Below are 72,089 nucleotides of genomic sequence, written 5' to 3' on the forward strand. Positions count from 1 at the left end.
GTGTTGGGATTGTTAAGCAGCATTGTTCTTATTTTCTGTAAGTAGTCCACATCAAAACTTTTTTAAAAAAGGAGTTAAAACTGATTAAAGAAATGATTTAAGAAATGAGGTTTGCCTACCATTGTCTAACACAAAGCTCTGTGGTTTTGATTCTCCGTTGTAATGTTGAAATGCCACTCTGGCCCATGATTTGGTAGATGTAATTAGAAGACAGACTAATGTGTACTCTGCTTTAATTCTTTGCCCCTAGTAATTTAATATTTTGAGTTTGGGATGATTCATTCCCACTTCAGACTTTTTATAAAAGTTGCAGGGTTAAGGAAAAGCAGCTTGATTTTTTTATTTTTTTTATACTGTTTGTTTCCATATATTCTCAGTCCTATTGAAGTGTTCTTTCTGGTTCACTTTAGGCATTCTGTCTTGACCTAGATGAGTATGTCTTTGTGCCAGGCACTGATGTAGTTCCAGATTTACAGAATTGAAGATTTCTCCCTTTATGCAGATCAGTCCATCACCTTCATGCTTTTCCTCTGTATTTCAATCTGAACGCATCGCCCTTTAGAAATAGTTGAATAACGGTTGGGGCTTGACCATCATTCTGGGCTTCCGTTTGCTTGTTCATGTAAGTCCTCCACTTTGTGAATTTCAGAGCTGCTTTCTGTACAGCCCATCCCTCCTGCTCCGGAGACCTCCCTGTCCAAAAGGGTTGTTCACTCGTGTTTTTAGAGTTGTAGGTTTTAGTGAAGAAATTGGATGGTACTTCGCTTGGTTGTCTATATGAAGTATTTTTACTCTGAAATTGCTCCACGTTTTATCTGTATCCACTGGTGTTCTCAAAGTCCATGATGGGATTATTTCATGTATGTTATTGGATACTCCGTGGGTCTAGCCAGTGTGTAAACTTCTCTTCAGTTTTGGGGACGACTGCTGAGTGCTCATCCCTTTCACCACCACTGGAATTTTTGAGTGTAAGCTCGAGACCCCTATTTGCCACTTGCAGTGTTGGGAGTGATTTTCACAACTTTTACAGCTCTTTTTTCTTTTTCTTTTTTTTTTTTAAGGTTTTAATTATCTGATTTCCAAGACTCCTCCCCCTTTAAACCTGTGTTACAAACAGCAATGTATTCTTATTTGGATATACTAATTTTTCCTCATGTCTGAGTTTATTAGTAATAACTTCAAAGGTTTGTTTCCAGATGCTTTACTTTCCTGTCACTTAGGCTTCTGCCTTTCATATTCTAAATTGCCCTCAAATGTTTGGTGATCTTTGGCTCATATTTAGGAGTGGGAAATTTAAAAGCTAATTGGATGTTGTGAATTGGGCTGGGTCTTTTTTCCTTTTTTTTTTTTTTAGATTTTAGTTGACAGAGATCGGAAGTAGGTGGAAAGGCAGGCAGAAAGAGGAGGAGATAGGCTCCCTGCTGAGCAGAGAGCCCGATGCGGGGCTCAATCCCAGGACCCTGAGATCATGACCTGAGTCAGAGGCAGAGGCTTAACCCACTGAGCTGCCCAGGTGCCCCATGGGCTAGGGCCTTTTACCTTGGGGGTTCAGTGTTGAGTGGACTGTCATTTTATTAGGATCCCCTTGATAATCTCTTTCCCCTCCCTTTGGCTAAGCTGGTCAGGTTCACCGGAAGTCGGAAGTCTTTGTCCACTCTTCCTGCCTGAAGGGTAGGACACCTGGCTTCAGTGCTGGGATCCAGTGAGGGGAGGCCGACGAAGGTTCTGAACACTTGGCTTGCTCACTTCCTATTGAGTACAGAGAGCACCTTTTCTTGTCCACTTCCACACTCTGCTTTCTGCCAGGAATGTAGGGCTCTCGTTGTTAGTACAGAGGAACTTGGGGTTTAACTGCTTGTCAAACAGACTTTGAACCAAGCATCTTAGTTTTACCTCTATTTTTAAAGGTACCTGAGCTGTCAGTTACTGCGCGTTTGGGGGGTGTTCTGTGGTACAGTCGGATACCTGCGTTGCTGATGGCATATTCGGTTTTCTTGTCTGTTGAGTCCTTTACCACTTCATAAGCTTTGCAGTTTCCAAGATTCTGTTGCTGTTGTCTCCTCTCCCGTTCTTTGTCATGGTTTTTAAATGCTGTCTGCCCCACCCCCACCCCACCCACCTGCTTTTTCAAGTACTGGGTTTTAGTACAGTTTCAGAAGGGACTAAAAGTGATAACGGTCTGTTTTTTAGCAGCGTTTTTTATTTGCATGGGGGTGGATGGTGATGCAGGATTTGGGGGAACGTAAAGGGGTAGATAAAGTAGAGATAGTATTATAGAACAGTACCTTTCAGAATTTGGCCACCATAGTATGTCTTACAGTAAAGTTCTTTATTACAGAACAAATTTGTTTATTAATGGACAGTGTTAGGTAGCTTTGATTTAAATTCACCAGTTTCACAGACTTACCGAATGTATCAGTTCCACTTCTTTTCAAGTAATGTGTGAGCTTCCTTGGTCTGCTGTCCTAGTTCAAGTTTTAATACCTTTTGCTTTACTAGATGTGTGCTACCAGGTGAGTTATAATCTCTCTTCTTGGGGTTTTGGGTTTGTCTTTCATTCCTTCCTTAACCTTCAGTGAATTCCATAAGGTTGCAAGTTTTGTTGACTACATGACCATTTCCACGCTGGGTTGGCAGTTGCTGCGTTGTTGTGCACAAGTTAGAATACATTATGCGGAGATAATTTTGAAAGGTGGTTTCATTAATATTAGGATCCAAGTTCTTAGACCTTTGCATTCTATATGTGCTTTTTGTTTTTCACTGCTTGGAAAAGTTCTTTGAAATTGTTACCTTGTACTTTAAAAAACACTTTGTTTAGTGTTTTGAGGTATTGGGAATTTTGAAAACCAGAACTGAATTTGTTTGGTTCTGAAATACACAATTTTATCTGGTTTGGGGTCAGATTAACCTGAAATGTCAAAATTAGGTCCGTACATAATATACTAGCACATCTCAGTAAATTTTCTTTGGTAGCATTTTACTTAGTGTAATTTATCAGCATTCTGACATTTAAGCATGATTCCAGAGTATTCATAAAACCTGATACATACTATTGGCTTTTGACAAGCTAAGAGTGCCTGTCCCTTCATGGGGACAGGATCAGGATCTCCTGATCGCTTCGTGGCTGACCACGTTGGAGAGTGCAGTCTGACGTCTCCACACCTGAACTGATTCTGGCAAGATGGAGTATCGGCTTGTGCAAACTGAGTCAGTTTGGCTTGTTAATTGCTGTTAGTTGCCTATAATCTGCAAATTTGGGGAAGGATTGATTATAATCATACTCTTTTCAAGAGGCTTGCAGAATCAGAATTGTTTGGGGCTGTTGCCTGGGAACTTGTATATCACCCACCCACCCCACCCCCCACCAAGTGATCTTAGCTACAGTAAAGTTTTACATATTGTCCTTTTAAAATGGTTAAATATGCTGTTTCATAAGGATTTTTTTTTTTTTTTACTTTTGTCTTGTGTAAAGACAAAGATGCATGTTCCATAAATCTTAACACCACTCCAGCCTTTGAATCATGAACTCTTTTTAAGTCTAGCTTGAGAAAACAATTGGGAGGACTTTGTATCCAAATGAGTGTACCAGGCGGCAGGGAGCAGCACTGTGCCAGGGGAAAGGGCTGCAGGAGTAGCGGTAGCCTGGAAACGCGGTGAGTCGTCTCTGAGTTCAAGTTTTCTCCAGACGTGCCCTCCGCATGTCGCCCGACTTGGGTGTGTCGGCGCTACTCACTGATCCTTGATGAACTGGCAGTCAGCAGCTCTGGAATTGTCTTAGGTGGTTACGTACTGCCCCACTGTCCTTCGGATCTTTCAGGTTCTCCCGTAATTCCAGCAGCCTCCCATTTTGAATGGCCGGAGTATGGTAGCCGTAGGTAATGACTGGTATCCAAGGGACTATGCAACTTAGGAAGATCCAAGTAGTGGGTAACTGCTGAGTGTTAATTTTCCCCTGTAAGCTCTGTAAGTTTGGGGGGAAGGCAGGCTCTAGGGCCGTGGACAAAGGACCTTACAAAATTATTGTGCTACTTGTAGAAGGTGAGGCTTCATATGAATTATTAGCTCCTAAGGAAGAGCAAGGTGTTCTTTGGTAAGAACAGTTCAGATCAGTTTCTTTAATGGTCATGAGAGGAATTCTTCAGTCTTCAGAGAAAGTACAGATAGCTTTGCATTAACTCATTAAACAATGATAGAGGTTATTGGATTTTTTTAAAATTCTATTTTGAGAAACTTAAGTCACTTGATCAGAAGATCATTTCCTTCAAGGTTATTTGGTGTACATTTTATTTTGTAACTGGTTAAGCTATATTCTGTTTGCACTTAAGAATTTGAATGCAAGGTTACTTTTCTGGATCTTTTATTTCTCCCAAAAATAAAATACTGGAGGAAACTTTAAGAGGTCTGTTAATGTCAGAACCTAAAAGCAACATTTAACATGTCATGGAAGGTCTGGTTTGAATAAGTACTCGAGAAAAAATTCTATAATTGCCCTTTTTTTGGTTGTATGGATGGCCTTGGGTTACACAGGGTTAATCACATTTTTAGAAGACACTTGACAATCTCACTGATGAAGTGGAACCCTTTAAAAAAAATTTGGAAGATGGTTCATTACAGTGTAGTTAAATTGGCTAAGGCAATAAAACTTTGAAATGCTCAGAAATTTGTTGTTCACTGCTTCTACAATCACTGATATATAAAGCATGCTACTACTAGTCAGTTAGTTTTATGTATTAAGACCTATCAGCATGTCTTTTTTTTAGTACCTGGTTGACTTGATTTTAAACTAACATGTTCTCTGTACCACTTAACATTTTCAAGACCTTCTCCAGCAAATTCTGTTAGAACCAAGTGTTTCCTTTTCTAGAAGCCTATTTTTAGTCTTCATATTAAGTTTATAGTGGGCTTTAGTGGGGTTTTAATTTGCACTAAATTTTCTTTTCTGGAAGATTACTTATGTTCAGATTTAATGTAGTGCTTTTGTCTTACAATTAAACTCTTACAGCACTCATGCATGTTTTGCACTGTCTTTTTCTTTTCTTTCTTTTAAGTTAAGCTTTCCCCTCTTGGATGAATACCTTGAAATAACAGGTCTTATTTTCTTAGTTGAAAAGGTAAGACTACTATCATGTTTAAAATGTCATAATAATGTTAAATGATGGGATTCTTTTGAAAGTTAGATTAGGCGTAATGGTCAAATAGTGCTTTAAGTTGAAGAGTCACTGGATTTAATGGAAGAAAAAGGGTAATTTCGAGTTTTCTCCATAATGTTCACGAGGAGGAATAGTAGGAGTAGGAAGACTCTCTGTGGAGATGCTCCGTCTTTGGTCTCTACCGGTTTCGATGTCAAATGTGAGGCACTGAGAGGGCTGGTGGGCATCTGCTGGTCATACAGACGTGTAGATTTTTCAGAGGATGACATTGTACCAGATGTGTGAAGTAGCACTAACGGTAGCCAAGGTATTCACACTCCGCGTAAATACAGAGGAAGCCTAACATTGCTTCACTATTCCATTTCCTATGTGCCCATTGAGCACTTTCTGAGGAGTGTGGGTCAAGTCTTAACTGCTGGTCTGTGGGAAGAGGTGGTCATTGTGGCAGGTCACGGTGTGGTGCCGAGCAGGTCTCGGCCACAAATAACTGGTCTATAGCCAGCTTGTGATTGGCCTTTTTTTCCTAAAGATCAGGCCAAATTAAATAATGGGTTTTGTTATTTTAGTCTCTGCCGTGATTCTATAATGAGATAATATGAAATTTTAAAACAAGTTAAAAATAATCCTTTTTAAGATTTATTAAGATGTGTGAGACATTCTATTTCAATTTCTTATAAATTGAAATAATTAGTAATCTAATCTAGTCCGTGGAACTAATTATTTCAAATGAATGTTTCTGAGGTCCAGCTCTGTTATTTGCCCTGTGATGTTGGGCAAAGAAAATTCAACTTCTGCAAGCATCAGTTTTTTCAAGTGAAAACTCTTCCTCAGGTATGGGTGTTGGGTGATAAGCATGTAAAAGTCCTTTGGGGTTGGTGGTTCTTTATTGTGAGATTAGGCACCCACTTTGAGGCCATATCTCAGCCTTAAGTAGATACTTGAGGGGGTAGAGCCCAGGCATCTTTATCGCTTAGGTAAATCAGATGATCTAGGGTTGAAAACCAAAGCTTCATATTTATTGCTGTGACTGTTCAAGAGCTGTGGAAATCCTGCATATGAAAACGTATCAAGTATTAACACCTGTATGTGCTGGGTGACCTGAATATGAAGAGTATATAATACAGCGGGGCTTGAGACATATGGCTGTGCACTATAAGGGCATGAGGGGCCTAGCCATCTGGCCAGGACTCCCCAGTTGGCTTCTGTAACACTTCTGGGTTTCCTGAAATGAGCAGAAAATAGGCTAAAACAATGTGGATTATAGAATAGTGAGATACCTTTATAGAGGTAGGAAAGTCATGTAAGCTTGTTTTGGGGGAAAGGAACAATGATAGGTGATTGAGTTTTGGGATTTAAAATGTAAGGTGTTTCATGATACCCAGTAGAGAGAGAACAGTTTGGAATTCAAAGGAGACTGTTTGCTGGAGAAGGCAATGTTAAGGGAGTAAATGAAAGCACCGCAGAGAGCTTGGGAAATGAAGAGGACACAGGATGGGCTCTGCGGCAGCCCCGTCGATGCAGGAGTGCACGGCTGGAGGAGGCCACCGGGACCCCCATGGCCCTCGGTGTCTTCGTTTGTTGATCCGGTTTTCGTTTACGAGCCCCGTGGAATCAGGCAAGTGACACTGCTTATCCTTCAGTTTTCTTGACTGTAAATTGGAAATAACAGTCCCGACCTGAGGGTTGTGGGGATTGAGAATCTCTGAAGTACTTAAACAGCTACTGCCACACAGTAAATGCTTGGTCACATCGCTGTTACTTACTGTTGACTGTCTTTGTCGAGATAAATTCAATTTCTAATAAGATTCCATTACTATCCCACTTAGAACCCATGAAATTTTCCTCAGTGACTGAAGCTGGTGTTGATTATCTTTCTGGAATTTATTCTCTGCCATGCAATGTACACTTAAGTAGACATTGTTATTTTAATGTGTTGATGAGTTTTACTGGTCTCGCCTCCTCAGTTGGAATGTAAGCTTCCTTTGGGATTAGGTCCATTTCTTATACTTGCATTTATATAGCCCCTAATTTCTCAAACATCCGTTGTCCTATCAGTGTGACTTAAAATAAATCCTGATGTTTTAGAACTGTTTGGGTGCAGAGTAGGAGCTGAACAATATTTGAATGCAGAAGTAAATGAAGAGTCTAAGATTGCCTTAATATTTATCTCTTTCTACTCAGGCATTTTCTGACAAGGGTAGCACAGAGAGCAGGTGAATGCTCCTTATTAAACAAGTGCTTTTCTTCTTCCTAACTCGAAAGCTCTAGGACAACAGGCATCATGTGGAACTCACGCCTGGGTTAAGGGTGCTCCACGCGGGGAGCGAGGAGCCGGTCAGACACTTCAGTTCTAGGCTCCTGGGTATTGGCATCCTACTGTGTGACACTGTGGAGGGGGGAGATGAGGTGATCCTTAGGTTGATGTCTGGTACTCACGATCAGCAAACAGATAGATTTTTAAAGATTTTATTTATTTGACAGAGTACGCATGAGCTTAGAGGGAGAAGCAGGCTCCCTGACTAGGCGCTCGATCCCAGGACCCTGAGATCATGACCCGAGCTGAAGGTAGGCAACTTAACCGGCTGAGCCACCCACGCGCCCCCACAAGTGTATTTTCCACATGATTACAAATTACAGAAATGTAAGAGGAGACACTGTATAGGCCTCAGAAATAACAGCAGCCAAGTACATGACGATTCCCTGCCTCACGACCCCCTCACGATTCCTCTCTCTCCCCAGCCTCCTCAAAACAGCCTCCCAATCTGCAAAAAGCAAAAATCTCACGTCTTGTGTCTTATCTGGCCCACAGTTAACTTACGGCATGAGACAAGACACTTTGAGTTCAAGGTAAGGGTTTCATACATGCACAGCTGGTACTTGAATAAGTGACATCTTCAGCTTTCTAGCTCTGTGACCCTGAACGTGGTATTTAGCTTGGCGACTTTCTCATCTGCCAAATAGATGGCGAACAAACATCTACCTAGCACTTCTTTGACAGCCACTGTTCCATGTGCCTTACATTATATTTAATAGTTTCTACCTCTTTATGTCATTGTAAAATTAATGAGGGACTTAATTTTAAGATTTTTATTTTTATTTATTTGACAGACAGATCACAAGTAGGCAGAGAGAGAGAGGAGGAAGCAGGCTTCCCTGCTGAGCAGAGAGCCCGATGCGGGGCTCAATCTCAGGACCCCGAGATCATAACCCGAGCCGAAGGCAGAGGCCTTAACCCACTGAGCCACCCCAGCGCCCCTAATGAGAGACTTCTTGCCCAAAGCACTTAGTACATTATATCAGAGTACATGTTCAATATATCACCTATTTTTCTCCCTGGATATAAATTACAGAAACTCTAAAGCTTCTAACATTAAAAATCCTATGAAAAGTATTTTGTGAATGGAAAGGTTCATATTCTGCTGGAGGAACAAGCTTGGTGCCTAATTAAAGTGCGGATACTTGGGCGCCCGGGTGGCTCAAAGGTCTGCCTTTGGCTCGGGTCATGATCTGGGACCCCGGGATGGAGTCCTGTGTCAGGCTCCTTGCTCGGCTTGGCGGTGGGGGGTCTGCCGCTCCCTCTCCCTCTGCCTGCCACTTACCCTGCTTGTGCTCTGTCAATAAATAAAAATCCTTTTAAAAAATGCTGATACTTGATCATTATCAGAATTAAAATGAGTTATTTAGCAGATAGGAACCCCTGTTCTTTTATTCTTCCCTATGGATCAGTAAATGATTTTTATTTTATTTTTTTAAAAGATTTTATTTATTTGTGAGAAGCGAGCACAGCAGAGGAGGGGCGGAGGGAAGGGGAGAAGCAGCGGTTGATGTGGGGCTTGACCAACCCCAGGACCCCAAGATCATGACCTGAGCTGAATGCAGATGCTTAACCAACTGAACCACCCAGGCACCCCCCTAAATTTTTTTTTAAAGATTTCATTTATTTGACAAAGAGTGAGCACAAGTAGGGGGAGCATCAGACTGAGGGAGAAGCAGGCTCCCTGCCAAGCAGGGGGCAGGATGTGGGGCTCGATCCGAGGACCCTGGGATCATGACCCAAGCAGACACTTAATGAATGAGATACCCAGGTGCCCCCCCAACAAGTGATTTTTAAAACCAACTTCACACTTCAAGTTCCTACTTAGGAGATACAACTCATGAAGTGTTAACAACTGCAAAGTGAAGTTAGATGCTTTGGTTGTTAGAAATCTTAGTGATTTGAGGTTATTGGATGAAGTATATCATGTGGGGAAAGACAACGGCTGTTAGGGTGGTAAAATAGGACTTGTGACTCCCTAGGGAAATAATACACCTTTGTAATTTAAAAATTTTTATCCAAGGAAATGTCTAGTATAAAACAATGGGTTGAGCTGTCATTTCAATGAAAGAATATGGAGAAGAGATGAATGTCTGTTTCTGGACTGTGTACTCATGTTAAGACTCCTAAGGAAATTAGAAGTTCACAGTCCTTTTTTTCCTAAGAAGTAAAATAATAGAGATTTAATGCCACAAACGCAATCATTTTTTTCCCCAGGAAGTCATAGTTAACGCTCAGCGCTGACTACGTGGTAGATATAATGCTCTGCAGTATTGCTATCAGCTCCATTTCACAGATGAGGAGACAAGGGCACAGGTTAAATAACTGGTCCAGAGTCCCCCAGCTGGTATGTGGCTGAGTGGAGGGTTAAGCTTCAGTGATGTGATTCCACGGTTTGTGCTCCTCGTCTTGACAAAGGGACAAGAGGCTGGGAAGCCGCTGGAAGTGGGAACAACAAATGGGACCGCAGCAGGGACGAGGGACGAGGAAGGACGTCCAAGCCCCGCTTCCTGCAGTCTTCCTGCACCAGAGGATACTTTCGTAATCGCTGGTCATGGACTCCTCTGTTTACACGTGACCATTTATTGGTAATTGCTGGTCCGGGGAGGAAAGGGGTCAGGTGGGTATCACATTCGTACTTAGAAGAATGATGATGATGGAGAGGAGAATGACCACAGTGATGATGATGACTTTTCTGAAGTGTTTCCACCACATCCTCCTAAGAGCCTGACTCGTTTTTTGGGATTCTTTGGCCTGAAATAAAAATGAATACAAACATCACGTTTTTTCTGTATGTGGATTCATGGGCACACCCCAGTCCTCCTCAGAGCTGTCTGAAAGCACAGACTGAGCTTGGTTTTGACCAGTCTCAGAGTCTCAGTAAGCGTGAACAGCTTTTACAGTACGATTGATGCACCAAGATTCCAGACGCCCTCCCTACTGTGTTCAGCTGCGCTTGTGCAGGCTTTGTTAAGTCCATGACCTACCTCGACCAGGTTACTCACTCTTTGAGCTTCAGTTTCCTCATCTTCACTTCATGATTTCACTTAAATCCCTAACAACCCTATTTAAAATCTCTACTCCCCATGGTGAGCCTGGGTAGCTCGTTGGTTAAGCAGCCAACTCGTGATTTCAGCTCAGGTCATGATCTCAGGCTTATGAGATGAAGCCCCGCGTGGGGCTCTGCGCTCCGCACGGAGTCGGCTTGAGATTGTCCTGCGCCCTCTCCCTGTCCCTGCTCACTTACTCTCTCTCAAAAAGTTAATTAATTAAAGTCATTGCTACTCCCTCTCCATCCAGAAAAATAATATTTCCCTTCAATACATTATTTTTCTCTAGAGTACTTATCTCTTATCTAGCATTATATAAATTTTTATTTTTTATCTTTTTTTTTAGAGGGGGAGGGAGAATCTTAAGCAGGCTCTGCTCTCATCATGGAGCCTGACACGGAGCTCGAGCCCACGACCCTAAGATCGTAACTGGAACTACCGATATCAAGAGTCGGATGCTCCCTGACTGAGTCACCCTGGTGCCCCACATTGTGCAAATTTTACTTATTGTCAAGAAAGTAAGCTTCAGGGCGCCTGGGTGGCTCAGTGGGTTAAGCCGCTGCCTTCAGCTCAGGTCATGATCTCAGGGTCCTGGGATCGAGTCCCGCATTGGGCTCTCTGCTCAGCGGGGAGCCTGCTTCCCCCTCTCTCTCTCTCTGCCTGCCTCTCTGCCTGCTTGTGATCTCTGTCTGTCAAATAAATAAAATCTTTAGAGAAAAAAAAAAGAAAGTAAGCTTCATGAAGGCAGAGGTTTTGGTATGCTTCACTCACTGCTACATTACCAACAGTGCCTCACACAGAACATTCTTCTACTTTTCAGCACCTGTACATAACTATTGAGAAATGTGGTGCTATTCTAAGGACCAAGCCTTTGTGTTTTCTCTCTGAAAACGTTTAAAATCTCTCTTCCTTTTCGATGTTCTTTAATTTCAGGATTACATACCCAGCTATGGTCCTTGTTTTGTTCATTCAATCTGGAAACTCATGTTACTTAGTTCTAGGAATGTTTCTTGTATTACTCTGATTTCCTCTCCTTTGATTCCTTCATGTTCTTTTTCTGAAACTCCCATTATTTTTTTTCTTTTAAGATTTATTTATTTATTTGACCGAGAGAGAGAGAGCGCACAAGCAGGCAGAGAGGCAGGCAGAGTAAGAGGGAAGGGCAGGCTCCCCGCTGAGAAGAGAGCCCGATGTGGGGCTTGATCCCAGGACCCTGAGATGATGACCTGAACCAAAGGCAGAGGCTTAACCCACTGAGCCATCCAGGTGCCCCTGAAATTCCTGTTATTCAGATGTTGGATCTCGCAGACTGATTTACTGTTTTCCTTATCTTTCCTCTTTCTTTGCTCTCCTTTCTGAGAGAGTATCTCGACTTTATATTATAATAATTCCATTCAATTTTAAATTTTTACTATTGTTTTTATTTCCAAAAGATGTCTTTTGTCCTATGAGTAAGCTTTTATGTGTTTTTTTTTTTATCCTTGTTTCGAGGATGTATTACCTTCTGTTACTTTTCTGTAGACAGAGATTGGGGAATGGTCACCATATTCAAAATACAGATATTCAAGATCAGGTTTTTCACTTAATCCATCTGTCTTTTATATGCTGGTCACTCTGGCCTCAACTGCACGTGGTGTCTGAGTTTAGAGCCTCTCTGGTATTGTCTTGAAATAATATTTATTATCCTTTGTCAGGGGTAGGGAGAAGCAGCAATGTGGCTGTAAAACGTGGGGAAGGCCCTGCAGATGACACGTTCCTTTGAGAGCCTTTATACCCGGTCTCGTCTTCTCAGACTGACACTGCGGGTCTACGCTTATGAGTACCAGGTTCTCCACTGTCTGAGCCCTTCCCAGGTTCTATGACCCGGATCGGCTTGCGTCTTAATGTCTTCTCTACAAACTTGCTAACGAGGACTCATAATCCATTTCTAGCTTCCAAAATTGTTGACATTTCTTACCTGTTGTCTTTTCTCTTGTTTCTTTTCTTTTTTAGATTTTATTTATTTATTTGACAGAGATCACAAGCAGGCAGAGAGAGGGGGGAGGAAGCAGGCTCCCTGCCGAGCAGAGAACCCGATGCGGGACTCGATCCCAGGACCCTGGGATCATGACCCAAGCCAAAGGCAGAGGCTCAACCTACTGAGCCACCCAGGCGCCCCTTTTCTCTTTTTCCTTTTCTTCCTATTTTTTCTTTTTTTGTTTTTTGAACTTATTTATTTTATCGTAGAGAGTGTGAGCAGGGGAAGGGGCAGAGGGAGAGAAATCGGGAAAGAATCCCAAGCAGACTCTGGCAGAGTGTGGAGTCTGTCATTGGACTCAATCCCACCACCCTGGGACTGAAACCTGAGCCGAAATCAAAGAGAAGCTTAATTGACTGAGCCCCCCAGGCACCCTTTCTTGTTTTTTATATATTATACATGTATTATTATTACACATTATACATTTTATACATTGTTTTATACATTAAAATCCCTAATTACTGCTTCACCTATCAATTTATTAGAGTTTTGAGAGTATACCAAAATAAATGGACCTGTTTAATCAGCCAAATTATAATTCATGACCCGTATTTACCTATAGACTGACTGAGAGAAAGCTTATGGGCCTAGTTTTTATTAAAAAGCCAAATCTGTTTCCCAAGAACATGCAGTAGAGTCTTTTACATAAAGATCAAGAGAAAAGAGAACCAATTTTGTTAAAATAGAGGTTTTATTATTTATTTATTTGTTTGTTTGTTTTAAAAAAAGATTTTATTTATTTATTTGACAGAGATCACAAGTAGGCAGAGAGAGAGGAAGGGAAACAGGCTCTCCGCTGAGTAGAGAGCCCGATGCAGGACTCGATCCCAGGACCCCGGGATCATGACCCGAGCCGAAGGCAGAGGCTCAACCCACTGAGCCACCTAGGCGCCCTAAAATAGAGGTTTTAGTGAGAATGATTATGTGCTGTGTGAAAATATTGTGAGAAAAACTAAAATACTTTAGTCAAATATTTTATTGAGCTACTTCTATTCAGTTGGCTTCAAAGAGAAAGTAATTTTTTTTCATGTAATCAGGCATGCATAAAAGTGAAATTTGGAAAAGGCCACTGGGTGAAATAGAATCTCTTAAAACTTTTTGGGGGGGCCATATTTTCATAGTGTTTAGATGTTGCCACTTTCCCCAAAAGAAAGACATGTAATCTGGGGGCCCGGATGGCTCACATGGTTGAGCGTCTACCTCGGCTCAGATCATTCTCTGGGTCCTGGGATTAAGCCCCGAGTTGGGCTCTTTGCTTGGGGGGGTGTCTGCTTCTCCCTCTCACACTGCCTCTGCCCCTGCTTGTGCTCTGTCTCTCTCAAATGAATAAGTAAAATCTTTTTTTAAAAAAAGACATAATTTAATGAGAAATTAAAAGATCTAGCGATATGGTGGATTAGGTAACCCCTCAATCCTCCTGCCACTGTTACTACTCAGAAGTGCTAGATAAAATATAACAAGCAAACGGAAATTCATAGCTGAATTTGGAAGAATGTAAGGCCTGTTGCAGGAACTAGAAGAGCAGTGAAAAATTGCACTTATGGTGCAGCTCCTCCGTATTTGGGAGGGTGAAGATGTGGCTTCTGTCATCCGGGGCTTAGGATTTCACTGTTCATCAGTACAGCAGGCTAAACTCTGGGCTTACATGAGGCAATGGAACTATACTGAATTCTCCTCCTTCCTGTTAACTAAGCTCAAAACTTGGGACTCCTCAGCTCTTTCTCACCACACATTCAGTCTGTCCGCAATTCCAATTTGTGGCATCTTCAAAGTATATTCAGAATCCAAGCACTTCTCACCACTTGTACTGCAGTCAATGGTGATTTACTGTTACCTAAACCTTAACCGCTTTCTCCGCTCTTTAATTTTTTGCTGAAACTCAAACTTTTTCTCTTAGGTAATTTTCCAACTACCAAAAAACTTCCTTCAGAATTTCCTTAGGGCAGATGGGACAAAGACAACCAACTATCCACAGAAGCCTTGACTCCCTTCTATCATGTGGAATTGTTGCTGGCAACTGTCACTCCGATCACAGGCCACATTTCTCAGGCTCCTCCCCCCACCCTATGCTGCATCCCTCTCTGCCTCTTGCACTGAGGCAAACTATCAGACTAATTCTTACCAGTAGGTTGTGGGTAGAAGTGATGGGTCTCACTTTGGGGCTGAAGTGGACGTAAGTGAATGTGCTCCCTCCGCTCTCTGGTTAACCATCTGCTACCGGAAACTGAAAGACGCCAAGCTCCAAGGCAACGGCAGAGTCACGAAATGGGAAAATCTTGGGTTCCTGGATTACCATGTGAAAGTATGCCCACCAAAAACCTGTCTTAGACTGTTATACAACCAAGAAATAAACCTCCGTTTAGTTAAAACACTGAAAGCTGACGTATGTTGGTACAGCTAGTGTTTCTCTAATATTTCAGTTGGTCGGATGAGATGTTATTACAAGAATCTGAAACATGTGGCATTGGTTTAACCAGGGTTGGTAAACTGTGAAGAAACTGCTGTTTGGGGCTGGAAAGATAAAGACCTATGCTCTTCAGAATAAAATATCTGATAGTTTTGTATCTCCTATGACAACTTGGAAGGTGAACAAATTGCCTATTGAGTCTCACTTTGGAAGAAACTGTTGGAAGACAGAATGGTAGTGGTGTGAGTTCTTGTTTCTGACTGCATTTATCAAGGTACCAAATGACCGATTTGCAAGAAGAAATGAAAAAGGAATAGAGAGGGTGCCGAAATGTGGAACACTGAAACACTGTGATAAGCTGATGTTTTCTTCGCCCAAACAGTAGGAAATAAGATTGAAAAGGTGGTTAATGACAAATGTCCCTTAAGATTCTGCCCCTCCTCAAAAACAAAAAAACAGAAACCTATTCAAAATTGGGCAAAGGCTTGAATAGAGTTTCTTCAAAGAAGATCTATAAATGGCCAATAAGCATGTGAAAAGATGCTCAACATCATTAGTCATTGAGGAAATGGAAATCAAAACGAGATGCTAATAAAAAAAAATGAGATGCTAGTTCATACCCAGTAGGATGGCTGTAATTAAAAAAAAATTGTTGGAGAGGATGTGGAGAAATTGGAACCCTCTTAAACTACTGGTAGGTACTTTGGGGTACCCTCTTACACTACTAGGTTCAACCACCGTGGAAAATAGTTTGGAAGTCACCTCAAAAAGTTAACACAGAATTACCATATGACCTAGCAATTCCACTCCTATGTATATACACAGAGGAATTGAAAAGTTTTCAAACAGAAGTTTATACACGAATGTTTGGGGCAGTATTACAATAGCCAAAAGGCAGAAACAACCCAAATGCTCACCAACTGGCAACAACTGGATAAACATGTAGAGACGTCTCTGTACAGTGGAATATTACTCAGCCACAGAAAGGAATGGATTACTGGTGTATGCTGTAACATGGATGAAGCTTGAGAACACGCTAAATGAAAGAAGCCAGACACAACAATAGATCGTATGATTTTGTTTACATGAGATAGCCAGAATAGGTAAATCCATAGAGACAGAAAGCAAATTAGTGGTTCCTAGGTGCTGGGGAATAACTGATGAGTGGGTATGAGGCTTCGTTTTGGGGGACGAAAATGTTTTGGAACTAGTAAGGTGTTGGGTATACACTTTATGAATGTATTAAATGCCACTGAATTATATACTTTAAAATACTAATTTTACCTCAATTAGAAAAAAAAAAGGTTCTGGGGCGCCTGGGTGGCTCAGTCAGATAAGCATCTGCCTTCAGCTCAGGTCATGATCCTGGAGTCCTGGGGTTCCCGTGTAGGCAGGGAGTCTGATTCTCCCTCTGCTCCTCCCCTAGCTCCTTCTCCGTCTCGCTTACTCTCTCTCTCAAAGAATAAAAAATTTTGAAAAAAAAAAAAAAAGATTCTGCCCTGCAATAGAGAGAAGATTAAGGGTATAATAAGGTACCTACCCAAGCCTTATGGCTTCAAGGTACTTGTCTTTAAATTGAGAGGGAGGCATGAGGGCGCAGAAGCAAAGAAATAACCAGGTTTCAGAATATTGTCCAGAAAAGAACCTTACATGTGGCTACAGGCATTGGGAAGAACTAGAAGCAAAAAGATTAGAAATCATCAAGTTTCAAACAGAATTAAATTGAAAAGATAAAAAAAAATACTTGATTAAAAAATTAGGAGTTTATGGACTCTGAAAAACAATCTGAGGGGTTTGAATTGGTGGGGGGGTGGGAGGTTGGGGTACCAGGTGGTGGTATTATAGAGGGCACGGCTTGCATGGAGCACTGGGTGTGGTGAAAAAATAATGAATACTGTTTTTCTGAAAATAAATAAATTGGAAAAAAAAATAGGAGTTTAGGAAGGAGGAAATTAAACCAACCATAGGCACAAGATAGATTATAAAAATTATATAAGAATACAGCCTCACATGGCATATAGTATACAGCTTTTATACACTGAGAGAGTCTTTTGAGTCCACAAAGGTAAAATTATAAAACTGAATCCTACAACACACACGTTTAATGTGCAACGTATCATATTAACAAGTTTAAGAAGAAAAATAATCTCAATGTAAAAATAGCATTTGATACAATTCAACCCCCTTTCATGATAAAATTTCTTGGCATATGAGGAATAGAAATGAAGTTGTATAACTTGTTACAAAATATCAAAATCTGAATGTAAATGTAATACTTCATTGGGAAGCATTAGAAATAATCATTTTAAATTGAGAACAAAATAAGTATTTCAGGTGTCACCATTTCTATTCATCATTTTCCTGGCATTGCTAGCTAACATAGGAAGACAAGCAAAATAAAAAATAAGTAAGTAAGTAAGTAAATAAATGGAATCTAGCTGGCTCAGTTGGTAAGGCATATGACTGTTGATCTTGGGGTTGTGAGTTCGAGGGCTGTGTTGCGTATAGAAATTACTTAAAAATAAAATCTTAAAAAGTATGTATATTGGAAAGGAAAAAATACAGTCATTATTTATATATGATAAAATTTCAATGTAGAAAATGCAAAAAAAATCCCTAGATAAACAATACTATCATGAAAAATTTCACTAAGATTTAGGATACAAAGGCAGAATATAAAAATGCATTATGTTTCTATTAATCAAAAAAAGCTTTTGAAAGAGACCTAGAAAAATGAAGACACATAGCATGTCCAGAGGTGGGACAACACTATTTTAAAGATGTCAATCCTCCCCATATTAATGTAATTCCAGCTAGCACCCCAACAATTTGTGTGTGTGTAACCTGAGATGTAGGTTCTAAAATTTGCTGAAAGAGAGAGTAAGACTTGCCCACACAATTTTCCCAAAGTAGAAAGTAACTTGCCCTATAAGATATTAAGGCTTCTTATAAAACTTATAAAAACCATAGTATAAAACCATAGTAACTAAAACAGTATAGTACTAGTCCAAGGATAAAGAAATAGACCAGTAGAATACTTACATATAAATTAAAAGGATGAAAACGTGAAATATGGTAGGGTCGGCATTACAAACCAAAGAGGAACGGCTGAGCTAGTCAATAAATGGTGTTTGGGCAAACTGGTTTTTCGAACAGAAAATAATAAAATTTTGATTACTATCTCATACTATGTGCAAAAATAAAATTCCAGGTATTTTAAAGATCCATGTTTAAGGGGCACCTGGGTGGCTCAGTCAGTTAAGCATCTTCCAGGGTCCTGGGATCGAGCCCTGAGTCTTGCTCCCTGCTCAGTGCAGAGCCTACTTCTGCCTGCTCCTGCTCTCGGCATTTCTGTTGCTATCTCTGTCTCTCTCAAATAAATAAATAAATAAAATCTTTAAAAAAAATCCATGTTTAAGAAACAGGATTTAAAACTTTCAGGAAACAATATGAATATCTTTATAACCTGGGGAAAGGAAGGAGTTTTTTTTTTTTAAACGTATTTTTATTCCCTTACTCATTTTGGACTATATTCAAAAGAATGAAACTGAACCACTGTCTTACACCACACACTCAAAATGGATTAAAGATCTAAATGGGAGACCTGAAACCATAAAACTCCTAACAACAACAACAACAACAACCATAAGCAATAATTTCTTGGATATTAGCTTTAACAACCTATTTATGGATATGTCTCCTTAGACAAGGAAACCAAAGCAAACAAACTATTGGAACTACGCCAAAATAAAAAACTGTTGTTTAGGAAAGGAAACCATGATACGCATTTTTAAAGAATAGTTTCGGGGTGGAGGATGACTGGAATAGAATCAAACTAAAAATAGGGAGAGCGAGGGGCGCCGGGGGGCTCAGTGGGTTAAAGCCTCTGCCTTCGGCTCGGGTCCTGGGATCGAGTCCCACGTTGGGCTCTCTGCTCAGCAGGGAGCCTGTTTCCTTCTCTCTCTCTGCCTGCCTCTCTGCCTACCTGTGATCTCTGTCTGTCAAATAAATAAATTAATAAAATCTTTTTAAAAAATTAAAAAAATAAAAATAGGGAGAATGATTAAATAGAGGGAAGACAATAGACAAGAAATAATAGAGCATGGAGTGATACAGTGAGTGGCACTGGGATGGGCAGGAAGTGGAATTTAGCCATTCCATGGGTTATTATCCAGCAATGAAAAGGAATAATATATTAACACACAAAAACATGAATATCAGAAAACTATTAGTAAGTCAAGAAGCCAAGCAAAACGTGTATTTTATAATTTTATTTATATGAAATTCTAGAAAAGACAACGCTATAGCGACAGAAAGATCAGTGGTAGGCTGGGGTCAGGGGTCAGGGAGGGTCAACTGCAACGGACAGGAAGATTTTAAGATGAAAGAGCTATAACTTGACTGTGGTTACACAATTGTACACAGGTACCACAGTTCATCAAACTGCTTAAAGTGGGTGAATATTATTATTATTATTTTTAGATTTTTTCTTTATTTCTCTGACAGAGATCACAAGTAGGCAGAGAGACAGGCAGAGAGAGGAGGAAGCAGGCTCCCTGCAGAGCAGAGACCCCGATGCGGGACTCGATTCCAGGACCCTGGGATCATGACCCGAGCCGAAGGCAGAGGCTTAACCCACTGAGCCACCCAGGCGCCCCTGGGTGAATATTATTTTATGTAAACAATATCTTAAGTTGTTTCTAAAAGTGAAAAAGTGAGACCAATAATAAAAAAGATTTAGGAGGTAGAATTGATAGGACTTGGTGAGTAGAAAGTATGTGTATATTTTGTTTTACATGGTGGCTGTGTTTCTCAAAAATATCTATAAAATTAAATTTTAAAATGCTCTAAGGTATTCAACCCTTATTGATTGCCTTAAAAGTATTTGCTAATAGAGAATTTTGAACATATGCAAAAGTTGACAGAATGGCATAATGAACTCTATATACTTGACATCCAGGTGTTTTTTTTTTTTTAAGGTTTTATTTATTTATTTGAAAGAGAGAGAGAGAGCATGAGCTGGGGAGGGGTGCTGAGGGAGAGGGGGAAGCAGACTTCCCCCTGAGCAGGGAGCCTGACTTGGGGCTCAATTCCAGGACTCCAGGATTATGACCTGATCCCAAGTCAGACACTCAACCGACTGAGCCACCCAGGCACCTTCAACATCCAGTTTTAACAGTCACCCATTTATGGACAATTTTGTTTTCTTTATACCCCATTCTACTCCTGAACTATTCTGAAGCTAATCTCAGACATTACATAAATTCACTCGAGATATTTTAATATGTATCTCTAATAAGTAAGGACTCTTTAAAGCACAATATCATTATCACACCTAAGAATTAATGATACTCCTTAATGTTACCTAATATCCGGTCAGAGTTCAAATATCTAATTATCTTATGAAGTTGCAAATTTTCATTTTTATAATTTGAGTCAAATACCAAATAAGGACCATACACTGCAATTGATACACCTCCTCAACCCATTTTTTGGTAAAGTCTACTTCCCTTGCAAATTATTTGTTGACTAACCCGTGCACGTCTTAATGTAAGAAATGCATTTGTTGGGGTGGCTGGGTGGTTCAGTGGGTTAAAGCCTCTGCCTTTGGCTCGGGTCATGATCTCAGGGTCTTGGGATCGAGCCCCACATTGGGCTCTCTGCTCAGCAGGGAGCCTGCTTCCTCCTCTCTCTCTGCCTGCTTCTCTGCCTACTTGTGATCTCTGTCTGTCAAATAAATAAATAAAATCTAAAAAAAAAATGAAATGCATCTGTTATGCCGATAACTACTTACTAGTTTAATGGGCTTTTAATTTTCATTTTTTTATAATTAAAGAAATTTTAGTTGCATTCCAATAATTTTTTGATAAAGCCATAATTTGGCAACATAGGATGATCTTACAGTATCCCTGATATGTACTTGCTTTTGGCTGTTCGTTTTGAGCACTACTTGGATACCAAGACAGGTGGGCATCACTTACAGTTGTCTGGAGATCATTGGTTCTATCAGTGAAGATACTCAATCTGTTTTCGCTTTCCAAAATTTCATCAATATTTTGGGACATAATATTTTTTACGTCAGTTACTTGACTCCTCAGTGTAGATATCGGGGTATCGTCTTGATTTTTATTGTATTTCATCTACACAGAAGTGAAAGATAATACAAATATTATTTTCTATAAATGAAATCTATTACAATATATTGTACAAATTGAACAAAAGTGTCAAAAGTACATTTCACTTGCTTTTCAGCATGAGGAATCAACCAAGCTTCAGATTGTCCCACCTTAATCTTGCTGAGAAAAGGGTCTGGGGGTTGGACGGGAGATCGATATTTCAATGTATACAATCAGTGGTGGAAGCCTTTTTTAAAAAAGTTATATATTTATATAGTTTTTTAGAAATATGTTTTACGGTCACAGTAAAATTGAGTGGAAAGCAGAGTCCTCACCTATTGTTATCCCATCCACCCCCTGCCCCCAGCTCCCTATGAACTTCCCACACTACAGCGGGGCATTCGCTGCTACGGATGAGCCTCCGCTGATGTCTTCTCATCACCCGAAGTCCGTGGTTTACCTCACCATTCACTGCTGGCGCTGTGGCGCTGTACATTCCCTTGTGTGGACAAATGTGTAATGACAGGTGTTCTCCATTACAGTATCACACAGAACAGTTTCACTGCCCTATTTGACAATGATTTACTTTTTTAAAAAGATTTTATTTATTTCTTTGTCATAGACAGAGAACACAAGTAGGCAGAGAGGCAGGCAGAGAGAAAGGGGGAAAGCAGGCTTCCTGCCAAGCAGAGAGCCTGATGTGGGGCTCCATCCCAGGACCCTGAGAGATCATAACTCGAACAGAACGCAGAGCCTCAACCCTCTGAGCCACCCAGGCACCCCAATGGTTTACTTTATTGATTCGCCTTTGAAGATTATATAAACGGATGTGACCTTATCTTTTTTCTGCTCTAAAAATGACGTGCTGCACTGATTCATGCCTCCCTTCTCCCTAAGCCCTAGCAACAATTGGTCTTTTTCCTGTCACCGTAGCTTTGTCTTTTCCAGAAGGTCACACAGTTAGAACCAAGTAGCCTTTTCATATTGGCTTTTTTCACTTATTAATATGCACTGAAGATTCCCCCATATCTCTTCATGGCTTCCTTGCTCATTTATTTTTAGTGTTGAATAAGCCAGTTGTTTGGATGTACCACAGTTTACCCATTCACCTACAGAAGGACAATCTTGGCTCTTCCATGTCTTGGCAATTATCAGTAAAGCTGCTCTAACACGTGCATGCAAGTTTTTGTGTGAAGAGCAGGGTTGTGACTGTCGGAGCGCAAGGTAAGAGTGTGTTTAGTTTTCTAAGAAACTGCCAAACTGTCTTCCACAGTGACTGTTCCAGTTTGCATCCCACCAGCAGCGAGTGTGAGCTCCCAGTCTGCACCAGGTGCTGGCCCAGGGTGAATTTCGGCCTTTCTGTATGTGTGTAGGCTATCTTACCATCGCTTCGATTGGCGATCCCCTAATGATGCAGGATGTGACCATCTTTTCATGTTTACTTGCTGTCTGTACATCTTCTTTGGAGGCATCTGTTCAGCTCAGTGGCCCATTTATTTTTTAAGACTTTATTATTTATTTATTTACTTTAAAAAAGATTTTATTTATTTATTTGACAAAGAGAGAGATCACAAGTAGGCAGAGAGGCAGGCAGAGAGAAAGAGGAGGAAGCAGGCTCCCCTCTGAGCAGAGAGCCCGATGCGGGCCTCGATCCCAGGACCCTGAGATCACGACCTAAGCCGAAGGCAGAGGCTTAACCCACTGAGCCACCCAGGCACCCCAAGACTTCATTTTTTAAAGTAACCTCTGCATCCAACATCCAGCTCAAACCCACAACCTCAAGATCATAAGTCGCATGCTCTACCAACTGAGCCAGCCAGGTGTTCCCCTTGGCCCATTTTTTTATCAGCTTGTTTATCATCTAATTGTTGAGTTTTCAGAGTTCTTTATGTATTTTGGATAACAGATGTATCTTTTGCAAATATTTTCTCCCAGTCTGTAGTTTTATCAGATGTGTCTTTTTTTTTTTTTTAAAGATTTTATTTGTTTATTTGACAGACAGAGATCACCAGTAGACAGAGAGGCAGGCAGAGAGAGAGAGAGAGGGAAGCAGGCTCCCCGCTGAGCAGAGAGCCCAATGCGGGACTCGATCCCAGGACGTGTAAGTATTTTTTTCCAGTCTGTGGTTTGTCTTCTCATTCTCTTGACCTAACCTGAAAATCTGTGTCCCTAGTTAAGAGCAATAATGAACTGTATTTAGACCATTATTTTTTTTTAGACCGTCAATTTTTAACATGGTTATTGATATAGTTGGACTAATATTTACCATAATTGTTACTGTTTTCCTTTCATTGTTCTTGTCCTTTGTTCCTCTTTATATCTTCCATTTTATCCATATTAACAAAAATGATCTCTACAAGAGAGTGTTATATTAAAAAAGTAAGCCGTAGCTGCAAAACAATATCAAATCATAGCTTATTGGGCCCTTAATATGTGCCAGGTACTGTATTAATCACTTCACACATATTAACTCACTTAATTCCCAAACCACCTGATAAAGTAGTATTTTTGTCATCTTTTAACTTCTAAAGAAGAAAACTGAGGGGTGCTTGACTCGTGCAGTTGCTAGAGTGCTTGACTCTTGATCTCAGGGTCTTGAGTTCAAACCCCGCATTGGGTGTGGAGTGCACTTAAAATTTAAAAAAAGATTAAAATTAAATTAAATTAAAAAAAATTAAAATGAAACAAAACAAAACTGAGACTGAAAGTAATAAGGTATCCAAATTGTTACACAGCCAAACAAGGACAGTCAAGCTCCAGAGATTAAGCCTTTAACCCACTGCATTAATGACCTCAGTTCTGTGAATTTAAAAGTTATATATAAACATATGTTATATATATTATAAACATATGCATATAAAATGTATATTCTCATACATTTATTATATATTTATCTATATGCATATTTATATATAAATAATTCTGGAAGGTTACACATTAGGCTGTCTGTTAAGAATGCTCACTTCAGGGGCACCTGTGTGGCTCAGTGGTTTGGGCCTCTGCCCTCGGCTCAGGTCATGATCTCGGGGTCCTGGGATCGAGCCCCGCATTGGGCTCTCTGCTCAGCGGGGACTCTGCTTCCCCCTCTCTCTCTGCCTACTTGTGATCTCTCTGTCAAATAAATAAGTCTTAAAAAAAAAAAGAATGCTCACTTCAGGGGATTTGATTGAGCTTGTTGAAGACATATTTTGCCTTATATATTTTGTGTTATTTTACCTTATTAATAAGCCTTATTTTTAAACTAAAAAATATTAAAAACCTCTGCTCTTTGGCAAGTTATCAAATTTACCTTTTAAAAAATATTTTATTTATTTGAGAGAGGGTGAGAGAGAGAGCGAGCGAACAAGCGAGCATGAGCAGGGAGAGGGACAAAGGGAGAGGGAGAAGCAGACTCCACTGAGCAGGGAGACCGACTCAGAGTTCAATCCCAGGACCCTGAGATCATGACCTGAGCCATACAGGTGCCCCTCAAATCCACCTTAAACAGAACTCTGATCTTGCTGGTTACTGGAGCATGCGATTTACAGCTGATGCTCTGGGAGGGGCTCGCTAGGTAAGTGTAGAAAGAAGAGGCTGCTAGTTGAACTGTGTCCCTCACCCGAAGATATGTGCAATTCCTCACACCAGTTGGCTAGGAATGTGACCTTCCCGGGATATAATGTCTTTGCAGATATAATCAAGTTCAGATGAACGGTTCGTCTTTTTTCTTTTTGTTCCTTTTTTCTCTTTCTCTCCTTTTAAAAAATGCTTCATCTTTTTTAACCCGAGGGAATCATTTAAATTTTGTTAAGATAATGTATTCATAGTCCATTCATTGGCATTCAGCTTCTACACACATTTACACACAAACATATTTAAATCTCTCCAAACTATTTTTATTTTGTTAACTACTGTGTAAGAAATTCAACTTTTTTTTTTAGAAATTCAACAAGTTTTACAAAATTTTCTACAGATTTAATGCTTACCTTAGTTTATAAATGTTAAACAAATTTCTTTGATGTCAGGTGTGTTAACTGCTCGAAATGTGCATATTTTCATATGGTAACTAGTTTTCAGGGAGCTATGTCAATAATATATTTTGGCTGTGTTGAATCTGCAGAATTATTCATAAGAAAATTTATGAATTTACTATAAAAGCATCTATCCTTAGTTATTTTTCAGGCATTGTGGTGGACACAGCCTATGGGAAACCCAATGCATCACATTCTTGAAACCTCCCCCCACAAGTATGACTTGTTTCTAACTAATAGCAAAGATGATGGGGTGTCACTCCTGTGACTATGTCCCATATAAAATTTAGTAAACTGGTGTAGGGAGACTCCTCTGGTGCCCTTGAGAAGGAAGCAGCCATATTACGACTGGCAAAGCGGCACGAACTATGATCAGTCTCTAGGACCTGAGGGTGTCCCCTGGCCAACAGCCAGCAAAAAGCTGCATCCTTTAAGGAAATGAATCCTGCAACAGGTTCTAAATGAGCCTGGAAGCCGAATCTTCTCGAGCTCCCAGATGAGAGTACAGCTTGGCTGATAACGCTCAGCACAGCTTTGGGAGACTCTGAGGGGAGAAACTGTTAAGTGAGGTCTGGATTCCTGACCCACATGAACTATCAGATGGTAAGTGTGTGCTGTTTTAGGCTACTGATTTGTAAGATTTACAATAGAAAACTAAAAAGGTATACTTAGAATATTTTATTATGGAAAGTTTCAAACAAACACAAATGCAGAGTGAACAGTATAATCAATCCCTATGTACCCATCACCTAATAACAACACAGTCAATCTTGTTTCATCTGTACTGATTCCCCCTTCCCCAAATGTACTATTTCAAAGCAAATCCCAGACAGTATATTATTTTAATCTGTAAACACCTCAGCTTACATCTCTAAAAGATATGACCTCATTTTTCTTAAAAAAAAAAACCAAAAAACAAAAAACAAAAACCACATCATTATCACATCTACAAAAATTCCTTAATATCATCAAACATCCAGTTTGGGTACAAATTTATAAAAAACAAATCATAGTTTTTAGTTTTTTTTTAACGTTTGTTTTGTTGATTCAGAGGCCAAAGTCCACATTTAGTGGATATGTGTCTCTTTTAATCTATGAGTTTTCCTTAACTTTTTCACTGTTTCAATTTATTTGTTGAAGAAATTAGATTCTTTGTCTTGTAGATTTTCTCATATTCTGGATTTTGCTGATTGCACTGATGTGGTATCATTTAATGTGGTCCCTGATCTATTTTCTGTAAACTGGTAGTTGGGTATAAAGGCTTGGTCCTATTCAGGTTTGATGTTTTGGTCAAGCATACTTGCCCACACAGACGTGTGCTGTATACTACTCATTGTATAACATAGGAAACATAACTAAAGATTGATCATCTCCCTTACTGTGACCTTAGGAATAATCAGTGGGTTTGGGTGTCTTGAGCCCATTTCATCTGTTATGAAGTTCTTCATCAGCTTTTCACCTAATTTTTTTAGTCATTGATGATGACTGCTCAGGTCCATGATTTCATCAGCAATTATAAAATAGTGAAATTTATCACCTCTTCTTTGTTTATTAGCTGGAATATGTCTATAAAGACCAAAAAAAACCTTTTCCCTACCAACTACTTGTTTTCTTTGAGGTACAGTTCAACTAGGAAAGTCAGAACAGATTGAGTCTTTTATTTATTGGTTTCTAGAGTGATAAGATAGATCCTTAGTATCTTCCAGAGTGGACTGGTGAGGAATTATTTTGTCTTTGATAGTATCTAGAACTCATGGAATTTAAGACATTTGACGTGTTACAACCCACTGCAGTTACTATTCTTTTCTATGTTCAAGTTATTCCATCACTGACCAGTGTCTTTAAGTTGGTTCCTAAAGCCTTTTGACATGAGCACAGTGAACTTTGGTAGCTTCCTTGTTTCTGGTATGATAAAGTACTTCTGGCTTACATGTTTCCTCCCTGATATCTGCAGTCAGGCCTGGTTCTTCTCGTGTAAAATGGTATTTAGAGACTATAATCTAGATGCTAAGAGGGCACATTGTTCCTGGGTTGCTCGTTATTTCTAATGTTTTGCAGTAGGTAGGCTAGAAAATACTTCAATGAAAAAATTCTTGGGGTGCCTGTCTGGCTTAGTTGGTAGAGGATGTAACTCTTGATCTTAGGGGTCATGGGTCTGAGCCCTACATTGGGTGTAGAGATTACTTAAAAATAAAATCTTTAAAAAAAAAAGAAAAAAAATCAGTATTTAATTTTCAATTAAAAATTTTCACAATTTGATTTTCTTTTAAAAAATATTTAATTTTCAATTAAAGTTTAGGATTAGAAGGTTTCACTTAATTCTTTGACTTTATATTTGCAACTCTTGCTGAAAATCTTGATTCCTAATGACATTAACATGATTACACAAAGTAATAAGATCTATATAAACCAATTTTAGAATAGCAACACCAATGTTATCACTAACAATGTGGTACTTGAAAATAAATACTTTAAGATTTATTTTTAGTTCTTCTATCATTAGGGTATAATCTCACTAGGAATACACAATCAAATTATAGTGTTTTAAAGTCACTTGAAATAAATTTTCACTGTCTTTCAAGCCATCAGCTCAATACACAATTAGGTTCTTTTTTTTTTTCTTTTGAGTTTTCAGGATCACTTTTTAAAATTAAAAAATTATGGTAAGATATACATAACAAAGTTTATAATTATAATGATTTTTAACTGTTTAGCTCAGTGGCATTGAGTATATTCACATTGTTGTACAATTACCACCCCACCCCCACCATCTCTGGAACATTTTCCATCTTCCCAAACTGAAACTCTGTACCCATTAAACACTAATTCCTCCTCATCCTTTTCCCCCAGGCTCTATCAACAACCATTCTACTTTTCGTCTCTATAAATCTGACTAGTTTAGGTATTTCATGTAAGTGGAACCACACAGTATTTGTTCTTTTGTGACTATCTTATTTCACTCTGAGGACAACTATTTAAATACTTAGTAGTATTTAATAATTATGTAAAATATTTTTATGGTTCCAAAGTGAAATCTCCAAAACAAGTTTCATTCAGGGAGGCCTAGTTTCTATTCTTGTCCCCTATCCCTAAATAGGCAACGATTAAAATGTTTGTGGTTTATCCTTTTCTTGCTGTCATCCCTTTTTTCCACTATAACCAAACAAAAACACTTATTTGTATTTATTCTCTCTTTCTTAAATGGTTGCAAATAAGAATGGTAAACAAATAATAGTATACCGTACAAACTTTCTCTCTCTTGCTTTATCCACTTATCCATGTATCAAGGATGTCATTCTTTATCATTATATAAAGATAGAAATTCCCAATTCTCACTCATCTTTACAGCTCTTATCTCCTAATTCCAAACTGTTCCGTCAGCTTTCATACAATGTTGAGTACAGCTGGAGGGGTGCCTGGGTGGCTCAGTGGGTGAAGCCTCTACCTTCGGCTCAGGTCATGATCTCAGGGTCCTGGGATCGAGCCCTGCATCGGGCTCTCTGCTCAGCGGGGAGCCTGCGTCCCCCTCTTTCTCTGCCTGCCTCTCTGCCTACTTGTAATTTCTGCCAAATAAATAAATAAAATCTTAAAAAAAAAAAGGAGTACAGTTGGAGGTTACATACCATATACTTTCCTAATACTTGTTGAAAATCTGCAGCAACTGCATTTGAAGGAGAAAAATGTTCTTGCGACATCAAAGGATTTCTCAGAAAAGTATCACTAACCTGGGGACATTAATGGAAATATTTAACCTATATAGATAATTTCAACTGGCGAATCACAGAGCAAATGTTTATTTGAAGCAGAGTCTGGCAGAAATGTAAGGTAAAAGAACATTCTATTGCCACACCATTTCTAGCTTTTTGGTCCTTTCCAAAAAGGACGGGAGTCCTTTCCAATCGAAGATGCTCTATGTACGAGACCTGTGCTTGCCCGGTCTTCTCTGCGGCTCTCGCACAGATCACAGGCTCAGGCAGTGGGGCTGCAAATCCCACTCTTGAGTCTTTGGTATGCCTGCGGGCTCGAAAGCAAGAGCAGGTGCTCACCTCCGGCACACAAAGAAGGAGTCCATGATGTTTTCTAAGTACGTTTTTTTCATCTCGCCTTCCTCCTCCCCCACTCCAAAGCCATTCAACGATGAAGAAACAATCCCTGCGGAATGGTACTATCTTTCAAACCCTTATGGTTTTTTTTTTTCTTTTTCCAAATGCTTATGGTTGTCATAGGACATTTCAAGATCTCAAGAAGGAATTCTTGCAATTGTTTGTACTCAGTGTTGCATTCCCAAGCAACGGTGGTAAAATGTATGTGGTTATCAATTTGCTACCTGGTTTTAGGAAGGTGGTCAAGTTCAAGTGTTTTGTCGTAATAGGAGAGAGGGAGGAAAATTTGGATAATTTTAAATAGTCACTTAAATCGCTAACAGTGGTTAGCATCTACACTCTAACAGTTATTGAGGTATATCTGAAGAGTGAATTTCAGTATTAGTCCTTATAATCCTTGATTCTATATGTGGTTACAGTTTGAGTTGTTAAAGCAAGACAGTATACTAATTAAATATATGCACATTTCATGAATTTGACTAGAGAATATCTGTTAGTCACTATAGTGTTGCTGACTGATTTTTTCCATTAACGTTTTTTACTTATTTTTTATTTTAGGAAAGATCTATTTCCTTATTTTAGAGAGAGCATGCATGATTGAGGGGGAGGGACACAGAGAGAATCCCAAGAAGACTCCCCGCTGAGCAGGGGAGTCTTGATGTGAGGCTTGATCCCATAACCCTGAGATCATGACCTGAGCCAAAATCAAGAGTTGGATGCTTAACCAACTGAGCCACCCAGGCACCCCATTTGTAAATTCAATACACATGCTCTTGAAATGGTAAAATAAATATTAGTAAAGTTTAATTTCTCTCTTAGTTTGAAAGAACAAGATAAATACAAAGAGAGAGTCTAATGGATCTGTGTGGGCAGTCTTTGCAGACCTTGCTTTAGGGTTGGGAGAAGTGTGGAAACAGGGCAGATGAAGGATAAGGGTAAGAAATCTCTGAAGGTCATTAATAGCTTTATAGACAAATCATCTGCTTTTAGTTATTGACACTCTTACTAACACACTATAAAACAGAGACCTCATAATTTCAATCACTGAGAAAGTCCTTAAAGTAGTATAAGAAATTACTTACGTTTTTAAGAAATGCAGATGGTGTTATGGTATCCAAGGCATTGTCTGTAGCACATAGGTAAGTGATTCCATCAATAAAGAGAGTATGGTAGACAAAGCTTTGAAAAGAATACATTAATTTACATGATAACATTGAAGAAATTAAGTACCCTTACAGAGATTCTATTTTCAAGCTCTCAGTAGTATACAAGCTCTGTAGATAACTTTTTATAATGAGAACTAAAAAAGCTTTCATATATATGAAAGATTAAATTATGTTAAATAAAAACTATAAAATTAGAATATGTATTTAGGATGTCATCAATAAAATAAAATGCAGTCAAGAGAAAACTCTATTCATTTATTTATCTGTATTTAAAATGGCCTTGGTAGGGGTACCTGGGGGACCCCTTTATGATTTGTGTACTTCAATGAAAAGTTAATAAAAAAAATAAAATGTGGGGGCGCCTGGGTGGCTCAGTGGGTTAAACTGCTGCCTTTGGCTCAGGTCATGATCTCAGGGTCCTGGGATCGAGCCCTGCATTGGGCTCTCTGCTCAGCGGGGAGCCTGCTTCCCCCTCTCTCTCTGTCTGCCTGCCTACTTGTGATCTCTATCTGTCAAAAACAAAAACAAAAACAAAAACAAAAACACCCAAAAAACCCCCAACCAAACAAAAAAAACCCCACACACACCCCCCAAAAAAAACCAGGCAGGATCTGTTGTACCTGAGGCTGCATGTTTAGGTGATGAGGCGATGAAGACCCAAGGTAAGTGACAGCTGTGGATGGGACGGGGCACATGGTGGGGATTTTGGGGTTTTGGGGATGGCTGGCACTAGTCCGTATTTTTGGCTGAGGTGGTAGTTGGTGGGGAGACTCCCTTGTAAAGCTTCATAAAGCTATACTTTCGCTTGATGAGTTTTTGTATTTTGTCCTATTTTACAACATAAAGGTTAAAACAAACCTGCTCTTAAAAAAAGGATGAGTCCAGAAGTAATAAATGCTCTTATTTCCCACCTGGTGTTTTACTAGTAAAATGGTGTCAAGATTGGTTTAGGCCATACCTTGTAACGTCACAAGTGTAGCTTAAAGTGGTCTTATTAAAGATTTCTCAAGTGGAAATTTCCTTTTTCATTAATGAAATATTTTGGGTATACTAAAAACAGTTTGGAGAATAAGACAACAAGAATACTTTAGACCTACCAATTGTTTAAAATGTTATAGATACGATTCATGTCCCATGGATACCCTTCCCCCACTTCATTTCTTCTCCCTTCCCTTTGGAGAGGTAACCACTACTTTGAATTTGGTGTTAATCACTCTCATTTGATCTTACACTTTTACATACAGTTCTCCTTTCTGAGGGTTCGAGAGCATGTGCAACTGACCTTATCTTCCCTAATGTCATTACTATTGTTAAAAAGCAAGCTGACTTCTATGAGAATAGACCTTACCTTCCCATCTGCATTATGGTCTTTGGCTCTGCTCTAAGAAGCACTAGTTTAAGCACGGTCGCCACTGCTTCCTAAAAATAAATGATCAGCATTTACTTTGTGGAACACCATAGTGTCTTTAATTATTCTTCTCTCTAAATTTACCCATGGTGGGGCGCCTGGGTGGCTCAGTGGGTTAAAGCCTCTGCCTTCGGCTCAGGTCATGGTCCCAGGGTCCTGGGATCGAGCCCCACATCGGGCTCTCTGCTCAGCAGGGAGCCTGCTTCCTCCTCTCTCTCTCTCTGCCTGCCTCTCAGCCTACTTGTAATCTCTGCCTGTCAAATAAATAAATAAAATATTAAAAAATAAATAAATAAATTTACCCATGGTCTGAATGGTTTATTAAAGACCAAGTGTTCACTAGAACTAATGGGTGGTTAGTCATAATGTGTGGTAAGAAGCAAGTTATGAAAGTCATTTGAATCTGAAGGAAAATATGAAAATTACACAAATATACTTGTGTGTATAGTTATATATGTGCAAATACAGGTTACACTAATCAATCTTGAGTCACATCTGACATGTGGCTTTAAGGCTGGGTAGTGCTATCTAATCAAACATCTTTTCAGTGACCTTGGTCACTGAAACTATACCTAAAAATGTTAATGGATTAAAAGTATTCAGTCCTGGGGGTGCCTGGTGGCTCATGGTTAAGTGTCCAAGTTTTGATTTTGACTCAGGTCACGATCTCAGGGTCATGAGATTGAGCTCTGTGTTGGGTGGGGTGGGGGTTCCATGCTCAGTGGGGAGTCTGCTTGAGATTTTCTTTCCCCCTTTGTCCCTCCCGTGTACATGCTCTCTCTCTAGAATAAAACCGAATCTTATTCAGAAAAAAAAAAATATTCAGCTTTCTCTGAATAACCTGAGCATTCCCCTCCCCTTCCCACCCTCTTTTTTCTTCAGCATTCTTCTCTCTCCATTTTAAGATAAAAGTTTTTATTCAATATTATTCACGGATTTCTTTCTATAAAACAAATAATTGTCGGGGTCCCTTATTTCTGTTTCTTGTAAGGCTCCTTCTCTGGGGGGAAATGTGCAAGGTGTTGACGATTACCCAGAATATCTCAAATATGGGGAGTTTTCAGGAGTCCTATTAATTTACCTTAGGAGTGTGAAAGGGACAGGAAGGTTACCTAGGAAGATCCGAAGAGCCACATTCCTCCCCGCCCTCCTTTTTCTAGAAGAATTATTTGTTTCAGAGAGCGAGAGAGCAAGCGCCGGTGCTTCAGGGTGGGTGCAGGGGCCGAGGGAGGGAAACCCGGGCGGACGCCCCCCTGAGCCGGGAGCCCCACGTGCGGCTCTCACAAGCCCTCGCTCTCCCTCTCCCCGCTTCTCCGAGAGGCAGCGCGCGAAGGCACACGCGCTGGAGGGGCCGGAGCCGGAGGACCTGCGGCCCGAGCGCGAGGCCCGAGCGCGAAGCCCGACGTAGGGCTCGATCCCGCGACGCAAGAGCAGGACCCGGGCCGGGCGGGAACTCCCGTCCCAGGCTCCCCAGCGGCCGCTCGCGCCGGACGCCTTCCCGTTCGGAAGCCCCAGGCCCCTCCTGGAGAGGCTCGGCCTCGGCTTTCACCCCGTCTCACTCGCTGTCTACGTTTCTGGAACGTCTGACGTCTCCCTCCTGCCGTCCTCATCTCCTGCCTCAAGCGTTCCGGCCTCTGCCTCGACCGCTGCTTCCCGACGGCTGCCTGCAAGCCGCCAATCAACTTTTTTTTTTTTTTTTAAAGATTTTTATTTTATTTGAGAGCGAGAGAGTGAGTGAGCGAGCGAGCGAGCAGGGGGAGAGAGAGGGGGGAGCCGACTCAGACCGAGCAGGGAGCCCGACGCGGGCCTCGATCCCGAGGCGACGGCGCAGCCACCCAGGCGCCTCAGGCGACCATCTCCCGTCGAGCCAACGAGCCCCTTTTAGCTCTCGTTCAGCTGCTTCGGGGCACGTTCTCGGGACTCTGCTCTGGGCGTCCGGGACGCCGCGGCTCTGGTCTAGGTCGCCCCTCTCGGTCCTCTCCTGACAGTCTCTGCTTCGGGGGCGTCTTCTCCCCGCACTCCGGCTTCTCTGCGCTCTTCCACCGGCTTCAGCCGCCGGCCGTGCCCCTCTGAGCGCGACCTAAACCTTCGGGAACGGACGTGCAGGACAGACACAGACTGGCCACTTCAGCGGGCAGCAGAATTCAACTGTCCCCGGCGTCCTCTGTCCCCTTGCACCCCTCACCTCCTCCGGACCCCGCCGGCCTTCCCCGGGCCCGAGATCTCCCTCCGCAACTGCGAGGGCGCGGTCCCGGCCGCGTGACCGTGAGGACGCGGTCCCGGCTGCGTGACCGTGAGGACGCGGTCCCGGCTGCGTGACCGTGAGGACGCCGTCCCGGCCGCGTGACCGTGAGGACGCCGTCCCAGCGGCTCTCCCCCTCCAGCCCTCCCCCCACGTCATAACCGAGCAGGTTCTCCAGAGACGCTCCGACCCTGCGGCCGCCCCGGGCCCCGCGCCGTCAGCGTCTCGGCTTTCCCGAGCTCATCCTCCGCCGCCGCACACGCGAGCCTGCGCCCCGCCGCCCTGAGGCTCCCGCGGCCCCGCACGCAGCACCCCGTTCCACGCGCACGGAGTCACTTCCCTCTCCCGCTTCGGCCGTCCTGCCTCACGCGGCCGCTGAGCCGCAGCCCCAGTAACCGTGCGGGATCCACGGGCCGCCGCAGCCCCGCCCCGTCCCGCCCCGAGCAGGGCTTTCACGCCGTGCGACAGCGGCGTCCGGCCTCGGTCCTAACCCCACCGCCAGCTCAACCCGGCGCCACTCCGGGTCCCGCCCGTTCCTCGGGGCCGCCTCTCCCGCAGCTCCCACCCTGGACTATGCAGCTACCAGCCGTCCCACAACTGTCTGCGGACGCGGGGGACACGAACTGTTGACGCGCCGCCTCAACTGCAACCGCGCGGGACTGGCATCGTCGCCTGCGGGCCGCTTGCACCACCCACCCCGACCGCTGGGCGGCGCACGTGCGGCCCCGCGTTGCGGATCCGCCGCTCGCGGCTCCCGCTGCTCCCACAGGCCGGCGTCGCGCGGGGCGGGGCCTGTAGCCTCCACCGCCCGCTCCGGGTCGCCCGGCCGCGCGCCGTGGTGAGGGGCGGGCCCGGCAGGCACCTCCCTCGAAGAGGCGGGAGCCGCCGGGGCGGAGGTCCGGACACGGGGGTACCTGATAGGAGCCGCCGGTCAGGGCCAGCTCGGCGAGGACCGCGCGGCCGTTAGCGACACAGCTGTAGGTGATCGTCATGGCGCGCGCGACGGGGAAGGGACGGCTGCGGCCCGCCCCAACCGCCCGGCCGGCCTCGGGGCGGGGCTGGGGCGGGGCTGTGGGCGGTGCTTGCGCAGCCGCGAGAAGCGGAGACGGGCAGGCGGGAGGCGGGGCCGGGCCGGCGGGTCCAGCCGGTGCGGGGAGGCTGCGGTTCCGCGAAGCACCGGCTCGGGGTGGGCGGGCGGTTCTCCCTCCTGGTCCTCCGCGAGGTCCTCCGCGAGCGGAAGGCCCAAGTGAGGCGCGGTGTATCCGGCCTCAGCTGAGACGCGAATTTGGGCACTTGCGAGAGCGGGGCCGAGCCCAGTGCAGCGAGCCGGTCGTGAAGAGCGACCGCCGGCTGCTCGCGCGGGAGGCGGCTCGGGGGTCCGGCGGCTCGGGGGTCCGGCTGCAGAGACCCTCCGAGCGGCGGCGGGCGGCGGGGCAGAGCGGGCGGCGGGGCGCGGACCTCCCGCGGGGACGACGAAGGTTCCGGAAGGGGCAGCCGGAACTGTCCCCGCGATGGGGGTGGACTTGGTGCCGCGGTGTCGCGTTCGTCACGGCCGAGCGCGTCCGGCCCGAGCGCTGGACTCGAGGGTCCGACCGTTAGCCCCGGTTTCAGGGAACTAAACCCGTACGAAACGGTGCGGGCGAGAGCCGCTCCCATCCTGCCTCCGCCTCGCTCGCGGTCGGGACGCGGGCGGTGGAGACTCGCCGTGAAGGGAGGCTCCTCGGGCCTGGGCCGGCGCCTGCCGAGCTCGCGCAGTGCGGGTGCTGAGACCCCGGCTCGCGCCCGGCCCCGCGGGCTTCTTCCCGGAAGCGGCCCCCGCGGCGGGTGCAGACGCCGCCCTCAAGGGCGCTGCGAGGGGGGCGTACGCGGGGCCGCAGGACCGGAGCGCGGAGCCGAGCCGTCCGTCTGCGGCTGCCTGCAGCGGCCGGAACCCCCAGTGCGGAGGGCGCGGCTTGCCTCGGGGCCCGAGAGCCGGCGGGTGGGGTGAGGGGCTGCGCGCGGGCGAGCGCGGCGGGGGCAGCTGTGGTGCGGCGGGTGGGAGACGGGGCGGGGCTGCCCGGATGACTGGGCGTCCCGGATCTCCACTTCCTGGACAAGAAGTTTTAGAATAGGAGCTTCGGGCGAGGACGTGGTCGCATCAGAGAGAGAAAAGTCGGACACGGTTGGGTTAAACACCGGCGTTGCCGGGTACTCGGCGCCTTGTCCTGAGCCTCTCGGAGACCCCCCTGCCTGGTCTGTAACGCGGGGACAGTCGCCCGATTTATCAGTCACGCGGGACCCTTAGCGTGCGGCGGGTGAGCGGATAAACAGCAATGAGGGTCCCTGTTGCTCCGGTGGTGTTCCTCCGACGGGGGGTCGGTCGGTGTCCTTCGGGGGTCGGCAGAGCTGAGGCGGCGCCGTCGGCGGAGTCAGACGGGGTTTGACAAGCAAAATGCTCTGTTGAGGCGCGTGTCCTTGTGCACAAAGGAAATTCCGAATCGATGCGCCTCGCGCGCCCAGAGGGACCGTCCTGGGGTCCCCGACCCGAGAGCGCCGGCCACACCGTATAACGCGGGCCAGTTCTGAAGCCGTTCGTTCCGAGGCGGGGCCCTTCTCGCCCGCCGCCGAAGCTGAGTGCACTGGGCGGCGGCGGCACCTTTGCTTGGGAACCCGGGGGGCAGAGACGGGAGCGAAATCCCGAGCCGCGGGAAGGACAACGGTCGTCGGACGCGGGGGAGGCTGTGTATGGGGCCTCCCCGGCTCGGTGTCCCCTGGTTACGCTGACACGATCCTGTAAAGCGGGGCGGTGGCTTCCTTCCGCGCGACACCACGGCTGTGTGTCTGTCCGAGCCCTTCCACCCGCCGTCTGAGGTCGGCGCCGGTGTCCTCGGTTGGCTCCGGCGTCACCCCTTCCCCCGTTTGCGTGTAGCGCAGGGGTGGGCTGTGTGGGGAGGTCGTCCCTGGGAGGGGGCGCCTCTGCTCGCGTCTGGTGTCCGTCCCTGGCAGCTCCCGGACGCCCCTTCAGGCCCTCTGCGTCTGTCTCAGCCACTGCTGTGGACACTGGGAGAGGAGAACGTTCCCCGGCCGCCGCCTGCGCTCTGAGGCGGCGGGAGGCCCACACACCGCGGTGCCACGCCTCCTGTCACGCTGTCACGCTGTCGTCCCGCGGGGAGCAGCTCTCAGACCTTATCCCACGTGCGCTGCAGGCCTTGGGCTCCCAGTGAACCGAGCGTCCGCTCGTCACCTCATTCCATCGCCGCACCTGCCGCGGGGACCCCGGCCGAGCGGCCGCTTCCCTCACACGCGGCCCCCCGGCCTCTGCACACTCCTGCAGGGCTGCGTGCGGGGCCTCCCACCTCCCCGGCGTTCTTCCCAATTTATGCCATGACCGTGGCCGCCTTCAGCCCCAAACCTTCCCTTTTCATATACTCTCTCCTCGGGGACTTGCCAAAACCTCTTCTGAACGTTTAAGAGCGGAGAATCCCTTCCTCCTTTGCTCCTCTGCCTCTGTCCTTCCTTGTCCTCCATGTTCCTGGTGGCCTATTTTTACGCAGAGAAGAACGAGGACAGCCACAGCAGGTAACGGAGAACGTCGCACGCTTTTTTCTTCTTTTTCTTTCTTTCTTTTTTTTTTTTTTGAACACAGAGATCACAAGTAGGCAGAGAGGCAGTCAGAGAGAGGGGGAGTCAGGCTACCTGCCGAGCAGAGAGCCCGATGCGGGGCTCGATCCCAGGACCTCAAGACCATGAGCTGAGCGGAAGGCAGAGGCTTCACTCGCTGAGCCACCCAGGCGCCCCTCTCAGGCATTCTTTTTTTTTTTTTTTTCCAATTTATTTATTTTCAGAAAAACATTATTATTTTTTCACCACACCCAGTGCTCCATGCAAGCCGTGCCCTCTATAATACCCACCACCTGGTACCCCAACCTCCCACCCCCCCGCCACTTCAAACCCCTCAGACTGTTTTTCAGAGTCCATAGTCTCTCATGGTTCACCTCCCCTTCCAATTTACCCAAATTCCCTACTCCTCTCTAACGCCCCTTGTCCTCCATGCTATTGGTTATGCTCTACAAATAAGTGAAACCATATGATAATTGACTCTCTCTGCTTGACTGATTTCACTCAGCATCATCTCTTCCAGTCCCGTCCATGTTGCTACAAAAGTTGGGTATTCGTCCTTTCTGATGGAGGCATAATACTCCATAGTGTATATGGACCACATCTTCCTTATCCATTCATCCGTTGAAGGGCATCTTGGTTCTTTCCATAGTTTGGCGACTGTGGCCATTGCTGCTATAAACATTGGGGTACAGATGGCCCTTCTTTTCACTACATCTGTATCTTTGGGGTAAATACCCAGTAGTGTGATTGCAAGGTCATAGGGAAGCTCTATTTTTAATTTCTTGAGGAATCTCCACACTGTTCTCCAAAGAGGCTGCACCAACTTGCATTCCCACCAACAGTGGAAGAGGGTTCCCCTTTCTCCACATCCTCTCCAACACATGTTGTTTCCTGTTTTGTTAATTTTGGCCATTCTAACTGGTGTAAGGTGATATCTCAATGTGGTTTTAATTTGAATCTCCCTGAGGGCTAGTGATGATGAACATTTTTTCATGTGTCTGATAGCCATTTATATGTCTTCATTGGAGAAGTGTCTGTTCATATCTTCTGCCCATTTTTTGGTGTGTTTGTCTGTTTCGTGTGGGTTGAGTTTGAGGAGTTCATTATAGATCCTGGATATCAACCTTTTGTCTGTACTGTCATTTGCAAATATCTTCTCCCATTCCATGGGTTGCCTCTTTGTTTTATTGACTGTTTTCCTTTGCTGTGCAGAAGCTTTTGATTTTGATGAAGTCCCAGAAGTTTATTTTCGCTTTTGTTTCCTTTGCCTTTGGAGACCCACCAAGACAGCGGTACTGGCATAAAAACAGACACATAGACCAGTGGAACAGAGTAGAGAGTCCAGATATGGACCCTCAACTCTATGGTCAATTAATCTTTGACAAAACAGGAAAAAATATACAGTGGAAAAAAGACAGTCTCTTCAATAAATGGTGCTGGGAAAACTGGACAGCTATATGTAGAAGAATGAAACTCGACCATTCTCTTACACCGTACACAAAGATCAACTCAAAATGGATAAAAGACCTCAACGTGAGACAGGAATCCATCAGAATCTTAGAGGAGAACATAGGCAGAAATCTCTTTGATATCAGCCACAGCAGCTTCTTTCAAGATACATCTCCAAAGGCAAAGGAAACAAAGGCATTCTTATGTCTCCCCTGACAGTTTGCCAGACCCTTGGGGGCGGAGCACAATGTGTGGCGATAAGCTGGATCCATGGGAAGGAGGCATGGGACGTGGGCGATTGTCCGTTTCTTTTAACACAAGCTTTTAGACTTCGTGACGACTTTCGTTGACTAGTGAATCTACTGTCATTGCTTTGTACAGGTCAGCTTCACACATGGGAAAGGCGCCAGGATTTGAATCATACAATTTCTTAGGTCACTGCAGTTTGCAAATATTCCATAAGCTGGGGGCGCATCTAGCACTCACTGATTGAGGATTCTCCTTGTTTAGTACTGAGGTTCTCCTCTGAAGGACCCCTCTTTAACTCACTGTCATTCATCAAAATGAGAATATTTATATATATTTTTTCTTATGGCTTCTAATTACTATAGTAATTCAAACAATACAGCAGTAAGAGTCAATTTTTACTACTACTACTACTAGTAATAACAATTGTATAAAATAATTATATAATTAATAGCAATAGTCATAATCAAATTTATATTGGATTGTTTTGATACATTTTTATATTTAACATTAATGGATACATGCATACTATTTTTTCCGAAACCTTGTGTTTTGTTTTAAATTAATATATTGCTGCCTTTGACTATCACATGTATTTCAAATATTTTCCTCTGAAGTTTATAATTTTTTGTTTCTGGTGGCTATTCTTTTGCAGACATTTTTGTTTCTCACTTAATGAACCATGTTCCTCCTTTTTATTGTGATGTTGGGACTTAGTGGCACATTAGACAAGGCTTCCTTTACTATTCCCATATGAAAATATTTCTTCAGGGACGCCTGGGCGGCTCAGTGGGTTAAGCCTCTGCCTTCGGCTCAGGTCATGATCCCAAGGTCCTGGGATCCAGCCCCGCATTGGGCTCTCTGCTCTGCAGGGAGCCTGTTTCCTCCTCTCTCTCTGCCTGCCTCTCTGCCTACTTGTGATCTCTGTCAGATAAATAAAGAAAAAAATCTTAAAAAAATAAAAAAATAAAAAAAATAAAAATTAAAAAAATTTCTTCAATCTTCTTGTCACTTTTGTTTATTTTAATGTTTAAATCTTTAATCCAACTGGAAGTTGTTTTTGTGTCTCTTGTGAGGAAGAAATAAGTGTTTTTCCAAATATACTACCCATTGTTTCAGACCTCGTACTTGAAGTGCTGCTTCTGCCATACACGAAATTCTTCCACAGCGCTATTAATTGGGTTTTAGAGTTGGTGGACATGAGCTCATCACAATGATTCAGTAACTTCTGCTTGAATTGCTTTAAACTCAAATTGGAAAGAGTTAATATATTTACAATATTGAGTCTTCTCATCCAGGAACATGGATGAGAACTTTCTGTTCTTTATTATATCTTCCTATAAAAGCTTTGTAAGTTTCTTCATAAAGGCTTGCCAATTTTTTTTTTTTAAATCTTTGTTCTAGGGTATTTTGGCTGGTCTCGTTTATTTTTATTTATTTATTTATTTGTTTATTTATTTTTGAGGATTTTCTTTTTTGACACAGAAGGAGCAAGCCACAAGTGGAGGGAGCAAGAGAGGAAGAAGCAGGCTCCCTACTGAGCAAGGAGCTCCAAGCAGGACTCAAGCCCAGGACCCTGGGATCATGACCTGAGCCGAAGGCAGATGCTTAACCAACTGAGCCATCCAGGTGCCCCTTGGCTGTTCTTCTTTATGGACTTTGTTCCCCATTTTGTCTTCAGAATTGCTGTTTCTGGCATATATTATTCCATTTTTTTAAAAAAAGTAGATTTCATGCTCAAAGTGAGCATGAGATTTCATGCTCAAACCCTGAGATGAAAGGTGCTGTGCTCTTTCACTGAGCCAGCCAGGCCCCCTGTTTCTGGCATATAGAAAATCTGTTGGCTGTGATGTGGGGTTGTTGAGTGCAGTGGCCATGAAGGAATTCTTGAGATGTTTTCTGATGCAGCTTAGTAAGTTTTATTTAAGTAACGTGGGGACAGGACCCGTGGGCAGAAAGGACTGCACTTCTGCTATATGAAGCTCCTGGTTATAAGCTTAGCGTGCGGGGGTGGGAAGGGACGTGCAGGCGACATTAGATCATAAATACCTTTGAATTTCTACCCGTCAAACTACTTTCACAAGATTTCTCCGGTGCTTATCATTCAGTTCAATATTAGGGAGCAGTGACATGCCCAGGCAGTTCCGAGACCCTTTCAGGATGCAGCAACCAGCGCGCGTTTGATCCTTATCAGACCTATGCAGGTCAGCCTTGCAGGCTGAAGTTGAACATTTTTCTGCTTCTGTCCTTCATCAGCTACATGTAAGTTATTTTATGTGTAGGCCCTGCTCCATTATATTGTAAACTAAGGCTGGGGGCTTTGTGCGCAGCACAGAGCGCTATCCTCCATGTGACCGGGATGTAGCATACCTCTGTTGGCTCTCATATTAGGTTTCTCATTATATTCAGAGGCCAAGTGGACGGGAACCTCAGATCACAGTGTTTGTGAAAACTAGAAAATGATTGAAGACAGTGTAGGGGGAGGAGAGTGAAGGGACTTTGGAGTCAAGTGGACTGGGACTGTAATGCTGACTTTGCCACTTTCTAGTTGTATAATCTTGGCACTCCTGAACCTCAGTTTCTTTCTTAGGCTCATCTCTGAAGTTAATTCAGAAAATGAGCTTGGGGTGCCTGGGTAGCTCAGTCAGTTGAGCCTCTGACTCTTGGTTTCATCTCATGACATGATTTCAGGATTGTGAGATCGAGCCCCGCGCCAGGTTCCGTGCTCAGTGAGGAGTCTTCTTATCCCTGTCCCTCTATTCCTCCCCCCTCCCCGTCTTTCTCAAGTAAAGAAATAAGTAAATAAAATCTCAAAAAAAAAAAAAAAAAAAACAACGAGCGAACATACATGACACATACTAGGACTGGCTCCTGGGCAGGTGTTGCAGTGTGGATGGGCATTATGAGTCCGGGTTGTCATGGAACCAGATCTGTCCATTAACATGCACATTTAAGAGCGCACAGCCTGGCCTACGTGAGCGGTCTCTACAGATGAAGTGGACATATCTGAATCGCCATTCAAGGCACCTGATTGATAGAGCTGTCTTCTAAGATTCTTCCCTTTGAGAAATGTGTTCTCTGTTGGGCTCTCTCCTCTGTCTTCGGTTTCCTGAGAACAGAGGTCAGATGTTACTAGTCTTTTTATCTCTAGCGTCTCCTGCAGTGGTGGATGCAATTTAGACGGCTGCATTTCATAGTCTGAAGCACAATAGTTTAACCGTTCCGCTACCTTTATTTTGTTGTTTTTGTTTTGTTGCTGTGCTAATGCAAAAGATGTTGGATTCTCTTCTTTGCTGAGAAGTGTAGCTAGGTTTAAGAGAGGGTATGTAGAGGAACACACCTCTACAGGCCCTGCAAACAGACTGTTTATTTTAGTTGGTTTTAAATCTAATTGCTGCATCTCTACCAGCAGAGGGAGCGCAGAGCACGGCTTTGAAGGAGAAAGCGCCGCAGCGGGACTGGGGAAGAATGAAAAAGGCTGCTCAGGGCTTTGGCAGAGGAGGGAAGTGAGCCCAGACCAGCCTCTTCTCATCTTTTCTTTTGCCTCTTGCTCAGCAGCTTTGCTAACCCTTCCCTTTCCTCTAGTTAACGACACAGGAAGACCCACAGGGGCCCACAGATTCTCCAGGCCAGTTTCTCTTCTAGCCCACTCAGTTACTCAGCTCAGATTCAGGGAGTGAACACTGTGGAGAGGCCCAGAGAAACACTGAGGAACCCAGGTGCCTTGATTCACAGCTCCCTCTGAATACAGCCGTTTGGGGGTACTGAGAGCTCTGGGGTTGGATTCCTCTCTGCATGGGGAATCGCCGAGGCACACGAGGCTACTGGACAGAGAGGTTGTAGGGAGTGGGGTTTCTAGAGAGTGGGGAGAGGGCCACTTCCTGCTTTATTGTCTCGAATAAGCAGATCTATGGCAGGTACAGAATCACATGTGACATGTCCCTAACCACAAAGAAGCTAATAGTATAGGCCAATGTTTCTCAGTTTTCCCTGTGGAATACTCGGATGTTGGTAGATACTAAGTGCGAATAAGGTCTGTGATCAAATAAGTGTGTGGAAGCTGTTAAAAAATTGAACAGATTTCTCTACTGTGGGAGTTCTTAGAGCCTTTAGCAGGCTAATAAATATGGGATATTATATGTACGTGGGATTTCCCAAACTTATGTGAACTGAACATTTTTAACAGATGGCATCTATGGGATGGGTATTTCATGAATCCCATTTTGGAAAGTGCTGAAATCTAATGTTTAGGAAATTAGGACATATAGCCATGAAGGATTTCCAGAAGGGCACTGTTTCCTTCAGAGGCCTCCTCTGACTTCCCATTGACTGCGGTGTAGAAGAATGAGCGCAGTGGTTAAGGAAGGAATAGCAGAATCTCAAGTGGGACTTCCGAAATCTCTTCTGTCCCTCCCTTCCGTAATCCCCACCGGGGATTCTACCATTTTCACCACTTCATCCCTGTATTGGAGGGTCTCTTGAATTGGGAGCCACTGCTGCAACCAGGAGTGATCGCTTTGCTCAGGTGTATTGGAGGAGGAGAGAAAATGATTGTGAATTGTTGTCCTTCAAGTCAAGTACAAAATTCTCTCCCCATTTTTAAGGTTTCCTATTGTCTTCCCCAACTCCAGTATCTCCCTAACTGTAACCTACTTCTCCCTGCATTACTCAGCCCCATAGCCAATTTAGTCTGTTCACTGATCGGAGATCTTATTATGCTGGTTCTAGGCTAGAAGGTTTTGTTCATGTAATTTTCCCCACATTCCCCCAATTCTTCTTCCATCCTTCGAAACCCGGGTAAAGGCCTTCAGATGTCACCCACTTATCTTTTTACAGTATGGGTTTCAGCCATGAATAACATACAGCTCATTCTTTGTTAATAAGTCTGTGGGGTTGAGGAAGTTTGTAAGTTGATTGTTTGGAATGTAAAGCACGTTTCTCTGCAGAAATATTGTAACTGAGTCAAGATGTATTTGAAATAGAAATAGTAGAAAACAATCTTTAGTAATTAAACAAAATAGCAACTCTAGTGATTAAACAAAACAGGGAATCAATAAGATTGAATTAGCTCTCTCCCATTCATCTTGGTGCTGGTGTTTAAGGAAGAGTAGGTTTAATTAAAGGAGTATAGAGAGGTGCTGGAAATGGGAGGATATTCTGTTTGGGCCTTATGGGGGCAATTTCACAGAAGACACAGGCTTTTTGTTATGTCTTTATTGCTACACAGTTCCTCACTCTGCATTTCCATGATGCTGGTGTCTGGCTACTAGTGCTTTTGTATTTAGCCATGGTCTGGGTTATTTGTGGCTTAAAAAAGGTTATGGGAGAATGTCAGAAAAAAAGGCCAGAATAAAGGACCTCCAAAAATATTCCCCTTCATAAGAACAATGAAAAAAAGGCATTTTTTGGGGGAGTTTACTTTGTAACATAATTGTCGAGTCACTGTGTTGTATAGTTGAAACTAGTATATGTCATCTATACTTTAAAAAAAATCAGAATTAAATTTTTAGAACTCTAGACGTTAACCAAAGGCTTGCTAACCCAAGGATCATTTATTCAAGAAAAGTGTCTGAATCTTAGTAAGAATAGTGAAGTCTGTGGAGTTTTAACTTATCCTAATCCCACCCCTGACTTCCCAGTTACGCAGTAGTCTTAATAACAGTTCATATTCTTGGGGGCAGCTTGGCAGCCACCAGAGAGAGCAGAATGGATATGGAGCTCTTTCAAAGCCCCATTCTCATAGAATTGTCATTATCTGGTCTGGCTAATGGTTCTCCAGAAGGGTTCACTTACAAGGCTTACTCAAAGCTCACTTGATGCTAAAAAAATCTTCTCCTCCCACAGGGACAATTGTCAAAACAATTATAGGCAAAGGTTTCAACTTGCAGATGCTCTAGGTGGTGGGTAACAGTTAGGAAAACAGTAGACTCAACCAAGAGCTTGAAAGGAATAGTTGGTGAATGTGCTGTCCATAAGAGCTTTGAAAAATTCTGACATATTTGGGGCGCCTGGGTGGCTCAGTGGGTTAAGCCGCTGCCTTCGGCTCAGGTCATGATCTCAGAGTCCTGGGATCGAGCCCCGCATCGGGCTCTCTGCTCAGCAGGGAGCCTGCTTCCCTCTCTCTCTCTCTGCCTGCCTCTCTGCCTACTTGTGATTTCTCTCTGTCAAATAAATAAATAAAATCTTTAAAAAAAAATTCTGACATATTTCTGGTAATCTAGAAGTCCAGGTTATAGGGAAGAGTTCTGAGCATGTCTGGGAAAGATGTGAGAAGGCTCTAAGCTCTCATGTCTGATTGACCTTGAGATTTTATGCAAGTAGGAAGTGAAGGCTGAGCTAGAATTATAAATTGAGGATTTTTTTTTCCTTAAAGGAAATTAGGTTTTATGTATTTATTTATCAGAGAGAGAGAGAGAGAGAGAGAGAGAAAGAGCGCACACACACAAACAAGCAGAGCAGGGAGAGGGAGAAGCAGGCTTCCCGTAGAGCAGGGAGCCTGATGCCAGACTCAATCCCAGGACCCTGGTGTCATGACCTGGGCCAAAGGCAGATGCTCAACTGACTGAGCCACCCAGGTGCCCCAAGAGCTTTTTAAAAAATATTTATTTTAGAGAGAGAGCGAGCGAGCGCGTGCGCACAAGTGCGGGGGGCAGGGCGCAGAGAGAGGGAGAGAGAATCTCACACAGACTCTGCATTGAGAACAACGCCCGACTTGGATCTTGATCCCACGACTTGATCATGACTTGAACTAAAACCAAGAGTTAGACACTTATCTGACTGAACCACCAAGGCACCCCATGGACTGAGTTTTAAAGACATGCTCTAACAGCTACACAGAGCTGCTCATAGCAAAGCCTGGGAGATTTATTAGTTCCAGTTATTTAAGGATATTTCTGTCCAATCATTAGCTAACCAATAGACTAAGTAGAGACACTAACATGACAAAGAATGTAGACTTTAAAGAATTAGTTCAGTAAAGTCACTAAACAAACAGTTACTATAACAAGTGACAACAACAATAAATTGTCTAGGTGGGGGTGGTGGGTCTGATTGTCAGAGTTGTCACATTATGTTATTTTAAATGTCTAATTCTTTTTTTTAGAATAAATTTATTTTTAAGATTTATTTATTTGACAGACAGAGATCACAAGTAGGCAGAGAGAGGAAGGGAAGCAGGCTCCCTGCTGAGCAGAGAGCCTGATGTGGGGCTCGATCCCAGGACCCTGGGATCACGACCTGAGCCAAAAGCAGAGGTTTTTAACCCACTGAGCCACCCAGGCACCCCTAAATGTCTAATTCTTAACAAAAAAACATGAGACATACATGGAAACAAGAAAATATGTTCCATAAAAGGAAAAAAAGCAATCAATAGAAATTGTTCCTAAGGAATCCCAGATGTTGCACTTACAAGACAAAGACTTTATTTGTTTATTTATTTATTTAAAATTTACTTATTAGAGCGAGCGAGTGAGCGAGAGAGAGCAAGCAGGGGGAGGGACAGAGGGAAAGGAAGAGAATCTCAAGCAGACTTCCCAGTGAGCATGGAGCCTGACATGGGTCTTGATCTCAGTACCCTGAGATCAAAACTTGAACTGAAGCGGAGAGTCAGAAACTCAACTGACCGAGCCACCCAAGCACCCCTCAAGACAGAGAGTTTAAATCAGCTGTTTTAAGTATTCTGAAAAACTAAAGCAAACCCTATCTAAAGAATTAATGTGTGATAATGACATTTCATTAAATAGAGAATATTAATAAAGAGGTAGGAATTATGAAAAAGAAACATATAAATTTTGGAATTTAAAGTACAAAAACTGAAATGAAAAAAAAAATCACTTAGAGGACCTTAACAGCAGTTGAAGATGCAGAAAAAAGAATCAGGAACTTGAAGATAGATGTGTTGCTATTATTCATTCTGGGGAGCAGAATGAAAAACAAGAATGAACAAAAGTGGACAAAGCCTCACAAACCAGTGGGACACCAATAAATGTTACCAGCATAAGCAAAATGGAAGTCCCAGAGGAGAGAACATGAAAAGGGCAGAGAAAGTACATGAAGAGATAATGGCTTCAAGCTACACAAATTTGATGAAAAATATTCATCTACACATCCAAGAAGTTAAAAAAAACTCCACGTAGGGTAAACTCAAAGAGGTCCACTCCTAGACATATTGTAATGAAACTGTTGAAAGCTGAGGGAAAGATAGAATCTTTAAAATAGCAAAGGGGGGGTACTCATTACATATATAGGAACCCTAATAACATTAACAACTGATTTCTTTTTAAAAGCCATGGGAGCCAGAAAATGACATATTCAAAGTGCAGAAGGAAAGAATGAAAGAAGAAAGAAAAAAGGAAGAAGAAGATACCACTGTCAACCACAAATTCAGTATCTGGCAAGGAGAAATTAAAACACTGCCAGATAAACAGGAACTAAGAGAGTTCATTATGAGCAGATCTGCCCTGTAAGAAAAATTAAATAAAAGAACATTACACAGTAATTCAAATCCACATGAAGAAATAAAGAACATCAGTAAACACATAGTTACATGTAAATGATAATATAAATGTAGTTTTTGTTTGTTACTCCTTTCCCCCATATCTAATTTAAAAGGTGAGTTGCACAATTCATACTATAAATGTATGTTGATGAACACACAATGTATACAGATACAGTTTTTAATAACAGCGTAGAGCAGTTATAAATTTATATATTACTGGTAATACTGGAATATATTACTGGTAATCACCAAGGCAACCAGTAAGAAACAAGCTCAAAAATATATAATAAAATAATTGACAAGGGAGTTAAGATGGTACACCAGAAAATATTCAACACAAAAGGCTGTATCAGAGGAGTCAAGGAACCAAAAAAATCAGATGTGTAGAAAACAGCAAAATGCGAGGTGTAAATCTTATCAGTAATTACATATAAATGGGTTATACTCCAATTAAAAGGCAGAGATTTGTAGGATGAATTAACATGATCCTACCGTAAGCTGTCTGTAGGAGACTCACTTTAGATTAAAAGACACAAATATTTGAAAGTAAAAGGATGGAAAAAGATATACTGTGCAACAGCAATCAGAGAGGTGGCGTAGGTATACTAATGTCAGACAAGTAGACTTTGAGACAAAAAAAATTACTAGAGACAAAGAGGACATTTTATAATTCATCATGAAGACATAAACATCTGCACGTAATAGAGTGTCTGAAAGGAGTTTTGAAGGAAAAAGAAAATTAAAAAAATAATAGTTGGGACTTCATTGCCCTGCTTTCAATAATAGGTAGATAATCCTATTAATTAATAACCCTATTAATTTCAATAATAGGTAGATGATAAGTAGGCAGATAATCAACAAGGAAACAGGAATTATAGAACACTATACAACAACCAGACTAATAGACAACACACATTCTTCTCAAGTGCACATGGAACATTCTACAGGACAGACCATAAATTGAGCCATAAAAAAGCCTCAATAAGTTTGAAAGGAAATCATTATGAAATATGTTCTATAACTACATATTGATAAAATTAGAAAACAACAACAAAGGGAATTTTGGAAAATTCAAAATACATGAAAATTAAATCACACATTCCTAAATTAACCAGTGGGTCAAAATAGAAATCACGAGTAATTCATCTATACTTTCAGATAAAGTGAAAATACAAGATGCCAAAATATAGGATATAGCTAAAAAAAGTCCTTAGAAGGAAATTATTTGTAGAGGTAAGTATCCCAAATACAAATCTTATAAATTGATAGATAATGCAGAAGAGTTTTCAAGGCATGTGCTCATGTGATTGCCGAGAAGCAGGAATAAATAAACTTGGTCAAGTAAGCTCATTCCAAGCCTCTGCTTGTGTTACATCTGCTACTACCCTTTTGGCCGAAATTAATGATGTGACAGAGTCGAGGGGAGGGGCATGACAGACTCCTGGCAGTGGGAGGGCTGTGGTACTCTCATCATTACCCTTCCCTGTAATGTTGCTTCTGTTTCCCTCTTTTTGAAGTAGGTATGGAATTACAAAAACCCAAAATAAAAGCAGTGAAAACCATGTTGCTTTCATTGTTCAAGATCTGTGAATTAATACTTAGCATGAGTTCATATGTTAGAAAACCGCTGTAACTGTGTATTCTAGTCATTGTGGTGTCACGGAGGAAATACTTACCTCTTGGACATTTCCTAACCAGCAGTGTCAGTTCTGACCAGATGCCATTGTTTAAAAGGTACTGGAAAATGATTCTTTGATATGCCTTATCTTTTGAGGCTGTCCATCTTGAATTAGAGAGTCCTGCTCGGGCTCTATTAATTAGCCCCAAATTAATAATGCTTCACTAACCTGTGAAGTTGGAGGGTAGAATTGGAAAAAGCCTGAATATTGTATCACATCCCAAACTAATTTTTGTATTGTCCACTTGGTGGTGGAGTTGTTTTAGGAAGCAGTGTGAACAGTAATGAATTAATTAAAAGAGAAACAGAATTTCATGAATTTCTTACTATGAGAAAAATACAGTGTACATCTTTAGTAGGTATTTTTCTAGGCAGTAGCATTACATATATTAAAGTGTAAGAGATAATATAATCCAGGGAAAGTATGTTCATATAATAGTAGATATTTTTTGGTTTGTTTTGTTTTCTGTTTTTTCCTAAAGAGGTGTGGTAAGTTCATTTCCCAATATATCAGATGAAGCTACTTGCTTCCTGGTCAGAGTTCAGTGCTCAAAAATATAGATTTTAGAAATTGTCTTAATTTGGGTAGTCCTAAACATCATCTTTTCCTTCCTTCCTTTTTTTTTTTTTTTAAGATTTTATTTATTTGAGAGAGACACAGCAGGAGAGAGAGAGAAAGAGAGAGCACATGAGTGGGGTGAGGGGCAGAGGGTGAAGCAGGCTCCCTGCTGAGCTGGGAGCCTGATGCAGGCTCGATCCTGGGACCCCAGGATCATGACCTGAACCAAAGGCAGACGCTTAACGGACTGAACTACCCCGGTGCCCTACTCAAGGGGGGATTTCTCCTCAGCAGCACTGGCATCCCTTGGACTTGGGAGCCTATTGAAAATGCAGACTTGGCCCTCACCTCAGACGTGCTGAGTCAGACTGCAGTTAGGGTTTTTGCATGCACCCTGAGATGCCCTGTTCTCTATGGTCGATGCCAGCGGTGGATGTGAGGTACAAAGGGAAGAGAAGTAGGGCAGGCATCAGGACTGGAATCATTTAACAGATATTCACCTATTTATTCTGAACCTTCAGTTGGCTTATTTGAAGCCATCCTGAAATGCTCGTGCTCGAGTGCAGGAGATGGTAAACACGAAGGTACCTCAAGTTCCGTTAGAGTCTAAAAGAAGGAAATTGGAGTTAGGTCAGTCATTCACACACTCCTCAGTCCGTCATCAAAACTGGGAGACTCTGGGGACTGGTGCTCCAGTCTGGCTCAGCCAGTAACAATGGTGTTGCCCTTGGCAAGACATGATCTCTTAGTTTCTAGCTTCTCTATCTGAAAACTGAGGTGGTTGGGCTGGTTTATCCTTTTCAGTTTTTCTGAAAATGCTATGGTTTTGGGTAGCGTCAGAGCTGATGTTCATCTGGTAAACCCAGGTAGCCCCGTACCTGTCTTCAGCCTGGCCTTGGCTCCGAGTGGCTGGTGCCCCCCTGCGCATTATAGTTTGACGGGTCCTGTTAACAGTTGACTGAAGGGGAACTAAGTACCGGGGACTGGAGGCACCGAGTAGTATCACTGCAGGTTCCCGAATCCTTGCATGTCATGATTCAGATCCATGTCAGGATAGGCCCCAGGGGTAGGAAAGCTGAGCCCAGCAGTGCAGGGAGTAGAAAGTGCATGGTCTTTGGTGTGAGTCATGGGTTTGAATCCTAGTTTGGCTGCGTGGGTTTAAGTACGCTACCTAAACTCACTTGGTGACGGTTTTGCTTCTTAGCTGAAAAATAGGATTAATATAATAACATGTGCCCCACAGTATACTCATGAGGAATGAATGAGATGACTGATGAATCTGGTAAATAATGTAAATGCCCAATAAATGTTAGTTTGCTTTCCGCTTATGTATCCATATACAGAATGACTTGTATGTATACTTTATCTTCTGGAAACCTCTGTAATGTGATATCAGAAAAAACAGAAGCACCACGTACCATAATAATAATAAAAGAAGATGGGGTGTCTGGGTGTCTCATTGGTTAAGTGACTGACCCATGATTTCTGCTCAGATCATGATCTCAGGGTCATGAGGTTGAGCGGCACATTGGGCTGTGCACTGGGCGGGGCGCCTCCTTGAAATTTTCTCTCCCTCTGCTTCGCCCCCCGACCCTCCGTATGCTCATGTGCTCGCTCTTTTTCTCCCCTCCATCTCAAAAATAAATAAATAAATCTTTAAAAAAGTAAAACAACATAACTAACTTTTAAAAAAAATATTTTATTTATTTATTTGACACACAGAGAGATCACAAGTAGGCAGAGAGGCAGGCAGAGAGAGAGGGGGAAGCAGTCTCCCTGCGGAGCAGAGAGCCCGATGTGGGGCTCTATCCCAGGACCCTGAGACCATGACCCGAGCCGAAGGCAGCGGCTTAACCCACTGAGCCACCCAGGTGCCCCCAACATAGCTAACTTTGAGGGCAAGTCTAATAATTCCAATTGGGGAGAGGGAGTTTATAACCACCTAAGGCTCTTGCTGAAAATCAAAGATGACTTTCTTCTTCAGGCCAGTGTTCTTTAAATTTTTTTGCTTGCATGTCCTCTCCAAAATTTTTCAAACAAACCAAACCAGCCATGTTCTCCACATACATTTTAAAGTTTATATCTAGGGGCGCCTGGGTGGCTCAGTGTGTTAAAGCCGCTGCCTTCAGCTCAGGTTATGGTCTCAGGGTCCTGGGATTGAGCCCCACATCAGGCTCTCTGCTCAGCGGGGAGCCTGCTTCCTCCTCTCTCTGCCTGCCTCTCTGCCTACTTGTGATATGTCTGTCAAATAAATAAAATCTTAAAAAAAAAACTATTGTTTGTCTTTCTAATATCTCAAATATTTATTTATTTTTAAAAAGATTTTATTTATTTGACAGAGATCACAAGTCACCCAGGCGCCCCAATATTTCAAATATTTAAAGTTTGTAAGAAACATGCTGGGAACTCCCAACCTGCAAGGAGGACCATTCTGTATTTTTTCCATTCTTGTCAGTGAGACAGCTTGGTGAGGCCTTATGTTCCCTAGTGTCCCATTCTGTCCCTGGGTGTTTATTTAGTTTCATTTCAAGAAGAGAAGGGAGAAATTACCTATTCCTTCTGACAGTTGAACATTGCATCTCTGAATGAGACAGAGATTGGCACACTTTTTCTTAAAGGGCCCATAGTAAATCTTTCAGGCTTTGAGGATCACACAGTCCGTGTCACAACTATGCAGCTCTCCCTTGTAGTGCAAAACCCGAATGGACAGGGCTGTGTTCCCGGGAAGTTATTTCCCCTATTAACAGTCACTCCCTTCACCCCTATGCTTCACCTAGTAAGCGAGGCATTCACCGTCTGTCTCTATAGATTCGCCCAGGCTGGACTTCAGGAAGTCTACTTTGACCTTGTTCTGGTGATTGTGTAAGAACATTAAATTCCTTTCTACCTAAAAGGCATTGAGGGGCTTTCTTTTTTAAAAAATCATTTATTTATAAAGTAATCTCTATACCCCATGTAGGGCTCAAACTCAAAATCCCAAGATCAAGAATCTCAAGCTCCAATGACCGAGCCGTGCAGGTGGCCCTAGGGGCTTCTGTTTCTTGTGCTGAACCCTGACTAGTTTAGTCAGAGTTAAAGGAGAAAGATGAAGAATGTAGCATTTTCAACTTTTAAAGAGGAGCTGTTTTTTTTGTTAATGTGTGATAAATGGGTATGAAATCGCTATGATATTTAGAGTCACTTGTATACATTTAAGTATCGATATTTACAGCATGCCGAAGAGTATATACTTTGAAAATATAATTATGGTGATAAAATTAGATATTTCATTTAAAGCTGCGTGAGATAACGTTGTTTATAAAGTTGCTAAACGCGAGGTGTAAGCAAAGGGGTCTGAAGTTTTGTGTTTGGGCATCATTATCTCCATCTCTAGAACGTTCTTTGAAAGTAAGGGTTTGACTATACTTTTTTACTTCAATCTTTAAAAAAGTTTGCCAACCTTTACAAATCATTTTGTTTGATTCCTTAGATGATAAAAGCAACATGTGTTTATTATTTAAAACTTTGAACAAAATAGATGTGATGGTCCTACTTTTAGCCACTTTTTAGCCTCTACTTTTAGAGGTTAATCATAATTAACACATTTTTATCCTTTAAGATCTTACTCTGGCATGGGAGCTGTAAGAGAAATGTACTCCCTACATTAGATGATCTCTTGAGGTGCTTCCTAGCATCTAAGATTTAAATACAAATTCAGTGTTTTTCATTGGGCTCTCTTTGAATTCCTAACACAGTGCCCTACCTCTGATGCTTAGTGAATCTTTGTTGATACTGACCTCTAATTTAAATGATTCAAAGCCTGACGAGGCGCTGAAAGCAGATCATCTAAGATGTGAGTCTGGAGTGCACATCTCTATGTGCGGCAAAGATCCTTTGCAGAACCAGTGTTGTTGTTGTTTTTTAAATTGAAGATTTTTATTCACTTCTTAAACAAGTGGGTCCCTATTATACAAAAATAACAACTGCCTTTTTTCTCAAGTTTGATGTTCTGGATCTGAGCAAGATGAAGCAATTCCTCATGCTATATCATTTCAGTAAAGATTAGTACTAATAATACCTGATATTTATAATTGCCTTGTATTTTTTAAATTGCTTTGTATTTTACAAAGTAGTTTGAGATGCATTTTTTTAAAAAGATTTACTTATTTATTTGACACACACAGAGAGAGATAGATCACAAATAGGCAGAGAGGCAGGCAGAGAGAGAGGGGGAAGCAGGCTTCCCCCTGAGCAGAGAGCCGGATGTGGGGCTCGATCCCAGGACCTGGAGATCATGACCTGAGCCAAAGGCAGAGGTCTAACCCACTGAGCCACCCAGGCACCCCAACTTTGAGATGTATTTTATTGGACCTGAGTGAGGCAGACTTAGGAAGGGTTATACCCATCTCAGAGATGAGTAGATGGAGACTAAGAGGAGTTCATCAACTTACTCAAGGTTACACAGTTAGTGGTGGGACTTGAACTAAAACATTTTGACTTTAGTGTTCTTTTCCCTATACAAAACATTGGCCAGCAGTTGCCTTTATCAAATGAGAATTTGAGTTAAGATGACTTTGGGGGTTAGTTATGGGATGGCTGGGATATAGTTCTGTAGTTTTCACTTACTGTTGCACAACTTCCTCATCTTGGAAGCTAAGTGACAGGTCAGTACTAGTGATAGAACTCAGTCAGTTGTGGCCTGAGGGGGTGCTCTTCTTCAATGCAAGGTTTGAGAATTGATGTTAAATTTAGTTTATAACTTTACAAATTGATTCAATAAATGAGTGTGAGCTTGAGTATATTTATCTTGCAATATATAATATGTACATATATAATATAATACATTATATATGTATTACCTATTCGAAGAACTGGAATCTTGTCTTTTCCCCTTACTTTCAGTATACTGTAGATTTAAAAGAATAAAGAACCTTCCAAAAATGTGATTGACTTAAATCTGATTCAGGAGGGAGAGTGTGGGGGGGAAATGAGGCTGGATCAAACCGGCTCTGAGAAGATAGTCAGCGGCTGGTGAAACTCCAGAAGGAGCCCTTCCGACCCTCTTCCTCCGACCTAGTCCTGACAGCGCAGACATCACATAGATTGGACTCCCTTGTGCCGGCACTCAGGTTTTGGGTTAGTCTGTCTAAACATTTGGCTGACACCCCAAATTATGAAGTTTACGTGGGTCTCAATTTACTTATTAAAAAAATTAACCTTTTTAATTCAAGCTACCCATTTATAGGCTGACTTGGGTAATACCTTTTCCTGGCTGGCCCGGTTCCCCGCCCGGCCATTGCACCATCACCCAGGCACGCATGTCCTCAGTCTCTTTTGAGCAGGTGCTGCCCCATCGACCCATGCCTGGGAGGCCCCAGACAGGTCAAGAACATCGTGTGGTCTGTCGACCGAGTGATCACTTTCACTCTCTGGCCTCTAGGCAAGACATTAGTTTATTAAAACCCATTGTATTGTGGCACATTTAATTTCTTAAATTAAATAGTGTCAGGCAGCAGTGACTCTGCCACTCCCTAGCCTGGAAACACTGAGCAAGTTACCTAACCCTCGCGTTTCAGTTTTCTCACTTGCAGAATGGGGTAATTATGGTACTTACCTTAGAGGATGGTTGTGGGGATTTAAAGATACTCTAGGAAAACTGCTAGCATATGGCCTGCTGAATACTTAGTATTATTAACTCTCCTTGGCTATATGCCCTAAACTTAGGGGGTAGGGTTTTTTGTGGGGGAGGGAGTGCAGGACCAGTAATAATTATAATTTTAGGAACAATACATTAGAATAGGGACCAAAGAAAGATTTCCATAAACTCATAAGCAGTAACTTCATAAGAGGAACTTAATGGGGAGAGATTCAATGTTCACAAAGGAAATTAGTGGTCATTTTAGGAAATGGTGTCCTGGGTATGAGTGGTGGTAAAGGGGGGTCAGGTTAGAATTGGAGATCTAGACACTCCTTCACTAGTCATCTCACCAGAAGGATGCTTCAGTGTTGAACATCTCCAGGGTGATGGCTGGAGCAGCTCATGTTAAAGGAAGATCAGTACTTGCATCATACCCAGGGAGACAGAGGGAGGAGAAATGTGTAAATTGCACGTGAAATGACAAAATTCAAGTGTTTCATGGCATGTCTATCCCTTTTATCCTCTCAGTGTTCAGCTCCTTCAGGGTTTATTTTTATATAGTTGAAATGTGTATGCTAATGATTTTTTAGTCAAGAAAAATCTCTTGTTTGGAGATCTCAAATACTGTTGGTTTGGCAAACTTTTTATAGCAATGGACTATTGAATTCTTAACAGAGAGTTAAAGTCATATAGTGTGACATGATTTTTATTGTTGAAAAACAAAGGATTCTCCCTATACATATACATCATTTGGGTGATATTCTTTTTCCTATCATTGTTTAAATGTGTGTTTAGACTTACCCTCATCTTCCTTCCCTGTTTTCAACTTCCTAAATATTGCAGAGAAAGAATAAAATGGAATTGATGTGAATAAGACTTCCTTGATAATGGGGCATCTATTAGAGACACAGGATGCCTAGTTGACTCAAGAAAATATGCCAAAGTGTGTATTTCTGTCTATGTATGGAGACAGGCTGAGGATGGTTATGTAAATGGAAAGGTGTGGTCAACCTAGAAGAATTAAACTTTAGTTGTCTGTCTATTTTAAATGACATTGTTGATTCTAGAACCTTAATTAAGTAGACTGTAGTAGCCAGGCTGGGCTAAGCTGTTCTGTGCAACAGATAAACCTGAAAATCTTAGGGGCTTAATACAGCAAAGGTTTATTCCTCTTTTATATTACAGGCTGATGTAGGTTGGGTAGCTCCCCTGCTTGGCTCTCCTCCTTGTGGTGACCAGGGGTCCAAGTTGTTTTTTCTCTCACAACTGTGATGTCTTGGAGTACTTGGTTATCACTGCATGGATGGGACAGAGAATGTGGATAATGTACATCCTTTTTGGATTAGAAGTGACACATAACTTTAGCTCATATTTCATTGTTAAGAATTAGTGACGACATGGAACATTAACCAGAATAGATCACATATTAGGCCACAAAGTAAGTCTTAACAAATTAAAAAAGATTGAAGTTGTACTATGCATCTTTTCCAACCACAATGCTATGAAAATAGAAATCAACCATGAGAAAAAAATCTGCAAAGAACCTAAATATATGGAGGTTAAATAACATGCTACTAAACAATGAATAGGTCAAACAAGAAATCAAAGAGGAAATAAAAAAATTCACAGAGACAAATGAAAATGAAAATACAGTTGTTCAGCATCTTTGGGTGCAGCAAAAGCTGTTCTAAGATGGATTTGTGTAGCAATACAGGTCGACCTCAAGAAGCAAGAAAAGTCTTGAATAAGCAACCTAACCTTACACTTAAAGAGCTAGAAAAAGAAGAACAAAAAACCCTTCCAAATCAGTAGAAGGAAGGAAATAATAAGATTAGAGCAGAAATTAATGAAATGGAAACTAAAGCAAACTAACAAAAAAACAAAAAACCCCAAACCCAAAAACAAACAAACAAAGAAAACCCAATAGAACAGATCAGTGAAACCAGGAGCTGGTTCTTTGAAAAAATCAACAAAATTGGGTGCCTGGGTGGCTCAGTGGGTTAAAGGCTCTGCCTTCGGCTCAGGTCATGATCCTGGGGTCCTGGGATCGAGCCCCGCATCAGGCTCTCCGCTCAGAAGGGAGCTTGCTTCTCTGTCTCTCTCTGCCTGCCTCTCTGCCTACTTGTGATCTCTGTCTGTCAAATAAATAAATAAAATCTTAAAAAACAAAAATCAACAAAAATTTATAAACATTTAGCCAGACTCATTACAAAAGAGAGAGAGAGAGAGGAGAGAGAGAGAGCTCAAACATAATCAGAAATGAAAAGAAATATCAACTGTCACCATAGAAATATAAAGGATTATAAGAGAATATTATGAGAAATTATATACTAACACACTGGACAACTTAGAAGAAATGGATAAATTTCTAGAAACATAAAATCTCCCAAAGCTGAAGCAGGAAGATATGAAAAATTTGAAAGATGATTACCAGCAATGAAATTGAATTTGTAATAAAAAAATTTCCAACAAATAAAGATAGCTTCACAGGTGAATTCTACCAAATATTTTTTAAAGACTATTTATTTGACAGTGAGATAACACAGGCAGAGGGAGCAGCAGGCAGAGGCAGAGGGAGAGGCAGGCTCACCACTGAGTAGAGAGCCTGATGTGGGACTCAATCCCAGTACCCTGGGATCATGACCTGACGGCAGCTACTTAACCAACTGAGCCACTCAGGCATCCTGAATTCTACCAAACATTTAAAGAAGAGTTAATAACTGTTCTTCTCCACCTATTCCAAAAAAATAGAAGGAAAACTTCCAAATTCATTCTGTGAAATTAGCATCACCCTGATACCAAAATCAGATAAAGGCAGTACAAAAAAGAGAGCCACAGGCCAATATCTCTGATGAACACAGATGCAAAAATCCTCAACAAAATGTTAGCAAACTGAATCCAACAATACATTAAAAAATCATTCACCATGATCAAGTGAGACTTAATCTTGGGATGCAAGTATGGCTCAATAATTGCAAATCAGTGTGATACATCACATCAATAAGAGAAAACAAAAATCATATGATCATCTCAATAGATGCAGAAAAAGCATTTGACAAAATATGATATCGATTCATAACAAAAACCCCCAATAAAGTAGAAGTAACATACCTCAACATAACAAAGGCCAAATATGAGAAAAGAAAGTCACAACTAACATCATACTCAATTGTGAAAAGCTGAGAGGTTTTCTTTTAAGGTAAGGAAAAAGACAAGGATGTCCACTCTCACCACTTTTGTTGAACATTGTACTGGAAGTGTTAGTCACAGCAGAAAGACATGAAAAAGAAATAAAAGGCATCCACATTGGTAAGGAACAAATAAAACTTCCACTATTTGCAGATGACATGATACAATATGTAGAAAACCCTGAAGACTCCACCAAAAATCTGCTAGAACTGATAAATGGTAAGGAACAAATAAAACTTCCACTATTTGCAGATGACATGATACAATATGTAGAAAACCCTGAAGACTCCACCCAAAATCTGCTAGAACTGATAAATGAACTCCATAAAATTTCAGGATACAAAATCAATACCCAGAAATCTGTTGCATTTCTATACTCTAATAATGAAGTAGTGGGAAGAGAAATTAAGAAAACAATCCCATGTACAATTGCACCAAAAATGATAAAATACCTAGGCATAAACTTAACCAAGGTGGTGAAGACCTGTACTTTGAAAACTATAAAATGTTAATGAAAGAAATGGAAGGTCATACAAATGGAAAGATCCCCATGCTCATGGATTAGAAGAACTAATATTGTTAAAGTGTCTGTACTACCAAAGTCATCTACAGATTGAATGCAATCCCTATCAGAATACCAGCAGCATTTTTCACAGAATTAGGACAGATAATTTTAAAATTTATATGGAACAACAAAAGACCCTGAATAGCTAAAGCAATTTTGACAAGAACAAAGCTGGAAATCTCACAGTCCCAGATTTTTTTTCCCCACAGTCCCAGATTTTAAGATATACTACAAAGCTGTAGTAATCAAAACAGAATGGTACTGGCATGAAAATAGATATATAGATCAGTGGAACAAAACAGCCCAGAAACCCATAATTTTATGACCTATTACTTTTTGATAAAGGAGGCAAGAATATGCAATGAAAAAAGACAGTCACTTCAACAAATGGTGCTGGGAATACTGGACAGCTACATTCAAAAGAATAAAACTGAACCACTTTCTCACACCATACACAAAAATAAACTCAAAATGGATTAAACACTTAAATGTGAGACCTGAAACCATAATAATCCTAGGAGAAAGCTTAGGCAGTAATTTCTCTGTTGTCTGTGGCAGCATTTTTCTAGATATGTCTCCAGAGGCAAGGAAACAAAAGCAAAAATAAACTGAGACTACATCACAATAAAAAGCTCTGCACAGCAAAAAGAAACCATCAACAGAACTAAAAGACAACTTATTGAATGGGAGAAGATCTTTGCAAATGACGTATCTGATAAAGGGTTAGTGTCTAAAATTTTTATAAAGAACTTACACAACATAAAAAAACCCAAATAATCCAATTAAAAATGGACCAAATGAACAGACATTTCTCCAAAGAAGACATCCAGATGGGCAACAGACATATGAAAAGAGGCTTGACATGACTCATCATCAGGGAAATGCAAACCAAAACCACTATGAGATCACCTCATACCTGTCGGAATTGCTAAAATGAAAAACACAAGAAACAAGAAGTGGTGAGGATAGAGAGGAAGAGGAACCCTGGCACACTGTTGGTGGGAATACAAGTTGGTGGAGTAGGGAAAACATAATGGAGGTTCCTCAAAAAATTAAAAATAGAGCTACTATTACTATAGAGTGTTGCTACTACTGGATATTTACCTAAAGAATACAAAAACATTAATTTGAAAAGATATATGCACCCCTGTATTTATTGAAGCATTATTTACAATAAACCAATTAAGGAAGCAACCCCTGTGTTCATCAGTAGATGAGTGGATAAAGGTGTGGTATATGTACACACCACACATCTGTAGTGGAATATTACTCAGTCATCAAAAAGAATGAAGTCTTGCCATTTGCAGTAACATGAATGGGAGTAGAGAGTATAATGTCAAGTGAAGTAAGTCTGAGAAAGACAAATAACATATGCTCTTACTTATTTGTGGAATTTAAGAATCAAAACAAATGAACAAAGGAGCAAAGAGACAGGAATTAAGGAACAGACTCTTAACCATAGAGAACAAACAGGGTTGCCAGAGGGAAGGTGGTGGGGGGTTGGGTGAAAGGGGTGGCAAGAATTAAGAGTAAAATCATGTTGAGTTCTGAGAGAATGTACAGAATTGTTGAATCACTGTATTGTACCCTTGAAACTAACGTAGTACCACCTGTTAACTGTTAAGTGGAATTAAACAGAAGAGGAGCGACTTAACACAGTTCAGGGACTAGAACACAATTGTTTTCTTTTTAAAAAGATTTTATTTATTTATTTGAGGGACAGAGAGAGAGCATGGGCAGGGGGAAGGGCAGAGGGAGAAGAAGAGGGAGAAGAAGGCTCCTTGCTGAGGAGGGGGCCCAGTGCAGGGCTCGATCTCAGAGCCCTGAGACCGTGTCTGAGCCAAAGTGAGATGCTCCACTAACTGAGCCACCCAGGGGCCCGGGGACTAAAAGATAATTTCAAGTAAAGCAGCGGCAGCTACAGATTTTCCCATTTAAAAAAAAAAAAAAAAGATTAGTGCCATGGTCCCTCTGGGATTCGTGGGGGCTGGGAAACAGAAGGGAGCACGTGGATATTTGGTGTAGCATCAGCAGTCTTTGCTACATACACACTGCCTCCATTATGTTGTTCTGTGTCCTTTATCTTTTCTTGATAAATATATCATGGAATTAGCATCAGGAAAAGGTTTTCTCGTTCTAAAGAGTTGGTATACTTCCCCCGCCTCCCCCCGCCCTTTTGTTGCTGGGAACTTTAAATGCAATGCTGATTTTACCTGAGCTGAGGTTTTTGTGGCATCTTGTATTCTGCTCCTTTGCTAGGTTTCTGAAATCACTTTATGGCTCTATTTTTAACTGACCTATTGTATTTCTTTTTATTTTAATTTGCCACCCTCCTTCCTAGTTACAGCTGTTATATTGATGAGGATGTTTTTGCTACAACAGAAAAGCCAACTAATAGTTCAAGCGATAAAGTCCTTGTCATCTGACAGGACAGGCCTGGCAGTTCAAGGCTTGATTAAACTGGATGGTACAACAGTAGCACAGAGAACCATATATACCCTATTTTACTCTTTGGCAAACCTCGTGTTTGGCCGTGTCCCCTCCTTGCCGTGAAGAGCTTAGTAGTTCTAGATGTCACATGCTGTGGTAGACCTTGGTCAGGCCTGGGTACTGGGATGCAGGAGACAGATGATGCTCAGAGATTGACTATGATGTCATTGTAATGTAGTGCCGTTAGGCAGGCATCGTGCCTAGTTATTGCATAATGCCGTGTTATATAACCTGTGCAAAGTGTTGCACACGATGCTGGTGGCAGCGTAAGAAATTGTGTCCAGAGTTGAATGTTAGATCTGGGCAAATGGCTTGTTGGAAAAAGTTTTTGCAGTCATGTAAAGAAATTGTGTCGTTGTAGCAGGTGACATGTTTGGCGGGGGGTGGTGGTCACAGAAATGGTGAGAAACAGCTGGATTGGGGATATAGTTAGAAGGACTTGCTGATGGATTGGGTAGGAAGAGTGAGAAAACAGAGATATTGAGAATGGCTCCAAGGTTTTGGGCTGAGCGACAGTGGGGATGGAGCTGCCATGCATTGAGATGGGGAATCCTGGAAGAGTTTGCTGGTGTTTCATAGAATAAAATGTTAGGTTGTTAGCAACAACTGGTGGTAGGACACTGAGGAGTCCGGACTATAGCAGAGACGAGAGCTGGAATTGGAGCAGGGCCCAGGTCCTAGGCCCCAAACAGGGAGAGAAGATACCTGGCAGGAGCAAGGACTCCTGTGTGCTGGAGCCCCTTCCTCACGTTCTAGGCCATGTTCATCCCCAGGTGTTGTTGGATACAAGTGTTGAATTTACGAAACTCTGTTATCCATTATTCCACTCAGCCCTCAAGAAGCAAATGATACTGAATCTAAAAAAATAATAGTTGACCAAGATGCCCTTCAATGGACGAATGGATAAGGAAGATGTGGTCCATATACACTATGGAGTATCATGCCTCCATCAGAAAGGACGAATACCCAACTTTTGTAGCAACATGGACGGGACTGGAAGAGATTATGCTGAGTGAAATAAGTCAAGCAGAGAGAGTCAGTTATCATATGGTTTCACTTATTTGTGGAGCATAACAAATAGCATGGAGGACAAGGGGAGATGGAGAGGAGAAGGGAGTTGGGGGAAATTGAAAGGGGAGGTGAACCGTGAGAGACTGTGGACTCTGAAAAACAACCTGAGGGTTGAGAAGGGGCGGGGGTTGGGAGGTTGGGGGAGCCTGGTAGTGGGTATTATGGGGGTTGGGAGGTTGGGGGAGCCTGGTAGTGGGTATTATGGAGGGCACGTATGGCATGGAGCACTGGGTGTGGTCCATAAACAATGAATTCTGTTATGCTGAAATTAATAAAAAAAAGTAAAAAAAATAGTTGTTGAATGATGACTGAATGACTCATTTGCTTCTTTTGCTCATTTTTCTCTTTTTAAAACATTAATTATTTTTATTAACATATAACGTATTATTTGCTCCAGGGGTACAGGTCTGTGCATCATCAGGCTTGCACACTTCACCCTTTGCTCATTTTTCTATGGAGTTGTTTTCCTTTTTTATTGGTAGGAGCTGTTTCTATATTATGAATATTAACTCCATTTCTAGTCTATGTATTACAAATATTCTCCTTAGTCTGTTACTTATCTGTAACCTTTTTATTTGCCACATTTTTGGATTCATTTCTTTCTTTCTTTCTTTTTTTTAAAGATTTTATTTATGTATTTGGCAGAGAGAGAGACAGATCACAAGTAGGCAGAGCAGCGGACAGAGAGAGAGGAAGAAGCAGGTCCTTGCCAAGCAGAGAGCCCAATGCGGGGCTCAATCCCAAGACCCTGGGATCATGACCTGAGCTGAAGGCAGCCACCCAACCCACTGAGCCACCCAGATGCCTCTGGGATTCATTTCTTGTTCACATTAGAAAACCCCAGAGCAGTAGTTGAAAATATCACCCCAGATACTGTTGTTAAAATTTGTACTGGCCATTTGAGAAAAGTTGTGATGATTTAGGTATACAGAGGAACTGTGATGTGGGTAATATAAGGTCTCAGTAAGTTAATCTAAATATGAAAAATAACCTCAAGGGAATTAGTTGCTTTGTTCACATCGAAGTACTTCAAATTACAATTCCCCTTTAGGCAAACTTATAATTGAAAAAGAAGGAGCTGGGGGGGATCGTGTGTATTAGATTGACATGAGGGGAAATGAATTTTTACTTCCTCTGCAACAAATGAATCCTGATCAGTTCAGTGGCTCTGAGCTAAGGGAACTGTGCTGACGTCTTTTTCTCGTTTTGTTTCCACTTTTTGAAGTGCCCTTTGCGGTCCTGTGAAATTCTCCCCATCCTGCTGGCTGAGTCACTTGTCATTTCCCTTGAGGCCTCTAACCTTTCTCTGTCCCCCTGGAGCATTTGACTCGATACTCTGTCAGACACCTTCCTTGCTGTCAGAGCCCCACATTTGTTGAGGTGTCCTCAGGGATGTGATCGCGCTCCCGAGGTCGCATGAGACCTGGTGGAAGCCGGAGCGTCCTCAGACTGGAGCACGTGTCATTTTCGCGTGGGGTGGGGATCGGGGGCTGAGGCCCGTTCCCGGAGTGTTTGATTCAGCGGGTCTGGCGTGGGGCATTCCTAACAAGCTTCGGAGAATGCTGGTGGTGTGAGGACCACACTTAGAGAATCACTGCTCCCAGCCAGTCCTGACGGTCCAAAGTCCCTTTCATCCTCCATGATTGGTTTAGGTATATTATCCTTGATTTTCCCGATGATTCATGCAGACTGTCACACCTGGAAAACGACACAAAAGTAATTCCTCAGATGGTAGCTCTCAACTCATATGTGTAGAATGTGATCTCCATTTTATAGGCTTTCTGTTCTTTTGGTATAAAGATTGTGCCCCTAACGCAGACCCTAGTATGTAAATATACAAGATGCAGAACCATGTGTTTGCCGCTGGGCAGTTCGGGCTCCCTGGGTTTGCAGACCTGGGTCTGGTACGTGGGCTTGGATATCAGAGTAGCTTGTGTTTGAATTATGTTTTTCCTGCGTTGTGCTGCTTGAACTTGGACAAGTGATTTAATTTCTTGGTCTTCGATTTTTCTCATCTGTAAAATGGGGATAATCATTCTCATCTTATGGAATTGTGAATATTAATAATAATGTTTTCCTTGTGCCTGTCATATAGTAGGCCCTCAAGAAAAGGTGGTAAGTATTGCTATTGTTATATGGGCATTTTCCAGGGTTTCTAGGTTGGTAGCAACTTGGTTCTTTGGTTTTCAGGCTACCACTAGGCTCCTAGTAGTGTGACGTTCTTAGTTAAGGTTATAGGCTTACTGGGTTACTCCGGCTTGTCCGTTTGTCATTCCCACAGCACCTAGCTGTACGGTCTGCCAACTCTGTAACTGGGAATGGAGCGGAGGCAGCTTTGTCCCTCACTTTCTGGGCCTCGGTGTCTCAGTGAATATTGCAACTTCTAAATGGTAAAAATACAACTAGTGCCAGATAATCCCTGTTCCTTTTTAGCTGATGAAAAGAAGAATATTCTCTAAATTACTTATTGAAGCCTAACCCTTCAATATTACTCCTATACTATCTGTGAAATTTATTCAAGAATACAGGGAGGTGTTGTCAAAGGGTAGCCTTTGTACATTTTTCTTTTTCTTTCTCAGTGCAAACTCAGGACTGCTGAGAATAAGCCAGAAGCCAAAGGTCATAGAACTTATTATTATTCCTCAAGCCACTTGGACTTTAACTAAATATTAAGAAAATTGAAAATTCATGGGGCTCCTGGGTGGCTCAGTGGGTTAAGCCTCTGCCTTCGGCTTGGGTCATGATCTCAGGGTCCTGGGATCGAGCCCCGGGTCGGGCTCTCTGCCTGCCTCTCTGCCTGCTTGTGATCTCTGTCAAATAAAAAAAAAAAAAGAAAATTCAAAATTCAAAATAAGCCATGACAAAGTCCCCATTTTTCCAAATATACTTCTACCTTTGTTACATTTAGTCAATAATGTTTGATAATATTCATGTGACTACCTCATACATTATTACTAGCTATTCATTTAAAATCTAATTTATTTGGAGGCCAAGGGTTTACTCTATTTTTATGAAAACTCTGACTCCACCAGCCATTAGAACTTTTCAAATGCAGATTTTTACTGCTCTTGTGACTACTTCAAAGTTGACTTCCAAATCTGCGAGTGGTGCTGTGGAAACCTTTCAGAGTGTGCATGGGTCACATAATTATAAATTGCACCACTAGCTCATTTCGATGCTCTTAATATTCTTTAACAAAACTTGAAAGGCCAGGAAAAATGCTTCACAGGGGAAAAGCAATACAGTAATTTTATTTTCTCTTTATTGGATCATTGCAATTTATTTTTTATCTCTTAAAGTGTCAGTTGCTCAAACTGCCAACGCCCCCCCCCCCCACCAAATCAGTCTTGAAATGATACAGAGTTCCAAAACTGGTCTTTTCCCAGGTTTTCTTTCTTTCTTTCTTTCTTTTTTTTTTTTAGCATTTTTTTCCAATTTATTTATTTTCAGAAAAACAGTATTCATTATTTTTTCACCACACCCAGTGCTCCATGCAAGCCGTGCCCTCTATGATACCCACCACCTGGTACCCCAACCTCCCACCCCCCCACCACTTCAAACCCCTCAGATTGTTTTTCAGAGTCCATAGTCTCTCATGATTCACCTCCCCTTCCAATTTACCCAAAAGCACATACCCTCCCCAATGTCCATAACCCTACCCCCCTTCTCCCAACCCCCCTCCCCCCAGCAACCCACAGTTTGTTTCGTGAGATTAAGAGTCACTTATGGTTTGTCTCCCTCCCTATCCCATCTTGTTTCATGGATTCTTCTCCTACCCACTTAAGCCCCCATGTTGCATCACCACTTCCTCATATCAGGGAGATCATATGATAGTTGTCTTTCTCCGATTGACTTATTTCACTGAGCATGATACGCTCTAGTTCCATCCATGTTGTCGCAAATGGCAAGATTTCGTTTCTTTTGATGGCTGCATAGTATTCCATTGTGTATATATACCACATCTTCTTTATCCATTCATCTGTTGATGGACATATAGGTTCTTTCCATAGTTTGGCTATTGTGGACATTGCTGCTATAAACATTCGGGTGCACGTGCCCCTTTGGATCACTACGTTTGTATCTTTAGGGTAAATTCCCAGTAGTGCAATTGCTGGGTCATAGGGCAGGTTTTCTAAGGATAATGAGATTGCAAGTATAGTATCTAGTCAGTTTTCACATCATTGGAAACCATACATGCTAAACCGGTTTGGATTTTCTGTGATGATCACTCAAACTTATTTACTAATTACTTTTCTAAATAGCAAAATAAATCTCCACTCAGTCTTCCCCCTCCAGTAGTCCCATAAGAGATCATTTTGCTATTAGCCTGGACTGTTCCCAAAGCAGAACAGTGTGCCGGCCGTCTGCAGCGTGGCCTCAAGGGGGACCTCAGACGTTGGTTCACAGGTGACTTTCGTGATCTTGATCCTACATCTGAAGTCGGGGGGTCTTGTAGAGGTGCGGCTGGGAAGGAGTGTTCTGTCTCTGTCAGCCCGGCAGCAGCTGGGGAAGTGCCATCTAAAAGCTGTGAGTGGACTCCTGGGCATTTCCTTTCATCTGGGTCTTTCTTAGGGCCTTGAGATGTGGTGGGAGAAATCAATTTAAGGCGAGCAAGTGCTAATCATGCAGCAGCCGGCTGTAGGAGCCGCTCTGGTCTGGGGATTTAAAAACACTTTGCAAAACGTAAGTCGTTAATCTTGGCGGTGGCCCTCTGGAGTCATAAACGTCCATCCCCACCCATGTCGGCCACTAGGAACTCAGGTGCGCGGGCCTGCCCCAGGGTCCCAGGGGTCCCGGAATAGGAACTGTGATCTGGTCGGAGCCTGGCGTGGATCTGGCGAGAAGGTGCAGTGGGCCGTGGGGAGATGGGGCTGCCTTCGGGACCGTGGCCGGGCTGGCATCATCCGGACCTCACCCGCATGAGGCCGGGAGCTACCTGAGGAGATGCTAAGAGCAGGAGACCGGGCGGTTGCGTCGGGCTCTAGTCCTCTCCTCTCACTGACCGTTTCTCTCCTTACAGGTCCGTCCTTCTTTTCTCTCTCTCTTTTTCTTTCTTTCAGTATAGTGGGGGAGGGGGCGGGGCAAAGAGGGAGAGCAAGAAAGAGAATCCCTGCAGGGTCCGCGCCCAGTGCAGAGCCCGATGCAGGGGGGGACCCTGAGACCATGACCTGAATGGAAATCAAGAGTCAGGCGCTTAACCCACTGAGCCACCCAGGCTCCCCAGTCCCTCTTTGTTACATTCACTCTCTTAATTAGATTTCTCATGTGTAAAATCATAGATTCACAGCATTTTAGAACACAAAGAAACATCAGAAATAACCACTTTTATTTTTTAAAAATTTTATTTACTTGACAGAGAGAGAGAGAGATCACAAGTAGGCAGAGAGGCAGGCAGAGAGAGAGGGGGAAGCAGGCTCCCCCGGAGCAGAAAGCCCAATGCGGGGCTCGATCCCAGGACCCTGAGATCATGACCTGAGCCGAAGGCTGATGCTTAACCCACTGAGCCACCCAGGCGCCCCAGAAATAACCACTTTTAATCTGTCCATAAAATTTTGAAGATCAGGACGGGGCTATGAAGTTAATGACAGTGAAACCGTAGGCACTGGGGGAAGAACACTGTTCCTGTTGCTTTATCTTTCTCCCTGAAAACTTCTGGCCCATGGCCGTTGCTTCATAATTGTTTTTTGATGCGTGTGTGAATGAATAAGACCACACTGGGGGTAAGGGCTGGGAGGAAAGCAGTTGTGGCAGTAGTAACTGTTCAGATGCTACTCAGGAGGCTCAGAGATTTACTGGGTCACCTTTGCTGGTTGCTGTTGGTTGGGAACATTTACTCTATTTAATACCCTAATTTATAGAACAAAAAAGATCACAGAGAGTTTAAGTGACATACTTAAACTTCCAAATTCTTAGAAACATAGTCATATAATAAAATATAAGAAATCCCTGGATTCTTTCCTTCTTGTGCAAAACCTGAAATCGATTGGAGTAATGTCTTGATAAGTGAGTTGACGTCCTGGTCTGTCACTTCTCTGCGACTGGCCAAGGCCAACTTAATTCTAATGACCAGTTGATTCTTCATCTGTAAAATGCAAATAATGACATGAACCTTACAAGGTCATTGTGAGGATAGTGAGACAATGAATGTGAGAAAATTGAGTAGAAGGTGGAGCATTGTATATTAGGAAGTAGGTATTTTATCATTGTCTTTGAATATAAAGTTTTTACTGGAGTTTTTTTTCTGAATGACTGAATTACGTATAGCAGGTTATTCAGAGTGACTCATCAGACTTCCAGACACATCTGGTTGTTGTTAAGCAGAAGGGAGGATTATCTCTCTTCGGGTGTTTGGCACTGTGGTGTGAGGACGCGACCGCTGTAGTTGCCGCAGCCATTACACCACCAAGAGGTAACCAACCAGAAGTTGAAAATCCAGTGTGTTGAGGTTATCAGATCACAAAGATGGGAAGAACCTGGGCCTGGATGACGACTGAGCTGCTGGACCGATTCTTAAACAGTACGCCTTCAGACTCCTTATTGAAATGATTATGTGCTTTTATTGTTTAAAGCACTCTCGGTTGGGTGCTCTGTTCATTGCTCTCATGCGTATGCAGATGCACTCTGAATTTCCCTTCTCTTCATTGTTCCAGGAAGAACTGGGGGCACCTGCAATACAGTAGGAGTAAAGAAAATTGAAATAGGTGAAAAATAAAAATTAAAAATAAAAGGATGGAAAAGAAAGATGGGATGAGGTTAAAAGGTATGCCATGAAATTCTACATATTTTCTAGAAGAGTGCTAACATTTTACTCTGCGGTAACTGAAACACTGTTAGAACACGGTATCCCAGGGTCGCTCCTAGAGGTTTGTTGGATGGAAAAGATAATACAGCCGCAGCCTGGGAAGGAGCTTCCTCCTGCTCTCTCCCCTCTTCTGAGAACGAAGGCTGGAGCATGGAGAACAAGGCAGGTCAGTTAGCAGGCGTTAAGACTGAGGCCCTAAGGTGCCACCAGCAGCTGGTTTTCTGACTCTGTTGGCCACTGTGCCAGAAAGAGAGAAGGAATTTTTTTCACGGTGCTGTGCAATGGCAAGAACTGGAAAGAACTTAAATGTGAACTTAAAAGGACAGGGGAATCGCGTCTCAACTGTGACTTACCTCTTTAACGGAATGTTACGTGGCTAGTTTTTATTTGTGCACTTCTGCCCATATTTAAATTTTCAAGCAACAACGATAACATACTCCTGGTGATACAGCTGTCTCTCAGAGTGGTGGCAGCACACTGTTCCCCAGAAAAGAGAGAGCCAGCGTCTCGTCAGCCAGTGTGGCCCTTTCTGGGGTACGTTTTTTCTCCTCCTTGCCTGCTTTGTTGGACTGAGCTTGCAGAACTGTAATAACCATCATCCTTGGTTTGGTGGTTCTTTGGGCCTCAAAGCTTTTAAAAAAGGCTTTGTCTTTCCCTAGATTTGTAAACCCGCATCCACATGTACTTTCATCTTTGGTTCTGGGTGATGTTTGGACCTCTTTTCATCAAGTCAGAGTCCCAATTTGATATACTATAACCTAAAAAGCACATTATAAACTTTGTCACCTCGGGGCCCCTGGGTGGCTCGGTGGGCTTTCGGCTCAGGTCATGAGCTCAGTGTCCTGGGACTGAGTCCCATGCTGGGCTCCCTGCTCCATGGGGAGCCTCCTTCTCCATCTTTGTGTCGCCCACTCATGGTCTCTCTCTCAAATAAATAAAATCTATAAAAAAGAGGTTATCACATAGACGGACCTTGGATAAAACAGGGAAAAGGTGGATGGACAATGTAGAGATAAGGAGCAAAACTGTGTGGTCACTACAGTTCTCATTCAGGTGCCTGACCCGGGGTGAGAGCTGGTGTGACTTCTGCGCATCCTTATTCCCTCGCTCAGGGCCTCCCGGGGTCGTTCTTGCCGGTGGGCCAAGCTTCTTCCCAGTGGGCCTTGTTCTGAGCGGACCGGGGTTGTGTGAGCCTCTGTGAGTGGACGGGTGCTCCGGTTCCAGACTGCCCCCAGCCTTCCTGGCTGATCCGGAGGCTCCACCATCTTCGGCCCTCGCTGGTCACTGGGTGTTTATTTCCGAGTCCCAGATTGGCTCATGTTGCTTACGACGGTATCTGTCCCTTCAGTGCAGTGAACGCGGATCCCGCGACGCCTTTGGAAAGGACATGGGGGGGGGGCGCGCCTGGGGACTCAGTGGGTTAAGCCTCTGCCTTCAGCTCAGGGTCCTGGGATGGAGCCCCGCATCGGGCTCTCTGCTCAGCGGGGAGCCTGCTTCCTCTCTCTCTCTCTCTGCCTGCCTCTCTGCCTACTTCTGATCTCCATCTGTCAAATTAATAAATAAAATCTTAAAAAAAACTTTTGTAGATTTTAAGTCTTTCTTAAGAATTACTAAATTGATATCTTCTTTCTAAAAGATTTATTTATTGAAGTAATCTCTCCACTCAATGTGGGACTCGAACTCACAACCCCAAGATCAAGAGTCACATGCTATTCTGACTAAGCCAGCCAGGTGTCCCTAAATTGATTTCTAAAATGATTTTATCACTGTATACCGTGGACAGCAAGGTATGAAAGTACATTTTTCTTCTCTTTTCCTTTCTTTTCTTTCTTTCTGAGAGGGAGAGAGAAAGTTGGGGGAGGGGCAGAGGGAGGAAGAGAGGGTCTCAAACAGATTCCACACTCAGTGTGGAGACCTATGCGGGCCTCAGTCTCACAACCCTGAGATCATGACCTGAACCAAAATCAAAAGTTGGATGCTCAACTGACTGAACCACCCAGGCATCCTGAGAGTGCATTTTTCTTTTTCTTTTCTTTTTTTTAAAAAATTTATTTATTTATTTATTTGACAGAGAGAAATCACAAGTAGGCAGAGAGGCAGGCAGAGAGAGAGGAGGAAGCAGGCTCCCCACTGAGCAGAGAGCCCGATGTGGGGCTCGATCCTAGGACCCTGGGATTGTGACCTGAGCTAAAGGCAGAGGCTTAACCCACTGAGCCACCCTGGCATCCTAAGAGTGCATTTTTCTAATATTGGGTTATTTTCTTTAAAGAATTTTGTCAGCTTGATAGGCAAAATGATGTTTGCTTTATTTAATTTGTATTTATTTATCAATGGACGACACCT

General features: G+C 42.5%; 1 protein-coding gene across 3 annotated transcripts; it reads right to left on the minus strand.

Annotated features, from left to right (window-relative positions):
* Positions 1–9,189: 9,189 nt before the first annotated feature.
* On the minus strand, positions 9,190–35,000 carry LOC122889295 (vesicle-associated membrane protein 8-like). Of its 3 annotated transcripts, XM_044224339.1 has the most exons (5): positions 34,898–35,000; positions 31,682–31,752; positions 30,250–30,346; positions 20,920–21,078; positions 9,190–10,218 (listed from the first exon to the last, which is right to left on the minus strand). In XM_044224339.1, the coding sequence occupies exons 1-5, from the start codon at positions 34,973–34,975 to the stop codon at positions 10,081–10,083; spliced, it is 543 nt and encodes a 180-aa protein (XP_044080274.1). In that variant the 5' UTR covers positions 34,976–35,000; the 3' UTR covers positions 9,190–10,080. The 3 variants fall into 3 exon arrangements, 2 of the variants coding, with proteins under 2 accessions (XP_044080274.1, XP_044080275.1); XM_044224340.1 differs by lacking the exon at positions 20,920–21,078; XR_006380869.1 differs by lacking the exons at positions 9,190–10,218; positions 20,920–21,078; positions 31,682–31,752; positions 34,898–35,000 and adding an exon at positions 28,596–29,216 and having other exon boundaries at positions 30,250–30,504.
* Positions 35,001–72,089: the final 37,089 nt, after the last annotated feature.

The sequence above is a fragment of the Neovison vison genome, chromosome 11 (assembly GCF_020171115.1).
Source record: "Neovison vison isolate M4711 chromosome 11, ASM_NN_V1, whole genome shotgun sequence".
NCBI classification, from domain to species: Eukaryota; Metazoa; Chordata; class Mammalia; order Carnivora; family Mustelidae; genus Neogale; species Neogale vison.

Excerpts from the sequence above, each read along its gene's own strand:
- LOC122889295 (XM_044224339.1), bottom strand. The coding sequence starts at position 34,975 with ATGACGATCACCTACAGCTGTGTCGCTAACGGCCGCGCGGTCCTCGCC. Across the intron at positions 30,347-31,681 it reads ACCATAATGCAGATGGGAAG|CTTTGTCTACCATACTCTCT; the intron begins GTAAGGTCTATT and ends TTCTTTTCAAAG. Across the intron at positions 21,079-30,249 it reads CATCTGCATTTCTTAAAAAC|ATGAAATACAATAAAAATCA; the intron begins GTAAGTAATTTC and ends ACTTCTGTGTAG.